Raw genomic sequence first — 61,942 nt, forward strand, 5'->3', positions numbered from 1 at the left:
CGTGCCCGTTATATCTGTTGCAGTGGCTCGTGGAACGATATATCCGACCCCTCACTGTCACGACATCTTGGAGACCCTCCTTTCGCTTCCTCGGTTTTCCTTCCCGCGCTGCGCACGGTTGTCCTTATCATGAGAGAGGAAGAAAGTGAGAGAGAGAGATGGAAAGCTAGAGAGATGTTCCTCTCGCTTTCGCGTCTCGTCTTGTCGCGATGCCGCGACGCTCTTATTCTCTCCTCGGCTTCTCGTTGCGCAACGCTGCTCGCCAGCCGCACACATTCATCCCTTTTCCAGTCACATCCCTTTTTTACTCTCTTTTCCTTCGGTCAATTTTGCGTGTCAGAAAGTCCTTTGTTGGGGAGAGGGAAGGGAAGGGAAGGGAAGGGAAGGAGAGGCGAAGAAGGGGCACGTACCCAAGCGGTCGAACAATGTCACATAACTCCCGACAATTCTGCGCTCGTTTGAATCATTTATGAAGATGGTCATTGTATCGCGATAAACTTTTGTGACGTGATCGCCGGGGCTAATATACTACACCTTCTTGTAGAAAAGTTCCTTGTTTGTCTTCTCTCCGGTTGTCATTGCCAACGGGATTGTGATATCGGTCTGATATAGGTATAGTAAAAAATTTTGTAAACTTGTATATATATATATATCTCTCTCATCGAGTTTTATCTTTGTTTTTGACATTTAAGAAATCGCGGACACAGACTTGAGCGCTTGGAGAGGATATTAATATATAAGATATATTTTGCTATTACCGTGTGACACGAATTAAAAATTTGTAGAATAAATTATGTGAAATATCTTGAACTTAGCGAATTATCCTTTCACTTATCAGCTTTTCGATTAATCTGTGAAATTGATTTTTCTTCAGTCACAAAATCTTGATTATACCTAGATGAAATTAACCCTTAAATGCGCAATTTTTCATAGCATTTTGAGTATTCTTTAAATAACGACTCTCTGGGCCTTCTCATCCAAAAGAAAAAGAAGGGCCGGAAGGGTCAGAGAAGGCCCTTCACATATGTGCAAAGACTGCAAAGCTGATGCGCGTTTTTAGTTCGAACTTCATAAGGCAGAGTACATGGAACATCGAAAAGTCGCTTTGCATATATGCAAAGCTGTGTACTTAAAAGTTAAGCCGCTTCTGTTCTGAGTTACTCAGTGAGGTGCTTATAATTATTCTGAAATTTATATAGAAAAAAATTGTGTCATACAGAAGCGTTACCATTCATATAATCGTGGATACTTATACGCTTGTTAGTCCGCGTCATAACATAAAATAGGACGCAAATTAGTGTAATTTGGAAATAAAGTTCCATCTACAGATTAGATTTATTGTTAATGTTGCCACTGTTGTTGGTCATTAGAATGTACATGAAATGTAGGTTCCAAATCAAAGCGCCGCGTATAGTTCATAATTTATTTAATATTATATGTGTAACATCACGATAAAGCGTTGATAATAAACAATTATTAATAATATATTATAATATATTTTTACCGAGTCTAGTTTCATAGTATACTATTTGTTTCCATTGCACGTCGTATTACAATTGCAAAAATAAATTTGACTTTCAAAGAAATATTTAAGTTTACACCAATTTAAATATTATTCAATAGATTTATTTAAAGTGTTTTTGAGTGAAAATATACTTTTCTTATAAGTTCATATAATGCTAACAAAATGAATTAAAGACATCTATAAAAGATGCGAGAAACGTTATCAACGTTAATGTAATACGCGCGAAAGATATTTTTAATCATGACGTGCAAAACATGGAAAATGCAATTTTGTCCGAAAAGTACATTCCAACTGATTAGTTTTGGCGCAGACGGTTAAATGTTCCCGAATCAATATTTAACGGCTATAGTCTGCTCTGCTTTTAACTTGGTTGCTAATACGACGGTATTAGTTCCAGCAGCGACGCTAGACGCCGAAGTAACTAATAGCGTCGCATTAGAGCTATTATACTCATCCGTTCTTTACTCTTATGAAACGGCTGCATTTTAACATACTTTAATTCTAACCAGCATCTCAAAACAAACGTATAGTAGTTATAACATTATTTCGCAATAGCAAACTTTAATTTTTAATACTCGACTTTAGTTTATCTAAATTTCTCATCGTTACACACAGAAAAGTACGTACTACCTACAAGTAAATATTACTTGTTCTAATAAGTCTTTGATAAGTATATATATACGCAAATCTACCATAAAGTCATCACAAGCATCACATTAACTTAAAATATGTTCTGGATCTTAGCAAGTCTAGTAGGTATTTTAAACAAGAATATTTAATTAATACTGTTTACTTACTATATAGAGTCTACAGAAGAGAGAAGCATATACTTAAGTATATAATATTCTTGAAAGAAGGATAAATTCTTCTTTTGAACAAAAAATGATGAGTTTTAGGTTAAGATTTGCCAAGTATATATCTTAAAACTATTATTAAGAAAATATTCTTTGTTAAAGAAAACTATTATTTAAAACAAGTAAAATAAAATAAGTAGATAATTGCTTTTTTTGGCTGTATAGAATGATATTTTTCTGCGTGTACATAAAACCTCACTAATATTATAAAAATTAAATTTGCATATAAATGTATAAATAATTATTCGTACGCACCTTTTGCATAAAATTTGAAGAAAAGTCTTGCATAATCTCTCATGACTTAACGTAATATTTTTTCCTCGGAACGTAACCGATCATTCCCCGCGGAACCAATTTTTCGACGACTGTAGACCTAACGAATCCGAAAATCAAACTAATCGCCACAGCCCTCAAGCTCAGTAAATTGGCTGCCTAGCCTCCTCGGGCTATTAGGCTGTCGAGAATGAGTGCGCGTATAGAACACCGGTTAGTAGCGGCACAAGTGTAGCGATAATGTAAACATGATTTGTAACACAAAAGCTACACGGGTAGGTACGCGCCTGCCACATGTTCTGGAGAACGCACGTACGCGAGTGTTCGTGTCAACGTGCGCTCGTTCAATACGCGAACGAGCCTATATAGTCCTTCATCCTTACAGCCGATGTATATACAAGCAAACAAGCCTTAGGTCTCTCGACCAATGTTTGCCCGCCATGCCAATTAATCAGCAGATACCGTAAACTCATTTCCCTCGCGGCTTTTTCTTAGTCACGGACTTATCGTCACTGTGTCAAACAGATTATTCTTTTCAAGTAATTCACGAAGCATTCTTTAAAAATGATAATGAATTTTATATTAATTTAAATCTTACATTTATTCTTTGTCATTGTTTTCCCGTGCAAACAAAAGAACGAAAGCTTTCGGATATTTCGCTTTAGCAGAATAGAACCTATTATTTAAATTTTAAAATATACCGATATTTTTTTTCCATAAAATTAAAAAGAAGTGATAAGAGATTAGAAAGAGGCGGTTTGCTAAATTTTTACTAATTTTATTTTCGTTTTACCGATTGCATTTTCTTTTTCGTTTAAAACGATGTCTAAAAAATTAACATATTTCTAGTTAAATAAAAGATCGTTGTTCACAGAAAAAAAAAAACAGTTTATTGTAATCAAGTTAACAGAAAAAGTATCCAATAAAACGTCATGCATTTGTTGGTATACTCGCTAATAATTTAATTTCTATTTAACGCCGCATTTAACCCTTGAAGGCTACATCTCAAATCTCAATCACTTGAAACTCTTAAAAAATTGATGTTTTTGGACAATTCAATAATTATTGGCAATTTTTTTAATTTTATTATATTCTTCAGTCTTTTTTATCCTTATTTCATACATAATTCTTTAAGATTTGATTGATTAGACCCAGCTTTATACGCGAACAAAGGTCCATATGCGAGGACCTCGCAGGAGGGCGAGGTCCATATATGGACCGTGCAGCCTTTAAGGGTTAACCTGAAGGGTTACCTGTAACATTCGCGTTTTATGAATGTTCTTAATCCAATATAAAAATCATGTTTTTACACTTATCGTGTGCACTTAATTATTTTTCGTATATTTTACTCTTACAAATTTGCGTGCGCGTACCTACAGATATTATTGAAGCAAGTAAACCTCAATAGCTCGCGGCTAGTAAATATATCGTTCCGTCTTGTTCCTGACCGTTGTCTCTTGTAAAATTCACTTGCAATCGGTCACGGCGTTGTATAATGATTTACCTGCGAAATAGATAATTATGCAGTGTAGTTTAACACACGTACCTACCGCAACAACGCAACTTTGCAAATAATCACAGCTATGTTTTGCAGCTCGCTACATACGAGAACCTGGATGCTGTGCATACTATTCGTATTTCAAATATTACCGTTAATTGTCAGATTACAAATTAATTATTACAATCGTTTTTACTTTTTATTATTTACCTAGTAATTATTTTTGCGCTTTATCGTGCAAGGAAATTGTTATAAAATAAAATAAATTTCTCAACGGAGTAAACCGACGCATTTTTCTCCAATAATATTTAAACGAACTAATAAATTTGAAAAATAAAATTGCCGTTGATACGTAAGTTACAATTTTAAATTTTACTTTTTAAATTATGTCACACATGCTATTGAAATTCATTCGTGATGTAATGTCTAAAATATTTGTCTGTATTTACAGTTTTATATACTTTTTCTCTCTATTTTTCATATACGAATTTATAAAACACGACGCATTGAAATTCTAACGAAGACTGTCGTCCGTAGTGGACATTCACTTGACGCTTGGAAATTAATTGCATCATCCGTAATGGATGCATGGAATCGCATTATTTAGATATGACGGAACTGTGTCAGTTGTGTTGATGATGTTACCTGCACAATTAATTATCGAAAAGCGTTTCCGTTTAAGACATTTCGCACTTCACAGATGTCTTACATCGATACCGCGATCCATGCGATAATGCGCACTACAATTGACAATGTGAACGAAAAATTCGAGACACGTTATTAACCCAATTAAAATACAAGTGCATAACGAATTATAGGTGATATTTATCAGAAGTTTTCTGATGACTATCAGGAAATGCCATTTTTGCCGCGCCGGTATATATCATGCTGTTCGCGTTTCGCGTGAAATACGAGCTGCGAGGTACGATATTCTTTGATTTGGATAAATAATCTTTTTAACGATGGGTACACACACACGTGCCTGCCATATAAATTTATAATTCCACGCAACACTGTGGTGTATCACGCAATGTGCCAGTGTCTAGATTCGGTTCAATAAAAACGTTGCATGCGATACTTATTTTCCGCGGACATAGCTATCCATCCGTTTGTACATCCCGGACATTTCACGAAGCTGAACAAGCTTTTTACTATCGAACGATAACGAATCACAAGGCACATAATTAATGTTATAAAAGCAAATTTAGAAACACTTGAAAATTTTTGTAAATTTGATAATGTATGTACGATAGAAGATTTCTCTCTCTCTCTCTCTCTCTCTCTTTCTCGCGATATGAACGACAGACTTAATGTACTGTCATAAATAACAGTCATATATTCAACAAATGCACACTTTTACATGTAATAAATATCTGTTTTTCATAAAATTAGTTCCAATGAATATGTCTTCGATAAGTTTAACATATTTTACATATACTTGAACACAAAACTAAAATCCCGCGAGTGTACTACGAATTGGTAAAAATGAATACATTTCCGATGTACTGTAAAATTTGTAAGAAACTTTTAAATATTATTTAAGCCGAAGAGGAAATCAAAAACATTATCGGTAAGAAGCTATTATATTGCATTGAAGTATTAGCACCGATATTCATTACAATATATTAAGATTAATCCTTTTGCGTTACGACGAATATTCAACCACGAGACTCATTAAATAGTCACTATTTTCCAACAGGAGATGTATAATGAATTATATATGGGTTAAAATATCCATTCCAAAATATCGGTTGAGCACTTTTACAGTTACAACTGTAATATATCGCGATAACAAAACATAATAAAGAAATAGAGATGTTATACGATCAAATTGTAATACCGTTTTAGTAAAGAAATCGTTTTACGATTTATATTTCAGTCCGTTGAATATTATCGCGCAGCATAGCCGTATGCACGTGAACACGTGTGTTATCTATCGTGGTTGCTCGCGCGAGCGCCATGTTATATGAACGTGTCGCGTCGCCGGCGGCGCGCGGTATGCGGCCGACCTGTGCGTGACGCGTGACTTTGACCTCGGCGCGCCTGCGACACATCTTAACGGAAACTTTCTATCACTACTTGAGTCAAAATATTACGATTGTGTGGATCCTTTCGCACCGTTGATCTCTAGTTCGCGGCGAGAGAAAGGAAGTATAATAGATCTCCAACGAAATTATACGTACCTATAGTAATTATTAATAACCGTATTTTAAAAGCAAACTGGGTTTAAATGTATTACGTAAAAGTTGTAAAGTATTAAACTAAAATATTGAACTGACGATACCTGACAGTTCTTTCCACAAATGTTAATTAATAATAGATGTTAATATATTAATTACATAGTATATTAATAGTTCTTATATATATTTCATCGAATTAAATGCGACGATAGATTTTCTATGCGAAATAAAAATAAATTATACTCACGGTATTAGGTACACATGCACGTAGCAGGTTGATTATAATCAATTAAATTAAACTTAAATAGCAATATGTAAATATTTTTAATAATAAATAAATAAATTTTTTTGTAATAAAATATATAACAAAATTGTATTTAGAAATAATATTTTTTGTTAAAAATTATCAAAGATATTTTGTGCACAATTAGTGTTAAATTAAAGTAAGAAATAGTTATATTATAAAATTGCAACTTGTGAAATTTGATTTGCGGATGCAGCACCGGCGTATCCGGTTTGGGACAAATAGGGTCCGTGCAAAAGTAGACATTTTTACTTGAAACACTTTACATTTATTTATTGTGCTGTTTAGTATAACTTAAAATCTAATCCGGTGACATTATATTTTTGTTGCAGATTCGGAAAGAATATGGCCGATCCTGAGTGGCGATATCGGTGAGTAAAATTTAGGGTTTGGTGAGAGGGTTTTTTTTCCGCCGAAATGTCGAATCTAAAATCAGTGCGACTCATTCTGCTTGTAGATTTGTGTAGAATTTTACATGCGATTTTTTGCATAAGAAATGTCGAGAGAGAAAAGAGTATAAGTCATACTTAATTTAGTTTATTTTACTTTGAAATGCAACAATTATCAAAATAACATGCTTAAAATAGAAACACTTTATTAGAATACTCTTTTGCATTCGATTTATAGCAAATTATATTGCAATTGAACAGGAACTTTACAGGAATAGAGCAATTGATGTATATTTACATATATATTTTAATATTGAATAAAGTATAATAATATATTATATACAATTATATATTTTGGTTTTTGCGTCCAGAAATATTGTAAAGAGTAAGTAAGCATAAGTAAGACAAATTGAAAATTTTATATCTTACCAATGTATAATAGTAGAAAATTAATTTTCTATTTTATTATTTATTTAAATATAATTTATTATTGTTGACTTGTACTACTTATCCGCTCTCGATAGTTCGACATGTACTTTAATGTTGGAGTCACTTTCGCTTCGTAATCACGAAGCAATTATACGAATTAGAAATAGAGATTATTATTTTACGCGTTTAGACTTCGCGGTTTTTGATCTTTTATTTATTTCACTTACTTTGAGTGTTTGGCACTTTATATAATAATATTCGTGTCGCGCACATAAGCAAGATTAGAATGTTTATAGAATTAGATTCGCAGAAATTTCGCAAAAATAAATATTATTCTGGATGCGTGATAGATTTTGCGATTTAGTTTCTTCTTCAGCTTTTCCTAAATTGCGTTTACGAACGCGTGTGCCATTACAATTTTTTTTTAAATAGCGAATAACAATTTCGTAAAATTAAGTTTGTAAAAAGTACCGTTTATAGATACCGTTATAATTGTTAGATTTCAATTTTCTATATATCATATATTTGGATATTGCGAATTCCGTCAAATGATATTCGCAAAAAAATTGCGAAACAGAGCTTTGCAGGAGCTTTGTTGTGAAGCAAAGCGATCTTCGCAGAAATACTGCGAGAGTAGTTCTCGCAGAGCTATTGAGAACCGAGATAATCTTCGTAAAAATAGACATATTGCGCGGTATAATAAATATAAATTAAATTTATATTATAAATTTATATTATAAAAAATTTGCAGGTTTCGTTTTGCCGTATAAATATGATTTAAAGTTAATTTATAAATATTCTACGATAAATTATAATTTAAAATAAATTCATAAACTCTATATTTCTCTTTATAAATAATTCTTAAATAAATTTGCAAGTTAAATCGTGATTTTTCCATCGCGTGTGTATGAAGTGAAGTGATACAAAGAGAAGTGCAATAAACATGTAGAACTCTTTAACCAAATTCGCAAATGTCGTTTCACAATAAATATTTATTAATTATTAAATTTATGAATTATTAAATTACTTAATTTGACATTAAAATAACAATTCCGCGAATTTCGCGAGTGTATTATATGAAACGAAATGAAGTGCAACCGACGTGGGACAACGCCAGGGAGATTCTTGGATCACTTCCGAATGCTGATGCGGATGTAAGTGCAGTGGAAGATACATCGATGGACATCGAGGGACATCGCGCAATTATGAGTGTTTAATTTCAATTTTTTCAATTAATCTGTTTTTCCTAGCTATACTCTTTCTCCACATTGATTTATATTTTATCTATTATTTTTTCATTATTTCTTGCAATCAGAAATGATTAAGAATTTGACATTAATTGCTTAGATTTGAATTAAAATTACTTTCTTTGCGCACATCATTCTTTTTCTCATAATAATTAAAATAAAAACATCTATAAAATTTATGTATAAAGTATAAATTTTATATATGTATGCATAAAATTGTACAAATATCAAGATTTTATTTTATATAATAATATCTGTGCATACTAATTTATATATAATAAAATACGTGGAGCACAGTGCAGCTAAAAAGAACAGATTATATTGCATGCATAGTGGTTGCAATATTCGTAACAGTCGCACTGATTTTCAACAGTAAAAACAAATTATACATTGCTAAATTGACAATTTTATACATCACGCGTCGCGAATCTTTATTTATTATTATAACTTAATTTTCCGTATTTGCATACGCAATTGCGATGCAAGTATGCAAAATTAATATTTTTATATCTCTTGATTTAGTATTCTTTATATCATTATGTTTCATAAATTGTTTTATGTATGTATAATATTAAAAATTTTTATGTATATATATATAATTGTAATCCTTTGATATCTTTGCTAAATCTTTATCTTTTTAGATAGATAAAAAAAAACCAAAATTCCAAAAACTTATTTCATTTTGAGAGAGATCCCTTCTATAGATACATATACTTACATTAGGGCATGGTTAGAAAATATATCTTAATATAATTACGTTTTCAAGTTTCATGACATTATTTATAAATTTATCACTCACTTTGATCATGACTCGTAATACATGAAAGCTTGACACGAATGTGGTTATAACTTATAACACATCTCACTTGCAATAAGAATTTTTTATTTTTATCGCACTTGAGTTTATTTTACTTCTAGTTTTCATTTCGTGAGAGCAAAAATCTACTTTATGTTTGCTGTGTAAAGTTTTGACGCCCGTAATCCTTTTTCCTCTTTTGCACGCGTTTTGTTTCTTGTAATAGGGCATTGTAGAACAACTATAATGCACATATAGTTTTACTACGCGATAAATCATTAGGGCAGTAAGGATTACAAATTCGAGAAAGACGATTTTTAATTATTTTAATTTTTTTATTCGAAGGCGCAATGTCTGTAAAAGGAAAAATATTTTAATCAAAATTTTAATAATTTTAAATTTAAAAATTTTAATCGTTAATAATTATACCTATTAAAAAATGAAGATTTGCATAAGAAAAATAAGTCTATCTTCCACATAAATTTCGGAAAATTTTGTCTCATTTATGATTTAATTTTAAATTAATATTATTTAATATTATAGATATTAAAAAGTTACAGAAAATACAGCTCAGAGTTTTGTCAAATGATAGTAGAATTTATCTAAATTTCCATCGATCGTCATTTGCTTAGGCTTAAAGTGTGACAGTTTTATGATGCTCAGCGTTGGATAGTAATTGACAGTTTTATACATAAAATATAAAGGTATCATGCAGATTCTCCTTTTTAGACTTTTTGTTTAGACTTAGACACTTGGAAAGTGGAAAGTGAAAGGTATACAATAAAATTATCAATAACATCAAGGTTTACTTTATTATACTATGTACTATAATATTTATAATTGAGTAGGTACTTGGAACAAAGTTGGACACAAAGTATGATAAATGAATTATGGCACATGATATGTACAGTATGGAGGAATCTTTCTCTTTCCCCTTAGCGTACATTGCGCGCAATTTGGTACGTTTAAGAAGCATAACATATGCTTACGAATTAATACAAATCTGTGGAAAAATGTTGCTATATGTTTATGACATGTAGAACGTGTTTCTTGTTTCATCTTGGTAATATTATAATGCTGGGCGAAATAATGCGGGTGTTATTGGTTAAAACGAATTATTGATACGCGCTTTAAAATGAAAAGCTTCCGTTGTTTGAAACATAATATGAAACGTAACGAGGGTGTGTACTTACGTGATTTATGCTACATTTTAGAAGCGAATACAATTTAACTAATAAACTAATAACTACGTAATTTACAAATAGATTTACAATTCGTACAATTTGTCGATTATGTACAGAGCCTCGAAGGTGCCTACGAATATAAGAAGAGCTAGCATAAGCGTCAAGCAAATAAGAAGAATGTAACATCAAACAGCTTGCTCTATGGGATAATATGATTCATTTATACATAAAACGTAGCCTCGAAACATTGTTCCAAGTTGCACGCAACATATTTACATAGAAATTTCTACAATGTCAGACAATTAAAGTATCTAGTATCTTTTATGATATGTCTTTATTATATTATTATATCGGTTCGCGATAGTTACAGTCTTACTCATAAATAGCGTTTCACTTTTACACTAATCGCGCATTTAATTACAATTTATAGAGATTAATAAGAATTTAATTCGCTGTGAAATTATGATTATGATTTGTCGATTGTTATTACACACATATAGATTCATATTCTGACACATCTGGAATTATTATGGGACACGTTGAATGTGTTGTACGTAGACATAGTGTAAACATAAATATGTAGTGTTATTTCTATTATACAAACGACGATTCGCGATCGTTTCAGATTTTTACCAGTCTGTAAATGCATAGATAAGCGTTGGTGGACGCTCGATAAAGAGTGTAGAACGAAGATAGATGTAGAACGAAAGCGATTCTCCTTATAATGGAAGATAGATATGCTCTACTTCTTTCTTACATTATCGTATCGATGCTATTTAAAATAGTTTTTAAAGAGAGAGTTGCGTTTGTTCTATGTTATAAATATTTACGCGTAAAGTATCTTAACAAACCGAATAACGAGGAATCGACGCGATGTCGTCCGACAAAACGGCATGGTGTAGCTAATTTTTTAAGTTATCGGAGCGTTAGATTGCATTGGATATCAACTTTGACAATTCCGAATCAAATGATGAGTAAAATTTGCTAACGACATCGCGTTTCTCTCTATGTAGAATTTAGCTACCTAAGCTGGCCACGTGAACACCTATGAGTAAGACTTTTAAATTTAACAATTCATTTTGGCTTTTTTCCCCCATCCCCCCTTCAATTTATATGTATAAACATTTAATCTATATTTACTGATAATAATTATTTATATTAATTATTTAATTTTCATATTTCTTTATACAAATATGCTTCCGTCATAACGTTTTGACGTTAATACTTTTCGGTTGAAATCGTGCCGCGCGAGTATCTGGGGCGATGGTTGATGATCCGCGCAATCGCCATAAAAATGAATAAATTATAAACACGCGTACATAAGAGTCTTTACTGTTTACGCGTATATACCATGCGACGGTACAACGCGATCATTTTTTCGCCATAGATCGTCTGATTAGATAATTCGTGTTACGGGTAATTTGTAAGAATAAATCGGAAACATTTTGTGGGTTGCAGTGATTGATGTTGTGTCAATTTTGTTCTGACCTATTTTCGTGAATATCCGTTTACTTGACGTACGTAAAATATTGGGTATTTTATCTTTCGTGTCGGACTGCAGGAATCTCTTAGAACGCCATAGCTTTGACTTTTACATTCGCGCTCGATTTATGTAAATTATTTTGTAAATCCATCGATCACAATGCTTTCGGAAATTAAATTTGTGGTAAAAGAAGTAAGAACCGTATATCTCTCTATGAGACAGAAATATAAATTTCTCAATGACGCATCACAATCGATTAGCTGCAGTGAGTTGCAGTAGGGAGCGCTTAATAGCTGTTTTCTAAATAATATTATAGCCAGATGTATTTTATACCTTTACGTGCAACATTTTCTACCATTCGAGATCGTATATGTTTGAAAAGATTAAAGACGAGTAATGTTTCTTTTTTAAACAATTAGCGCCCTTCAAAAGACCGGTACATTAAAGAATTCATTAAGAATATCTAATTATATATTCTTCTTACGAAATCTGCACACGTTAACACAAATCCGAAATAATAATCTTCCCGTTAAAAGATCCTTCAAACTACGATTTGATATAGAAATATATTACGGAGACGCGCAAATCTGCGCAAGTCGATATTGCGACGTAGTTTCCTGACATCGCGTGTGCCTAATTATATCATTTGGCAAGACTCTTAAGTTCAGCTTTATGACGATAACAATTGATAAAACACATTATGATATGACTCGTTACCCTGTATTAAATATGTATATTTGCGCTATACTTGCGCCCGAGGAGATTTTCTATTCCGTTTTACAGTCTTACTCATAAATAGCCTATTTTGTTAAAACTGAGATATCTTACGCAATAGAAAATCATAATCATTCAACATCATTCAGGATGTTTCGTACATTTTTGTTTATCAAGTATCTCGTAATGTCGTATCTTTTAATTAAAAATAGTAAATATTAATTAACATAAACATTGTTCATCGAGATTCCTTTTCATTGAGAGAGAGTAAACGTTTGCTTTTAGAACATTCTCTATTAAACGATAATTACTTATTAGAAACCTGTGCATTGACGAGTTAATGCTCACGTTGCATATGATGACGCACGGATAGAGGCATACTTTTTTATTATTGCAATGTACCAGAGTCATTATCACTTTTTTTTTATATATATATATAGAATGTCTTGAAACCACAGTTTGTTCCTTTAACTGCTATATATTTTATTTTTTAGCTAATTCGAAAAAAACATTTCTCAAATCTTAAAATAAAATTCTACTTTGAATTAAGAAAAGTAATAAAATTCAGTTTGCGAAACATTATTTCAGTTGCTGGTTTGAAAACTATCGGTTTCTCGATATTCTCGATAAGAAAAAATTGGTTTGAAAGTAACCAAAGAATCATTGGTTATATAAAAAAATATTCGATGGTTCTGGAGCATTTCGCGTATAACGTAGCAGTTCATAATTTTCTAAATTTTTCACATCATACAACGATGTCCATTTAAATGATCGAAACTTATCATGACGTATTGTATAAGTGCAACAAATTATAACTCACAACCCGTTAAATATTTTTAGTCATGTAATAAATATGGAAAAAAATATTTATATATATTTTATAGATATAACGATATGGTATGATTAAGTTAAAAAAGAGTAATTAATGACGCTGAGAGTTTGGCAATATACAGGAAGTATATGGAATTAATATCAGGACGTTTCCATATTTATATATCGCAATAATAATAGAATAATTAATTTTACTTAGAATTTATTTATTTCCTGTTTTCGTTTTTACATGTCTTACTTCCATTTTCTCATAAAACAATGACCTTGATGAACGATGATCTTTTTTGATAAAAAATGTCGAAACTTTTTTTACATAGACCGTATTTTTAGAGTAAAAAGTTTTAATGTGTTAATGTCTTCGGAAAATAAAAGATTTTACATACTCTTACACAAATTTGATAACAATTTGACACAAATGTAATAAATGTCGGATGTTTCGTGAAAACTTAACGTGTGTAATAATGCGTGTTAGTATAAAATATAATTCTACATACTTCCTGGCGTCTCTCTTATTTGATGTACGTTCGGTCCAAGTGCGTGAAACATATTCTTAATCTAATTCATAGGGTTACGCGAATCATATTTACATAATTTTATTAGTTACGTAACAACAACATTATCAAGAACGTTATTTATAATCGTTGGCTATATTCACGATAGCTTTCGTACAATCGAAAATAAAGGGAAACATAATAAAGAACAGGGGAGATATACAAAGGAACAAGGTTACGAGACAATAAAAGAGATGGCATGTCTTTTATCGAAATATCTATATATACCTAATATTTTAACTCATCAGAGTTTGAGTTTGAGCTAAAGGGGTGCGGTGATTAAAAAACACATACTTAACACAATTGTATCGCTGATGAATTGATACGTTACGCAATTGAATAGTTATGTGTAGGGAAATAATTCTTCTTTTTTTTCTACGAAAAAAACGGTCGCGATGCAGGGCGGTTCTGAGATTTTCAATGACCGTGGATAAACTCGTTGATATTGCTACGCTGGAGTAGCGCCATACACAAGAAAGAAAACAATAAATAATAAACGTTTCACTAGACTTCTATATTGCACTAGAACTTCTCTCCCACTACCTAGTAAAATGGCAAATAGGCTATTACTCTCCTATAAAATACTTATCCTCTTATGTATATGTACAATTTAAAAATTGCTACCGTTTTTTTCACTTTCAACTATTACTAGTATTTTCGTTTGCCTGGATGTATCTTCATCCTCTTTACACAAGATTTCTTCTAATGTTGGATACACATGACTATGCGTTTGGCAAATTTTTCCACAATTTTTATACCATATATTTCATTTTATACCATATATTTGTTTGATACAAATACAAATTTTTGAGACTTAAAGATAAAGAAAGTAGCAGATGGATTGTTTTAACAAAGTAAAATTTATCTGAAAGTAATTGATAATTAAGAAGTTGTTGAAAAATATAATTTATCTTTATTATCCAGTGTAAAATAACTTTATAATTAGGCCTCCATATCGTTGGTACTATTTGTTAAGAAATATAAAATAGTTGAAACAGATCTAAAAAAGCTAGAAAAAAATCTAATTTTATTGAACAAATCGTACTGTATACGATTTGCTGGAACACATATTTTATTAAATGATTACGCATCATATATTTTCTTAGAATAAAAATATTGATAAGTGAAGCTTTAAACTAATTAATATTTTACAGAATTCAATGATAATACATTTCAACTTGAAATGAACCCAAATTGAAACCGAACGAGGAGCCGAAATTTCGGATACCATCTCATGTCACTTGTGCTTAATTCTCTTCTACCTGCCAAAGTAGAGGGCGAATTTCTACAAGCAACTTTTCGGTTGGTAAACCCTCCTCAACCTGCCATTTGTAGAAAATGGATTTCCAATGTTAGCCTAAATCGAGCAAATTTTTTTCATTTTGATCACAGAGTTTGTGACTTTGAATTACCTTTTAAGTATTTTTCTATTTATAAATAACAAAAAAAAAAAACCAGATTTTATGTAATTCTAATATTATATTTAAAAGCGTCGGTCCCCGAGATTGTCCTGTATTTATTTATTAAAGTTAATATATCTCATTTTTTTCAATAAATATACATCATAAAGTTTTTTAAGATTTAAAATAAAAAATATACATATTAAATTTGCGCGCGAGATATAAAAACTTTTTTGACCTATATAGGCAAAACTAATGTTCACGAATATGTTGAAATGCGTTTTTAGTTACGTGCAAAGTGAATCATTAACGCGTATATCCAACTTTAGAAAATGTAGTGCAGAAAATTTTAACAATCGCGACTTGCAGCACGACCGTTCCGACTATATCAGAAACAGACCGTGCTTTCTCGTTCGAGAGTCGCTATTGCGTCTTATCTTCCGCGAAGAGGATGTCGATCTCATACTCGAGAACTTCGTTGTCGTTACAGAACAGCGCGATACCGACGGATTCTTTATGTCGGCGAACAGAAAGAGATAGACACGTAGATAGTTAGATATCCATCGATTTCGGATTATCCGTGCATCCGATATTAATCGTACTTTCTTGGGGAAATAAAACCGGAAAAAACTAAACCCTCATCCCGACGCACGCATGTCGCGTGAGCAAACATGCTTTTCCACGGCGCACGCGTGTTGATCTGCACAAAAGTGGAGACCGCAACGTAAGCGCCGGTCGCATCCTTGATATCGTATCAATAAGGAGATTATTATTAATCGTCGAGTCTGAAAGCAGAATATGCACCGAGACTTAAAACAACCCCCTCGTTGTGTCGTTCGCCCTGTTTCTTTTAATTTTTTGTTCTGCCTTCCTTCTTTTTTTTCTCCTTTTTACGAAAATAGTCGGCGCATGACGCATGGCGGATGCGCGGACGATCATAAAAAATACGAACAAAGTATAATTAATTCGTTTACTACGTACTACAGTATTGCTTTAATATGATATGGTACAGTCTTTTCACTGATTGTCCAATATCACTACGTAAAACATTTTTCTTAGCTCTGTTAGTTTGTTCCTCTCTCTCTCTCTCTCTCTCTCTCTCTCTCATTCTATCTTTCTCTTTTTCTTTCTCTCATTATTTCTTTCTCTCTCTTTCATTTGCCCCTTCCTCTTTCTTTCTCTAAACTTTACCCCTGATTCTTTCTTACATACGCAACACACATTCATTCGTTCATTCGCGCACTATCGTTCTCTTCACTGTTTACACTGCACTGAGCGTCTTCATTAGGATTAATATCACTTTTTCTTCGGCGCGACGTATCCGCGCGTCGTCTTTATAACAAATACGTACTTTATATTTTTATGTTTCGAGTTGTACTTTTCAAGACGCGTTGGTAATCCTTGCTCTTTGCCGTTCACTTGTCACGACAAGCTCGTCCGTGATAAACGAACGACGAAAAGTCTCTCTCTCTCTCTCTCTTTCTCTCTCTCTCTCTTTCTCGCTTTTTCAACCTCGTCGGAATTATCTCCCGATCGTGCCTTCAATGATTATTGCTCAATAAATTATTGCAATGGCGACCTAGTGATTTATGATTGTTTCCGATGTGTTATTTCGCGATATAAATGTTATCGATTTGTGACTAAGTAAAATACAATATTATAAGCTCAGAGCTGGAAATTTGTTAAGATCGCAATTGCGATTGATATGACGATCCATTCACATCGAGATTCACATCAATAGACACCATGACGATTTTATTTGGACACTTTAAAATTTCACTCTTATATATCTAATTAAATATTATTATTTTGTACTAGAGACAGTAAGACAGCCAATTTTTACTTTCAACTTTCCCATTCGTTAATTTTTTTATAATGAGAGAAACCAAGAAGATTACATATAAAATTTTTTCTTTAATATTTATTTAGTTCTTTTGCGTACTGCTTTGAACCAATTAATTATTTTATGACATTAAAGCGTAGTAACATACGCTTTAAAAACCGTTTATCTTATTTTGTATTATTAATATTAATACAGTTATACACTTACAAAAAATTATGCGATATTGTAAACAAAAGGCGAATCTTGGTAGAAATTAAACTTTTATTTTCTAGCAAAGAATTATAAAATGCTATTTCTATTGTAAATTTATTTCACATGCATGGATTATAGGATTTCGCATATTTATTTGTGAAATGTGAGAAATGATCGTGAAATCGGCGTCGAACAGCGATTTCAACCGCGGATGCCATACGACGAGGGATCGAAGGGCAAATGGCATCGTAAACTGTTTTATCGCTATCGTTGGTAGCTATCGTGTGTTTGATCTCGTGGTTTTGCGGATTGCAAGTTCGAAGACTCTTCAGACGATCTGGAGAAATACTAGCTGTAGTATTATAATAACACAGATATTCGAGTTGAATTAAATCTTGGTTCAATTGTTTTCATAAAATCGTAATACAAATCCACTTTTTGAAATAAGGAGGTGTGTCGTAATGTGCGTTTGAATTTACTTGATTACTATCTCAACATTAGAGTGTAGAGAAGATATATGTTTTTGACGTTTCTCGATTAAGGAAAAGTCAGCTAGAAGTTTCCCAATTAATAGTTAATCTTATAAAAACGGTTCATTTTACATTAGAAATCGTCTTGCAACAACTTCCATTCCGCGTGAAGAAAAACGATAATATCGATGTGATATGGATCGGACCGATTTCGATATGGATTTATATTTACTGCCATCATACCGCGATGATATCCATCGTGAAACATTCGTAAATTCCGTCACCAGCGTTTCATTGCATTGGCTGTATAACGTCACGAGAGGTAATCGTGTTCAGCTGAAGAGGAGAGAGAATCGCGAACCGAAACGGGTCAAGAATAGCTCCCTGCAACCGGTGATTCCAGAATATGCGTTTCAAGCATATTACACACGCGCAGTGATAACAAGCGACTCGTCTTCAGCCTGTGACAGCCTCGTGTACCGATATACGTTCTGCCTGTAGTATCGAGCCATTCGTTTTAGCGGCCGCGAATGACTGTCGCGGATAGATATCCCGGTGACGTTAAGTCCGACGACAATGACTCGGACAATCATCCTCACCGCGGATGTCCATCGGCGCAGTCGGGGGAAGCCCACTTTCAGAGTTTTGGGCAACTTCACGGCCAACCCTGAAACTCAGTTAGAGGTTCGGGTTTCGGCTCGAGACTGGGCAGCTGGTACGGTCAGTTCTGCTGTCACAAGCCACCCTCGGGTCAATGTTGAGCCGCGAACTTCATGCGCTTCTGCTTCTGCCGCTGGTTGCAAAACCAGACTCGCACGACGTTTTTCTTTAGGTCGAGCTTCTCCGCGATCGCCGCGATCTTCTCACCGGACGGCCGCGGCTGGACCGCGAAATACGCCTCTAACGAGCGTTTCTCTGGCGCGGCGATGCTCGTACGTTTCCGCTTCTTCTCGCCGGCCGGCAATACCGAGGGCGCGTCCGGGTCCCGTCGCTTGTTCTTCGCCTGGGCCTCCGCTTCCTCCAGCCACGCCTGGAGGATCGGCTTCAGGGCGATCATGTTGTTGTGCGAGAGCGTGAGCGATTCGAAGCGACAGATCGTCGACTGCGATAGAGCGCCGACACCTGGTAGTTTGAGATTGGCGAGCGCTTTGCCAACATCGGCCTGCGTGACGCCGAGCTTGATGCGCCGTTGCTTGAATCGCTCGGCGAAGGCCTCCAACTCGCGCGGATCGGTATCGGCGTCGGGATGCAGGCCCGCCGCGGCTGCGGCCGCGGCTGCTGCAGCCATCGCCGGATGATGGTGCGCCGGATGCGGCACGCTGCCGCCACCGCTGCCTAGGTTACTGTGATGATGGTGATGACTCATCATACCGTTCATGCCGCCGTACACGGAGGGACCGTGGATGCCCGCGTGATGCCCCGGTCCGCTACCCGTGCTGTCGGACATTGGCGTCAGTGTCGTCATCGAGTTTGCTGGATCCAGCATGTCGAGGCTTTCCATTCCTGGATGGCTCATCTGGAACACGCGAATTAAACATCTTCAATACGAGCACGCGTTATCGTTTCCTTCGAAGGAGATTTTTTAATGTTTATTATACTGTCGCGAAACATTTTTGGAACGATATGTTGAAAGTTTCAGTAGACAACTAGTTGAATACACTGATGCCGATATCCTTTGATGGAACAATACAAACATTAGTGTTTCGTCATGATAATCACCTGAATCTTAATTAGCTAATAACTATGCAAGAGTAGCCCTTACCAGTAAAATTTAGCATTTAGTACTCTTTCTTTTACTCTGTCTCTCTTTTAGAACCGAATCAGTCTTTATTTTTCAAATACTTACCCTCGTAACATAGAGCGAGATTTTGTAATGTACTTAAACGCTTCAAGACTTCTCTTTTCTCTCTTATTAATGTTTTTCTTGTGTTATTTTTTAACATGTGATATTATTAATATGATGATTAACAATATATCGATCAATAAAAGGAAATCTACAATTGACTTAAAAGATAATTGTTCGTAAATCTGTTAAACATTAATAATATTTATCTAAATTATAAATACTGGAACAAAGATATTCTTGACTATCCATTATCATAAGGTTTTTATTATCGACTGCACTATTTAATTATTAAAATGTGATATTAACAATTAAATATTAGTATCTATAGTAAAAAGGTATCTTGCAGCTAAAAAATTTGAAAAATTCGGTTCATATATGTACTGTTCAAGGAAATACGCAAGGTAAAGTGAAACGTGTAAATACGAAGGTAGACGCTGAAAGGCCGGATGCGTATCGTATCGCCGAGTTTGCGGAAATGCATTTTGATGAAGCACCATCATGGTGTGGGAGAGGCATGAATGAAGGGGATAAAAAGCAAAGTTAGGTCGAGTGCGGAAAGTGTGGAGAGAGTAGGAAATATGTACAAGCTAACACGTATAATTATGCAGCACGTGCCGCGGCCGTCGTCACGAATGCAGAACGCACCTCCAGCATAACTCTTTAGAAATTATTTATGAACTTCTTTCATATTTTTCTTCGCTTAGATTGCTGTTACATATAGGTGGCATGCTGTTAACTCGTTTTCTTAAAGCCAATATCGGATGTTACATCTGTCTGAAACGAAACGGAAAATGAATTGTCACGTGCCAAATGCGATAAATCGCGAATTAAGGACGATTAGATGAGAAAGCTATTTTTCGAAATAATGCTTTATTTGTTCGGGGAAAAAAGTACGAAGAAGGTATCTTCTATATTTCATCTGTCGTTTCTTATTCCCTTTAAATTTCGTTAACGTTTTTTCTGGGAATGTCCCAATATGCGCCTATTATGATTCTCGTCAAAGTCGCGTTGCGATTAATTTATCCAATTACCTTATCTTAATTGTTAATCTTCTTTAATGCATAATTTATTTATTCCGTCCTCTACATACTTAAGTATGTAAAGTATCACGCACACGCGTATGATCTTGTTTGCACACATGAAATCGTCTGGTCTCACGAGAGTATACTGAATTAACTAGACGCCACGCTTTTGACCGTGGGGACAGGACATGTAATTAGAATTAGTTCACGCGTATATTTCAGATAAAATTGTTCTTCATACACGTACGATAAAGTCATTAAATGATAATTTATATCGCAAATGACAGTGACTATCGATATAGCATGCGATCTCTTATGGATTTTAGTTTAAAATGGCTTTATTCTTTTAAAAGGATAGACATAAATGATAAATATCAAAATCTATTCATATAAAATATTTAATTCATATAAAATATTTAAACACATGATGAGATGCGTACGAATTATCTGTTGAATCCACTCTTAATTAATAAGTACATTTATATTTAAATCCCAATCTCTGGTGTTTGCTTATATTCTGCATAAATTATTCTTAGCTTTGAACGCGGAACTGCGTTGTATCGCGTTCGGGTAGTACGTAACGCGGAGTATATAACGCCGAAATCACTATAAAAATCGCTACTAAAAATATCCACGTCGTTCTCAATCCGGCCATTACCTCACGTACATACGTAAGCGCTTACACGACCTCGCCGAGGTTCGTACACGTACACGTACACGCGTAGGCAACACGCGCATCATCTATTCTCATGAGAACGGCAGTATAGTGAGCTAACTGGATGGCACGGTTTCGGTCGGCGATGGTGCCCTGGGATAGCGCAGTTACATCAGAAATGCAGGGGGGTTGCGCTGCACGGACACTGGCGCGGGCAGCGTGGAAAAGGCAGAAGGTGGAAGCTTCGGGAGCACCGGCAGCAAATATACAAGCGTACGGGGGGAGGGGGAGGGATGAGAGGGGGGTTTTGTCGGGGGTTGTCGGGGGTGGACTTGCCCAGGGGCGTACGAGGTAGGGCCCGAGAGACCTGCGCAATATTTCATCATTACGCTGACACGATGGTAGGGTTAGCCGGCTCCTATGTTTTGCTCTTTCTCCTTGCTCTATTGCCCACCTCACCCCTAATTTTTCTTTCTTCCCTCCTTGTCCGTGCCGCGTTGTATCCGTTCCGCGTTCCCGATCCGCGCGCACACGCTCACGCGTGCCCGCATAGCTGTTTTTACATCAGCTCGACGCCTGTTTTTGCCTTTCTATTTTTGTCCTTCTTGCCTACTATATATACGCGCACTTAAAACCGAATTATTTCTCGCTTTCTTGTTATTACTTGTCACTCCCCCCTATATATCTATCCTCACGTACGCATGTTTTCTTCAAAACGGTGCCAAAATACCGCGCGTGCTTATTAAAACTCAATAATGCTCTTGATCGAGCGTAGTTTGAAAGTGTTTTTATTGTACGAAGCTGCATATCCAATTGAATAGCTATGGGATTTGATTTTCTTGGTCGCTGCTCGGTCATTGAAATTTAGATTATTTGCACGTAACTCTATTACAGAATTTCCGAAATTAGATTACACGTAAAATCATATATCTCACAACGAGACAAATTAATAACTGTAATTTGTTAAAGCTGAGTATCGATTTCGATTTTCTTTATAATACATATTTGTAAAGATAATTATATACGTTTATGGAAAATGTACATAATTTTCAAAACATTCGAAAATACAAGATTATTGAGGTAGTTTTAGTTCAATTTGTTAGAATTACGTTAGAATTCGAGGAATAGCAAAATGAAAAATGAAGTCAGAGAATTGGATTTATTGTCTGAAACGTATGACTTAAACAATGTCGCACAAATGGCGCGATAGATGATCAAATTAAAATACAATGTTCTAAATAATGTGTATCTAAGTGGAGTCGAGGAAAATCAGAGGAGGTGATTTATGACGATAAAATCATGTACGCAAATCCCGCAGAAAGCCGGCACGCGAGAAGTTGAACAAAACCCATATTGAACCCTCGCCGCAGATCCCGTGGACCCTTAGAATTCATTGCGTTCTATTAAGGAGGGAAGGGGACATTACAAGCAGTCACGACACGGAGATAATATACAAGCAACACGCCCCTACATTTGAGAAGATCATTCCGGATCGATGCGCATTGGTTACTCGGTGGCACCCGTCGTTCTCTCCCGTCGCGTCGTGCTCTTCTCATCAGCATCAGATTGCTCAGATTAGCATAAGGCACACGAGGCAACAAATTGAAACGCAATTCGCACACGAAATCATACCTGTATATATCGTATCCATCTCTAAACGACATAATCACGCCGCGACTGCTGTTATCGCACGATTATAAACGACGGTTGTAAATATAATGCGGCTTATTAACCATTAAAACGCAGGAAATTAAAATCGTTGTCTGCATTGTTCGCGATATTAACAAATAAACTGCGTAAATTGAATTTTTCAATCTGCCGATTAAATATGAATTCAAAATTAATTGCTGCGCGTAATTAATTATTGGCAACGATTTTAACTGACCGTTGGATTCGTTGCATTTTATGGATGTACATACCGTTCCCGGTTTGTGTATGGGGGAGTTACGAAACGGCAGCAGCGGCCTTTTCAGCTTTTATCACGATAATTATTCCGCGCGAACAATATTATACTATTCTTTTTTTATTATCAACGATATCGTTGAATCTCTCAATGTAGTTACGATATCTAATACCAGATATAAGAAAATAGAAATACAAAATGCGTAAATTACTCGACCTGATATGCAGTTAAATATAGTCGCGACATTCGCGTATTTTGCATAATATTTAAACGGCTTTAGATCGCGCGATTAATATTTTCGTTTTTCTATTTTTTTTTTGCAAAAGAAAGAGAGATTTTTCTCTTTCAATGAGAGTTATTGATTCGTAAAGTGTGCATCTTTGTAGTTTATTGACATACCGTTGCATAAGATAACGTTCACTTTGCAGCATTATAGTGTCATTGTATTGTAGGATGCAATATGTACGATAGAGAGAGAATAATATATCAAAAATGCAGACTCACAAGGAGGTGTGATTGTACCTGATGATGTGGCCGGTTATTCGGGTGGGGGGTAGGCATGTGTGCTCCGTGATGATACACAGATACGGGATCGTGCTTTAGCGGCATCGGCGTCCCGGCGTTGTGCTTCCCCAAATCTGCTGCCAAAGCTTCCGCTCTTGAAAGTAAGCCATCTTGCAGACCGCTATTCAAGCCACTGAATAAATCACCCTGAAACACAAAGTGCATAATATATCATCGATTAAAGCATTAAATAACGTTTTGTTAAACAACTCGAACTCAAATAACTCGAATAGTATATCTATTATAACATACATTACGATCTAATTGCAACATGCATTTACCTAATTTTTGCCATTCATATGTTTGCCACAGTTACTTTTAATTTACAACATTTAAAACAAAATTTGCTGTAATTAATATTGCATTAATTTTTGAACAATTTTAATTATTGAATATTAATGCGATTTTTGTAGTAATTAAAAACCATTATCCAATATTACCAGCGATACTTTTGACTTGTAAATTATAACTGCGCGCAAAGAAAGACAGATTAAACATTGTAATTGGCAAATGTAAACTAATTCACTTTATACGATTATAGTGCAGATGATTAGTTATTATTAGGACAGCCTATTATTTATTATATAAATTCTTATTGAATTTAATCCGTTTTTGACGTTGTCTGGGCAACAGTGAGTTTGTATACTGGACGGCAACATGGCTGTGCGATCGATATCCCAAAAATAGTTTTGTTATCCGAGATGTTCGCGTTTTGCGAGTTTTTTAAGTTCAGGCAAACAAATTCTCTATTATTTAGCTTGAATTTTAAAGTTTTCTCAGGACTTTCTATTATTTTATTATGCAAATTTAATTATCATTTTTAATTAAGCAAATAAATAAAATTCTTTTTGTTATTGCGCATTAATACTTATTAATTTGATTCAAACAAACATATGATATATTGTAAATGTATGCTGCAAAGAGATATTTATTATTTAAAAATAATAGCTTATCTGGAATAATAGCTCAACATGTATTTAAGTGCATGTATTCAAAATTTTGAAAAATTATTTGAAATGATAAAAGACTACAGAAATTACTATAGAATGCACATGATATTGCGTTATATATAAACTTTACATTGGAATATTAAATTACTTTTCCTCGAGAAGACGAGTTTATCCGAACGGCAACTTGCGAATGCGCAGCCTCGTAAAAGGTTACAAGTTTCGTCAAAACATCTACTCGTCGTGTGAACTACGAACATGTTGCCGCAAAGAAAAAGTATCTTTAACTCGGTAAGGAAACGTTTCGGATTCCACGTTTATATAACCCTTCTAAGTCTTAAGATGAATAGAATAAGAATTCTAAAGTTTGGCCATCTTTTACGGAATTATTCCGTGTATGACAGAAAAATAATAACAAGAAATAATTTTTTATGCGGATCAATCTACATTTGAAAACTGAAAACAATTCCCATAATTAACGCGGGATGTTCGATACTAAAGATTGTAGATTATGTTTACATATATAGTATTTTTTAGTTATACATCAAAACGACAGATATGTATATAATTGGAAAAACGGGGATATTTGCACGGATTAATGGCATTAGATTACGATCCCCCCCGAGCCCGGTAACGTCATTGTATTAGCGCGTGTACACATGCCCTATGATGTTCGGTAATCAAATTCATCCGTTACACTGGAATCGATCCGAAGGATGGATACTTGACCGAGTCCCCCTCGGGACGGTGGACAGAATATATCCGTCAGTATCGCGCAGCGGTGGCGAAACTGGACGAGCCGGGGGGAGGATCATCTCGATTCCCTTTCGCGTGTTTGGAGATCCGGTCCCCCTCGGCGAAGTCAACATTTAATGGTAACGAAAATAGCTTAAACTACGCTACGGCGAAATTTATGAGCAGCGCAAAACGGAGTAACAAGGGGGGTGTGATTTCATTTCATGGCGCGTTATGTGTGAAGGGGGTTGAATTCAAAATTCCCTTTTTACAACCTGCTAAAGGAAGAATTTCGTGAATGCATAATCTCATGCGTATTCTGTATTAATTTCTCAGACATTAATGTTTCTCGATCGATATACATTATATGTAATTTTTTAATTTTTAATTAAATTATTTAATTTTCTTTCTTCTATCGTTTTTTTTTCGAGAAAGAAAAATCATAAAAGTTTTATTTACTTGTAACAATATTATTCTAAACTCGATAGGGCATCACGATGGATTCTGCTGACGTAAATTTGTATTGATGCAAAAGTAATTTAAATTTATGTAACTTAATATCGATTACTGTATACACATCGACTTTGTGACTGCAGCTAATTTGTTTCCACCTATACACTTTGTTATTGATTAAAGCAACTCTTTTAGGAGGATATCTTAATGAAAGCTATACATTGCATTCATAGCCTTATATCACTTAGACTTGCCTGTACACCGTGGTGAGATCGATATTATATGGGACATTCCGCATCAACTACATCTGTCACTTGCGACATGTTACTATGTTCGATCTACGTTCAAAGAATTCACAGTAAGTCGTATGTAACTTGTAACATGCCTTTGAAGCCATTTCAACAAAGATATTTTTTATAAACCTACGTTTGAACAAGATTTGCATCTTTTTACGTTAATATGAAGTTAAGCCGATTTTCAATCGCAAAATTATACAATTATGGTACCACATAATAACATTTTATGATATAACAAGTTATTAAACATAATATATAATGACACAATTCTTAGCGTAAAGATGATTTTTTATAATAGTAAAAGGTGCAATTAATGATGTTAATATTTAAACAATATCAATATATATTACTAAATATTATCTATCTCATCATTGTCTCAATGATTTTACGTGTATAACGAATTACAATGCATAATTTAAACTATTTCTGTTGTTTAGTGGGTTTTTCTTCTATTAAGTAATAATATTAAGTATAATTATTGGTTTTCTATTCGTATGAAGATGCGCTATACCTGTTATTTGATATTATTGTTGTGTGAATCGTTAATCGGCTAAACTAATTCCCAAATATGAACAAATGAGTTTGCTGGATTCTCTATTTAATATGTTGAATAATTTATTATTATGAACGTACGTAAAAATTGTTACTTAATACGTAGAAACTTAAAATCTGTTATCGACCCTTTCTACGTATTAAGTAACAATTTTTAAAGATTCTTTTTGATGATAAAAGTATTTTGAATATTAAAAAATATTTATGTACGAAATCCACGATATCCACGCTTTCTGGTTAAAATCCGTTACGATAAAATAACGAATTGCAGTGTCGCGCAATATGTTTATCTAACAATGACTGATTAGCAGTGACTTAATGCGAATGCGTATTAGCCATCTGTACAATCACAATTGATAAATTGCGGCATGTCAAGAATAATTTCAAATAACCAGGTTCGAATGTTCATACATACAATCTAAAATTATGATTATACATATACATATAAAATGTACATTGTTTCTTCTGCTATTTAACGTTATATTTTATGCGGTTGCTATATGAAGTAGTGGTGTCTTTAAAAGTTTTATTATTCTCTTCAACAACCCTTTATTTTCCGTAACCCCCCAAGCCTGCCCCTGTCCAGATTAATCCGAAAGAGTTATCAAAATATCGTTAGCTTGGTTGAGGCAGGTAAAGCTAAAAGTGATTCACTGCCCACTTATTTCATTACGACCTGTAATGTCCGCATTGCCCGATCAATGTTTCATGCGGAAACCACTGGCGTGTTCCAGCGCTTCGATTATTTATGAACTCCTCGTGTCTTCGTCGAGTACGGCGTACCTACAGGCTGTCTCTAGGTTGCTGAACTGCCGTCACTCTTTTTAATTCCGAAATTTCCCTCTCGCCGTCTTGTCATTCGTTGTATTTTCCGTAACGAAATGCGGAGCAGCATTCCGCCAGAGTTGACAATCAACATGTTAGTGAGAGGAGAGATACGAAATGAAAAATGTACGATATGTCCTGTTTGTTACACAGATATACCTATATAAATTATTCGAACTTTGTACACAAAACAAAATGAAAAGAAAAATTTTTAATAGAAAGCAGATGTTAATTAAGTTTTGTCTGTACCACGCGATGATAAAAAGCTCTAAAGATTACTGAAATTTGTTTTGAACTTGATTTGTAAAAAAATGAAGAAAAATACCAATTTTACAAAATAAATTTGATAAAGCACTTCGCTATATTTAAGTGTGCAAAAGTACGGTTGAAACAATTTTGCGTGGAGATATTAATGTGTGAGACATAATAACTTCCTGTAGGAAGTTGTGTGTTCACAATGACGACGTTTTTCATACGGACATGCTGCTTAATCGAAACATTAGCAGGGCAATGAATCACGGTTCACGGCTAAGGGGCAGGACGCGATGGACCCTCTTTTAACGTAACACTTGAACAGTGGTCACTCGATCTTCATGCGTGCGCACATATACGTGTATATACAAGAGTGCAACGGTCGAAATTGCCAGAGTTGGGGAAGAAGATTCTAAAGTATCTTCCACATTATTATTCTTTTTTTATTTGTATTATCAACGAATCAAGTCTTTTTTGCGTTCACATTTCGTCACCTGAATTAATCGAAATTAATTAAAGTGCCGAGCCTTTATCTAGGATCATTAATTAGAGAGCTAAATATTATCATAGCACACATGCTATTAGTGTTGATTGTCGTGATGATAAAAAGAAACAAATGTCCCTCCTCGCCGTCGTTCTTTTTTATATATGTATACAATGCTTTACGCTTAAAAAGGATTATGAAATTATGCGCGCACGTTGTTAAGTTACCATAATAATTATAACATAAAACATTTGTATATTGTGAATGAAGCTTAATGGTGCCACCGAGGATACAGATTGCTCTTATTAGCCACATAGTTAACACTTCCTGCTGTTGTTTAGCAAAGTTTCTTCCCCTTTACGCGATTCTCTACGTCGTCGCGGTTAATAGAGTCATTTTTCGATGCGGCCGACCCCACGCGGTCGAGATACGTCTTCTGGAAGTAAGGTATTATGAGGATTAGGCAATTACAATTGAATTATCAGACCCTTCAGGTTCTCTCCACGTAATTTATCCGAAAAGCGACGGTAGGTCTGATTAAGTGGCTAACATATAACTGATAACAAGACCGTGTATCACGTAGGATTGTATCAGTAGCTTTTGGGATTAGGATTTAGGAAAAGCGATCCGAAAGAAGAAGCGCAGGACAAATAGTATTAATTTCTCACCTCGGTTTCACGTTTTCCCGAGAATTATAATGTTTGTATTATAATTTTTCTTGATGACTGATATTATTTTTAAGAAATATTTATTATATAATTAATGATGTTTTGATTGTATGTACAGCAAGTTACCGATATCAAATACGTATTACTAGATATTTTGTTTTATTAATCTTCATATTATGTTAACTACTACAAAGAGGGTTTAAGATTGTCGCGTTAAATTTCAGGATATAATCCGAGCGTGTTCTTTTTCCGAGCAATCCTCGATGTAAAAGCGTTAGCAAAATAAGCCGATTATATCGCGGCGTAGTCTCTACATAATTGATTCGTATCAGATGCGCATAATCGTTTGTCTATCAAGGCTCACTGTTCCTTGGAAAATCGTATTCCCAGAAAACCAATTCCCTTAATCCACTTCGTTCGGGAAGCAGACGAATGCAAAATTAGATGTGCCCCGGACACATCAATATGGTACATAAACCTCCGAACGTGTGCACAAAATCAATTAGCAATTAAAGCTCAGTCGTGTCTGAGCCAAGCGGTTAGTCAGAGAGCCGTCCGCGAGAGAGATTCGATCGATAAATGCCGCCAAGTAGCGCATCCGTCGCGTCAATAAGATACGAATAGCACGGCATCAATACTAAAAGGGGCGCATCAGCGGCGAATGAAAAAATAAAATAAAATCTCGTCACGCGGCGTGCGGTTCAATTACGTATCGTCCGTATATACGAAATTGATTAGCGATCAGCTCGCGGTTACTATACGGATCCGAATGCGGAGTGCGGAGAGAGAGAGAGCGCGCGCCACGGACCCCGTCGGCTATCGGATATCGCAAATTGGGACAATTACGTTATTTCCGTCCGATAACCTACATCACGGAGTAGTCTGATGCATGAATAAGTAAATTCTTCCAGAAAATCTGACGTCTGACACGAAAACGGGGAGACTGTTCAAATTATCACTTGCATGGCGGAGTACCTACTGTCTAGAGTAAAGAACATTATTCGTGGGCTTCTCGCGCTGTGGGTCCATCAAATTCAGTTTCATTCGTAGCGCAGACGCGACTCGACCCCGCGGCCGCCGCCGCCGCCGCCGCCTCCGCCACCGCCACCGCCGCCACCACCATCGCCGCCACCGTCACCGTCACCGTCACCGCCGTTGCGCCGCCGCCGCCGGAGCGGGTATCATCGATTTATAATAGCGCTGTTACGCTCCGCTCCCTTAACGACATTAATATTAAGCGTTGCTATTGTCGCTAATACTATCATATTAACGTCTTTTTATGTCCGTGGCGCCGAAGCGCGCCGACGACGCTGCGACTTGCGTCTGCATCTCGTCCCTGGTATTATTTGTTGTTAAATCTGCATTATCGATTTCCATTTCCGTTGCGTTCGGTCATTCTGTTGCGGTTCCATCGTATTATCGTCGCGTATTGTTTTGGTATCATCCAATATTGTTACATATGTATCTAACGCGCCATCTCCCTGCGTGTCATCTTTATCGATAAAATGTTTTCCACAAATTTACGTGATCGCATGTCTTCCGTAAATCGCTTATCCATTATCATGCAAATGTACGAAAAACACAATACACTGATAGTACGAATACGTGCGGCCATCGAGAGAAGAATGAACGAAGAGCAACGAAAAGCGGCGGGATCGCGTTGACTCTTGTCGTAGCGCCGTCGCCGCGGGTATCTGTTGCATCCGTGCGGCGAGCATAAGTGACACATAGCTCTTTTTACGGCACTCGACTATCCTGCATCGCCTCATCGTATATCTAAATAATCAATTTACTACTGGCCATAATCGTAACCACGAGTTAGCGAGTTTATGCGAGCCCGGCCACCGTAACTACGTGGCTCCGTAAAACATAAATATTATGGGGCATTTCGTATACAGCAACAGTCTCATAATCTCTTTCTCTTCTCCTCTTTCTCTCTGCTTCTCTCACTCCGTTTTTCCTCCTTCTTGCACCGTGTATTGCCTCTTCTTTCCCCTTTTTCTGCCACATCTCTTTCTTTTTCTCCATTTATAATTCTGAGAGAGTGAAATCTATAATTGAATTTTCACTAACGAAAAGTTATCAAATTCTGTAGTAAGAATCTCCCCCTTATGTGACAACAAGTTTTTTCATATAGTTTATATATAGGTATCTCGTTTACACGAACTTTTACGTTTACGGTAATTGCGCTTTCTTTATTAACTTTATTGGATTCATTTAATTATGATGAAGGATCTAAATAAGTATAGTATAATTTGAAGCAGAATATATATTTGGAAGTATTCAATATCATAAAAACATTGATTTAATTTTTAACATTATTTCTGGAAATATACAGATTATAAAACAGAAAATAATAAATATAATAATAAATTAATCTAAATATTATATATACATATATGTATATCTGATAAATCTCATAAGTTTTTCATTTATCAAATTTATAATGTTACAATATTACAAGTACAACGTAACAAAATTGTCGTACATGTTATACGAATCTAATTATTAAAAAGACGACACGTGATGTATAACTACATTGTCTCGTCTGAAGACGATTTCAAATAATCGGGTTGTTCTATTAAAATTATGTCACAGCGACGTCCGTCGTTCCGTAAAGATGTAATTAATCCGTCTAGGCGCTTTATTAACTACCTTCTAAATAAGTCTATGATTAATGAAATAGCTGATTTTTCTCATAAATTACATCGCTAATAATAACATCTGTCTCAATAACGCGAAAAGTCAAATCATTCGAATTAATTCCTAATGACGTGCACAGAGAAAAAAAATAGAAAAAAAAAAAAAAAAAAACGTAATTTGGTACTCACATTATGCCTCGGTGACCAAGAATTGCACACAATGGATGCGTCTTCGAATATACGACTCTGCAAAACGAAAAAAATGCCATTTCTCATCGGAGTCAAGATTTTCTTATAATACAACACAAACCAATTTCATTTAGATAAATGTTAAATATACTTTTTCTTTCACGCAGAAATGGCGGCACACGAGATGAGAATCTAAACTAAACTGAAAAACAGAAAGACAAGGTTTAAGCGCCAGTTTGTAAATATATTTAAATGTGGATAAACAATTATTTAATATGTTTCATTGTATAGGAAAGACTGGAGTTTTACGCTAATTTGATTGACGAATACTTTGATTACAGTGAATTTAACATTAACATGATGTTCTTTTTCCCAAAATTAATCATCAGTTATTTTTTTTATTTTTGACAATACGTGACATGAATGTTACAAATGTGTTTTGTTAGACTTGGTCTCGTTCCGTTCTAAAACTCTAGTGCTCCCTTTCCTATTATAACAAAAAAATCCGATGTAATATATCATTAACTGTCTGTAATAACAATTCCATATTGAAACAACGTGCGCGACAGGACGGTGGAAGTAAAATCAACATCGGATTGTCGGACGTATCACGGAAATGTACATTTTGTTAGCGCAGATCTATGTTCGACAAGGGATGTCACGCGGCGGTTCTAGAGTCCCCACGTAGACCACGTAATAAATTTCAATGCGCGGCTAATGACCGTAGCCGAGAAGTATTTTCATCCGAGTGGAAATCGAACGTGTTACGCGATTTACCTGTCAACGGCACTTAATATTTATCTCGTCTGCATATTTTATTTTTGCCGATCGCCGCAGCACACGCACGCGTGCGCGCGACACACGGGGTCGCGGGCAATTGTCCGCATATACGTCTACACATATACGTACGTGTCTACATACGTCTGCGATATACATACGTATATACATTTATATTATATTTAAAGCGAAGCCGAAAGATTGACAGAATCGGGGCATACCGGCGTCGCGACGCCGTCGCAAATTAAATGAGTCATTTTAGGATTCGCGCAGAACTAGGTAATTCAATATCGTCCTTATTAAAGCGTCGGCCAATTCTGCACTCGCGCGTTTTCTTGATGACAAAATGATTATGTCATTACGGGCACCGAGACTAATATGAATACATCACTCTTCCGAAGCGACGTACTTTATTAACGTGTCACACGTTCCAACGCGTCCGTGCGACGATACTTCGAATCGACGTGTACGCACAATATATCATCGAGCTTCGATTGCAGATATACGTGCCACTCAGCGCGCACATTCGACATGATTTTTCAGTCATTTGTTATCTTCCGCCAAGGTGGTGTGATATCGACGCCGCTCCGCTTTTATACGTCCGACTGTCAAATATTCATCGAGATAACCGTAAAAAGATTTAATAGATAGAACCTTATTTTCCCCCGTTGATTTTAGATGGAATTTAATGATACCTCGAGACTTGGTTACCGAGATATTTTTAGTTGAAACTTGAAGAATTATGAAAAATGTGGCGTCTTTTGTTTCGGCGAATATCAATGTCGTATTTTTGCGCGATTGTCAAACGCTTATTGACGATATTATCTCGCCGTGTCATCCATTTGCCGCCTTGGACAAGATATATCGTATAATTCGATGTTGTTCGTTTTCGATATTTTCAATAATACATCTCAACGATCTGAAAAGATATGATTGACATTTTGTATATGATTATTGTTTCATCAACAGGATATAGTTTAGCTTTAATATTTCTCAGTAGCACACACATACACATACAGATAACCAAATAACACGAACAGAAACACCATGGTTTTTCGAGTTCCTCCGAGTTTTCTTTTTATCTAAGGATAAAAATCAATGTGGGTAAAATTTTCTTTTTTTAAATGTTGTAAATATTTCTCTTTTACGATAAAATACATCTCAGGAAATATTTGAAACACGTCGTTAAAAAATGTTACCAAAATATTTGGTCGAATAAATTAATATCGTTTAAAACATTCAATTGAAATATTTGATAAATTAATATCGTTTGAAACATTCGTCACGGTACAGAATTATATAGTATCAGCAATTTAAATATATGGATACTCGTATAAATAATGTTACTCATTATGAGGAACTATATAATAAGTAAAAAAATAAAATAAAAGAGTAATGTCTTGTGACATTGAATAAAAGACAAAAAGATATATTTGAACACCAGAGCAGATTTAAAGAATTTAAATGTGCAGCACAAAAAAACATTTTTAAGATTTTATATATGTTCATAACAAAATTTTCACTCTCTTAGAAAACATAAAAAAGATTGAAAATTATTTATTGTTCTGAATATCTCTAAAACGTTTAAGAAAAATCTGTGTCTTAATGTTTGAAAATGTACACTTTCTTCTTCTTTCAATTTCATCGATAAGAGAATTATTCTAAAATTAAAATCATTGGTCGATTGATATCGGTCGTGGGCGGAATGCTATACTTACTATTAGTCAAATTCTTTGAACAAGGATAATACGCTTACGCAACAATACGCTGTGGCGCATTAAGCATCGCGCGCTATAACGCACGTCATCTCTTAAATTCTATGTACGATTGTATGTACGCGGGTGAATATGTTACGTACGCGTGTGCGCATTTGTACAGAGCGCGATGGTAGGAACGTACATCGTGTATATATCGAGATACGTGTGTGTATTGCAGCGCGTAGTACGAGAGCTACGCAGTGCACATCAGCCACACAAAAGCTTCGTTGCATCGGCACGTTGTGTGCGTAGCGGCTCTGTGTCTGTACACGCGTGTGTGCGAGTGCGTGTATATATATATGCGCGGAAGCGCCTGTGCCATGACGCGAAACACATTGCGGACTCGCACGAGTAAACAGACGCAGTCGAATCAGTTTGCCCGGCTAATTGATTTTCCTTCACATGGCCGATGCCGCGCTCGCGCGCTTCGTGCGCGCGTAACGGCGCGGCGCGGCGCGGCGCGGCCCGACTCGAATATAGAGAGACAGTGCAACGCGCCGTACAAATCCAATCCGAAACTCTCGTTTGATTATCAAGCGAATTCCCACGGCCGATTGTAAATCAACTGCTGTACCGTGCCGGAGGATCATACTGATGCTTTAGATTGGACGGTATGGCGTGGTGCACGAATATCGAAAATTTGACCTTTTTCGCGGCGAGATGTGCACGGTGAAAAATTTGATTGAACATTGTCGCGGGGCGCGGCGGTGTGAAGCGCAAAATGCCGAACGGGCGTTCCTGACAGAGAAAAATTTGCTTTAAATTTGATGTGTTGTGATATACTCATAAAATAAGAAAAATCCTTCAGTTATTGATGTTGTCTATTAGTATCAACAGTTATAAAGAATAACAATTTTTGTAAACGACAAACAATGATTTCTGCCCTAGTAAAAGAATGCTTGTATAAATTATTTATAAATTTTGTTTGATCGCAAAGCAGACAAGCGTGATGTTATAAAAATATTAGACAAATTAATATTGTCTAAATTGTGATTAAAGATAAGTGAGCAGTGTTATCGACTGTAGAAGATATAAAAAATGTTAGACTAAAACAGATTTTTTTAACATCTTTCCCGAAATAGAGCAAGTTTTCAGCTATTCTAAAAACTTATCGTAAAATGTATCGAAGCAAAGCACAGCACAGGGTCGAATCATATTTATAAGAACTTAAGGTCTTATTGATAAGGAAATTTAAAAAATACAAAGTTTTCATATAGTATAATAATTTTAGCATCCTCCTCTCCGTAGAGAGTTGTTAAATGCGAGCAACAAAAGCGTTAAAGAAGCGAAAGATATAAGTTGGCTGTTTAGAATGCTACAAATGAATTCACTGAATAATGCAGAATGGTAGACGGTAACTGTACGAGGGCAAGTGTCTCCGATTATAACAAAAGTGAGGGGCTCGCAGCTCGGCTCATTTGTTATTAACCGGCGCGAAGGAGCGTTGAAGTGCAGAAAGACTTCGAACACGACTTCACACTTTGACTCTCGTGGCCCTTGGTAACTTTAGATAATTACCGGTGAAACTTCCGCGAAGAATCTTACGTACTTTCTCGCAATATTCCCGGAGTACGTTCTCTCGCGATTTATCGTCAATATCGATAACATTGTGTTGCGCGAATTGAGGCAAAGTGAATTCTTTTTTAGCGGAATATAAAAACAGAAGCATTTGTTTTTGTCAGTAAAACCATTGTAACGAAGGGATATCTTGTATAAATAATCTCTCGAGGTGTATTTATTTGATATTCTAAAATATTTATCTGTGATAAACGACATCGGAAAAGATATCAATCATCTTTATTTGACACGCGGATTGCTACTTTTCTGCCATTTCTTAATTTTCCTTACTTTCTAAATGCAGATTCATTCAATAATGATAATAATTCATCCACGTTATTTTTTGTCTATTCTCCGCAAATAATAGTTAATTGATACATTGTTTCTTCTCAGCTTGTCCAATTATTCGCAATCATTTTTCCGAGATTAATCGTACGAACAACATGAAGATAGAAAATACGATCGGGTAGGAGAAAAGAGAAACTGATCGTCGGTGCCGTCGTCGCGCAAAATATGGAACGGATAGCTAGCTATGTAGATTTAGCCTGACACGGCTCATTACGATTTCAGGCGAAAAACACGGGTCTTGAAGCGCGAATCGTCTAAGAGATCGCTAAAGGGAATTTATGAAATTTTCTAATTTAATATTCTGTCTCTCTCCCTCCTTCTCTCTTTCTCTTTCTCTCTCTCTCTGTCTCTCATTCACTGCCGCCCCACCGTAGTTCCTCCGTTAACTCTTTTCGTGGCGATTTTTTACTCTCAATGCGAAACCCAATTAAGACTTCAGAAACGACATTTCGCTACAGTCGCGCTAACGAAAGGCAGAATAAATTAATGCGATTCTGACAAAATTCGGACAGGGCTCTTGTGCGATCAGACGTCGTGCTTTTCCGTCGTTTCTAATATTATTCCGCTCGGTTTTGCGTCTCGACGTTTAATAAAAATGTAATGCTTCGAAATCGTCTCTTTGAAATTCACATGCGATTTTAAGTGCCAATAAGATAACGCTTGCTTTATGCACATAATATTGCATTCTTTAAGCTGCTCTTTAATGCAAAACGTCTCCAATTTCGTTCCGATTTTAACGGATGTTGAACCATTTAAGACCCACTGCTACAGAGACAAAGATACTTGTCTTATCTTCAAATTTTAAGACATTAACAGATATTATTAGTAGCTTATCTAGCATATCTCAAATTTTTATTATCTCTCAACATGGGAAGAATATTTAATATACAAAATTCATTCTAAACTTCTAATATTAAAATTATTATATTATATGAAATCTTTTCATTCTTTAAATAACTTCCTTGGGGATACACGATGTAAGGACTTTAAATTCTTACATCTAATTGTATTCTTTAATATCGTTGTGCGTATACACATTTGTCAGCACGTTTTATAATTTCTTTGAAAATAATAATTGCACGACTTTTTTCGTAATCTAGAATAATGGCTTTATGAAATGTTTCAACTGATTACTGTTTGTACAAACCTTTTATATCTCATATTTAATACAACATAATACATATTTGATTAGAATTGGAATTCACATCGGTATATAACGACTATTAATAGATGCAGAGGATATGTGTTAGTCAGATTGATTTGATAAATGCATTTCGATAGAACCGGGAGCTCTTATCGCGACACGTATCTCAAACAGCGTTGAAAAGCGTAAAAAGGAATAATGTGATGTTGAAATTTGGGTCGGCGCATTGACAACTCTTGCTTTCGTGAGATCAATGGCCGAACCGGAGTTGCTGAGGTCAGACAGAGTTCAACATGCCTGTCAAGGAGACTGTTAAATCAGTGAATAATAATCAATTATTGCGCACCTATGACACCGAAGATAGCTTCACACGACGGCGAGACTTCGCACGCTTATCGAGCTCTTTTTGTCTAGACTGTGTCTATAAACAAATGCGACGCTTTCTATCCGAGATCGCATGAAAATTTCACTCTAGCGTTCCTACATAAGCAATGAAACGCTATAAATCACGACAGTACTATTTATTATCCACATAGAATATATGGCCAAAAATATTTAGAGTTTACGGCACCAGCACACCCGCATGCATGCAGCCAGGAGAAGATATTAAATAATAAATTAAATGCAGACAATAATCTCGCTGGAGAGATTTTTTTTCCGAGTAGCGTGTAAAATTGTGCTATTGTTCGTATCCAATAAGATAAAAACTATATCAAATAAATGACTAATTAACTGAAGACTCCTTGATATCTAAATTAACGAGCAACAGGAAAATTGGGTTTTGAGAGTTTTCTAACACGATTAGTTGTGCGTGAGTTAACGTTATGTAATATTTATTTAATAATTTAATACAAATTAGAAATCACAAAAACTATATCTTCTAAAAACGTCATTCATTGTTACAAATTGTTACATGATTGTATATAAAGATTTTTCTTGAAATTTTTTTTCTATTCTTTTCATTAATAATAAAATTTTGTTAAGCACAAAATAAATTCTACCGTTGTGTTCGTGGGAAATGTTATCGTTTGCGTATGCAAGATTATGAAAGTAACAACATATTGATGTTAAATTAATGATATAATATCGTAATACATTTTATTTCTCTTTTTTTCGCGATTTAATGACACTATGCTAATTTGGCAGTCGATAATGCAAGGTACATCAGAATTATCGTCCGAATCAATACATGCTGGATACGTTTCGTTTGCTATCTCATAATCGGTATCGGTTCTCTCATCACGTGACGCACGAGAGAAGAGTAGTAGAATAATTCAGTAATATGCCTATATGGTTTCCGTATACCAGTCCGCGCGCGTGTCGTTTAAATTGAATGGGCCGATGCACTTGCCAAAAAGGCGAGGGAAGAAGCGACAGTTTAGCGCGGCCGATACGTTTCTTTGCTGCTCGTGTGAAATAATAACTGAAAGAATTATCGAAACATTTCTTCCTTACATCCCTAATTCTTCGACAATTCACGTTGCTGTGCGTGTAAGTACGTGGGAGTCGACCGTGTAAATATCGGCGCCGACTTATCTTGACGCTGTGTGCGGCGGTACGATATCTAAATTGCGACTATTCGATTTACGGTATTTACAGTAGAGTCGAAATTGACGGGCGCCGAGCGTAAAAATCAGTGATTTCGTAACCGCTATATGTCGGGGATAGCCACGTTCATTGGCTACGTCCTGTTCCGCCCCCGCGGCCCCGCCAATCAGACCGGCGGCTTTCTCTCATCGATCCAAACCATCCACACTATACTCAGCCGCCATGCTCAGTTCTCTTGCTCGTTCTCCTATCCCTCTCCGGCCGTGCAGCGATCTGGTATAAGACACAGCGATGTAAAGCCACACGAGGCGAAGGAACGTTTAGCGTTACCAATCGTCGGCGTTCTCCCTATGCGTTCCACGATAAGACAACCGGGCAAAACCCGGTAGGTGACAATTAAACAAAAACAAAAAAAAGACAACTAGATAGATTAAGGCTTATTGTTTAGAAAAAAGTCGTAAAAGTGTTATTATATCGTTCTTGTTACATTACATAATTAATTCGTTTGCTCGAAGTTACTTTGGAATTATAATTATACCTAGAAAATTTTCGCATTTCAAAACGTAATAATTGAAATAAAAAATAATTCAAAATGGAAATAATTTTATGAATTTTCTAACTTTGAAGTTGGTCTACCGGAATAAAAATAATATATAGTCTTGAATAAAAGTAAAAAAATCCCGACGATTTATGCAATCATTTAGCTTATAGCGATGATTTGTATTAAGCGAGTAGCAAAACGTAGATTCGAGTCAATGACTTTCGCGTGTGTGTGCAACCGTAAAGACGAAAGAAATAGGTCATGAGAGAAAATAAGAGATATAGCAGGTGAAAAGTAACGATTACGTATGAATTATAAAAGAGATCACATATGCGTATATGTGCGTGCGTGCATACGCGCATTTGTGTAACCGTATATCTCCGTGTGCGTGAATAATCATCAATTTAGCAATTCATTAGACGCCTTAAACATCAAAGTCAATTAGTTAGAAATGATAATGGACTTGGAATTCCGTGCAGAAATAAACTCATCAGTTTCTCATCAACTAATTACGACCGGCCGTTGAAAATCGACAGTAATTTTGTCAACAATTTTACATGTTTACACTACTTTCGAGCGCGCGTAATGACAAGCCGGATGGAAATATTAAAAAAAGAAGAAGCGCAAGCGGGGTACTTCAAGTACAGCCGATTCGTCAAAATTATGTACAGGTCCTATAACTCAAATTGTTAATGTCGATAGTGACTAAAGTATACTTCGAACTCTTTTGCAAAATTTATTCCACGATCGTTGTTTATTATTTGTTACACGCCAATCAAACGCACGAATGCAAACTAACTATTGGTTCATCTTCTCCGTCGAAGAGCTTTAATTTTTGTTAAATGCCAACTCCGGTTTTATTGTGTCTCGAGATAAAAGCATTACGTCGTTCTTGCACATACGTATCTACTTGCCACGTGCAAGCACAGGTGTGGACGTAGTCGTTAATTTTTTTTCTCCCGTTCGTATCGTCGCGAGTCGACGATTACACAACTATAAATCATACGTTTGTTTTGCCTTCATTTTCGTACACATGTTGTACTGCTATGACATTTTATTGATACGATCAACACGGAAAATTACGCATATTCATCTTTTGTATTATTTTTCAATGGCTTTCAATGCTGATTATATTACGATAATTAGAGTATTCCCTCAAGGTAAGGTAATGTTGCGCATTAAATTTTTTTAAAATATAATAGAATATAATCATTTTTCTATGTATTGGGGGAATGCATGTATGTATTGCCAATGTAGGTTCCATTTTTATTTGCAACACAAAGGGATAATTATTACTCGAGTAACAAGGGCAATCAAAAGTCATCTCTATCGATAACGTAATAATGATCGGACATTTTCGCGAAAACGATATTATTGCATGCTACTGTTAAATGCCGCGTGTGATCAAAAATTGATACGCCGTTGCATATTGTCGCGAAATTCGCTAATTTCCAGCATTATATTCTCGCTTCAACGAACGTGAGAATTTTCGCCATTATAGAGATTGTATATATTACTTTTTGCTTTCACGATTTTAGTAATTTTAAAAGTTGAAATATATTAGTACAGAGTGAATTATATTTACATTTGGTGTTTTATCTTTAGATATTTTAAAATTATAATAAGCTAAACTAAAGAAATAGAATTTCTGTGGAGACCGAAATATTTGACTTTTGAAAATTTAATATTATGCTTAGAGTAGATTGAAATTTAACATTGTTATTTTTTTATGAAAATAAATCTCGCTAATGAAAAGAATTATTTTAAATAAGATTACTGGATCTCTATTTATTTGTCACAGAAAAGTCGCGCACGGCGCGACATCTCGCACGACAGTGCTGGGGTCTCACGCACGATTGTTGCTAAATATGATAAAGTGATATTCTTGCGTAATCATTCCTCATCCATCACCATGCGCCACTCGTCAAGCGCGGGTGTTGCTTTCCCAGACGAAAGGATAATACTTTTGGCAACGTAGAAATTATGAACGAATCGCTGAACAGGGATGAAAATTAAGGGGAAGCAAACGCGTAAACAGGAAATCGACACGATTTACGATTGCAATTGTAGTCTTCGTTCAAGTCCATTAGGTCTACGCATTCATTTTTGTCTAACGATAAGTTTATGATCTCTATAAATATTCTATGAGATAAAACATAAGTCTTATATGCATTTTTTTAAAGCAGTCTTGCTTATGCATTACTTTCCTAGCTGCTCAAATAGATGAATTAATCAAGATCTACATACTCCTTTTATTATTATATGAAACAATTACCAGAAAGAGAGAAATGATTATAATCCTTAATATGTCTAGAGATATCGAGATTTTTGCGACCCATTTAGTTTATTGGCTCGACTTCATTGACTAATCTCAACTTCGTGACTTTTGATTATATACGAGAAGTTAGTTCGGTTCTCGGAATTTTTTTATTATTTTTCAAATTAATACCATTTGAAATATTAAATTTAGGATGATAAGAGTTACAGCAATTCAGCGTGAATTAACTTAGGGGCGAAGGTATGCGCAGCGATCGTCGGAACGTAATTGCGTACGGACGTTCCGCCTAGTTAACACGCGGCCGCAATAATGCGCCGCATATATGGCGACGGTAGACATCATCTAATGGAGGCTTCTCCCAGATCGACTCCCGCGCACCCATTCACGCTCCCCTCAAACGAGCTGCGCCACTCCCGGACGAAATTCGACCGTTCATCTCTCTCTCTTCTCTCTCCTCTCTTCTCTCTTCTCTCTTCCCTCTTCCCTCTTCTCTCTTTTTCTCTTGTCTCCCCTGTTCACCAGTCCGTCGGTTCTCCCTCTTTACGATCATGTCTGTCTCCGTCGCTCTTCTGTCTAGAGCACCGTTCGCCGGGACCGCCTTCTTCTACCTCTGGATCTGCCTGTCGGTTCATGCTTTCACTGATTTGCACTTAGGAAATACCGTCCGCTCGTTTCACGCCTCTCTTCCTCTTCTTTACTGTACTTTACTATATTTCAATTCTCGTTGTTCCTTCATTTTCATTCGCGTGAAGCTCTCACTCTTTTGTATCTTTCTTTGCAGTACAGTATCCTAGATCTGTATTCATCCGTCAAATTTTTCCTAAATTCTCTAAAGTTCTTCTCTTGCTGTTATTCACTGTTTGTGTATGCGCGTCTTGTATTTTTACTCAGTTATTTTCTTTATTTCCGTGAAGCTTCCTTCATCTTTTCCCTTCTGTCTGTTTATCTCAAGTAACAATCTTTTTTCGTTAAACCTTTTGATGTGCACGGATCGCTGCTTGCTTTCTTGATGCTGCTTCTTCTTTTTATTTTGCTTACGAGAGATGTCATGTGTTCTATCCGCTATTCGCTTTCATATTTTTTATTAGATTCACATAACCGTCGTAATCGACACAATCGAGAGTGCATTTTTAAATTAATGCTTTTATACATTGTAATCTCACAAGCAAATGTAACTGCTTATAACGTAATGTATGCCATTGCAACGAGAAACATGACATTTAGCATAAAAGTTATTTTTTTAATTTATTAAAATATGAAATGTTAAAAGTGCACTCTGATCGAAAATACATTACCTTTTACTGCATCATCACGTATGTTAATACAACTGGATATTTGATAAAATCATTACGAATAAAAAATGTAAATGATAAGTAATTGATTTACATATTTAATGTTAGGTGACGCACGAATAATCGGAAAATATGGATAAAATTTTATATTTACGCATAATAGAGTTCTGCGGCGGTACGATTGCGATTTAAAATATGCAATTAGTGTTTTACGGGAAAACACTGTGGGGGTAGAAGGGATACGGTACCGATCTCATTTTACCGGCGTTAATCATTACATACGTATAAAATAAAATACATGGTCATTAAATAAAGGATATATAAAATTCATCTCTGATTGCCGTTTCATACTTAAAACTGCCGCAGTATCTCTATAGCAGTTACATTAAATAAAGTTATAAGCTGGAATGGTATATATGTTGTTACGAGTATAAAACACTAATCAATTCGTCATAAGCAATTTTCGAATATATTACTAATTAGCGCTTTTTTAATTCAATTTAATTTACGTTGTGTTTATATTACAAACATAACGTACAACGCGGAGAAAGAAACATATTTATTACATTAATTTAATGTATGTAATTTTTAATATTTCTGTCATTCAAGCGAGGTACCTGCCGAAAATTAAGTAGCATAAAAAACGGATTTGCATGAAACATTCGCGCCGTTAATATAATTACCGCTGCTCTGGTAATTATTGCTGTTAATAAAACTTTACTATTGAAATTTATTATCGCGAGTTGAAACTGGCGTGCTTTAGATTGGTATATGGTTTAAATTCTTCGTCGAGCACGAAGCTCGCGGGTGGGTAATCTGTTATGACAAATCAAATCCGCAACTATGTTACGCGTTCGAAACATCAGGGAACGGACAGCGAAAGGGTCCGAGGCGGAATACTGTGACACGTTAATTTACCACCCCTATAATTGGAATAGTAGTAATGCACTTAAGGAAGGATGAGAGCAAATAGCGCGTAGCAGGTCGGTCACGTGGCAGCACGTGGCGACACGTGTCGCCGACACTCGAGCACGGCCATCTCTCTGTTAAATTTCACGATACCGGTTGCAGTACAGCGATTCGAGGGGCATGGAATATATTTCCTTATCAGTGCTGGCCTCAAGATAATATAGGCCCTAAACTTGACGATTTACGTCAATATATCGTACATTGAAGAATCTTGTCAGAACAAGATTTTGTTTTCGATAATTTTGTAGGATAATTTTTATGTATAAGAACATTTATTTATTACATACAATTAGGGTTTGAAAAATTTTAAACACTGATTCTTTAAATGTCTGATAGTTCGACAAATGGCTAAATAAAAAATTATCAAGTTTAAATCAACTACTTTTCATCCTGATTTCCAAACATTCGGGGCTTTTGAAGCGTAAAGATAATGTGTTTCGAGATCCGGGGGTTTTAAGGCTCGGACTTTACGCCCTCGTAGTACCTAGTCGGTAATCCAGCCCTGATCCTTACGACCTACCGTCAGGACCATATCCTTCCTGCCCATGCCGGGCTCGTGGGCATATCCCCATTGGGGAGATGAGCGCATTAAGAAAATTGAAACGTCGATTTGTCCTCGAAACTCGGCCTGACGATAATTTTATTAAGACCGTCGTTTCTCCAAGGGAGAAGGAACCGCGCCGCGCCGCACGAGGCCCACAGCGTTGTAGGATATTTCGCGGTCGATTTCAGTTATCCGCCAATGATGCTAATTTAAACCGACGCGGTATATCCGGCCGTCTAACCCGAACGCCTAACTCCGAACCTTTTTTTTTTACGATATCATCGAGAAGTGAGGGAACATAAGTATATTAGATTCCTAAACGATTCTATTTGATACGATCTCCACGATCCCGTCTCTGTCGACTTAACTTGACGGATTTTACTTGAGACGTTTTGATGTAATAAAGAACCAAGATTTTTATTATATCAGTTTTCGAATTTAAATTACTAAGACTTCTTGTGTTTTTTTTTTCATTTAGCACTATCGATCACTTTCTTTAGTTGTTTGCCAGAATTGTTGAGCGAATAAAGAAAGCTTAGAGTCCAACGATTGGAGGCTGTAATTAAAAACAGGAATGAAGATAGGAAAATTATTTAATACAGTAATTACAAACATTTTTAAATTTCGACACTTGAGGGTTATTTTATTACTTAAAGAATATGATAACGCGTGAATCTGCGAACGCATGGTTTTCCATAGTAAGGGGAATATACAGAAAATCTAAAAATATCATAATTTACCGAACAGTAGTCGCAGTAAGATTTACGCGAATAAAGATAATCGAATTGTTGCGTGCGTATGATCCTTTGGTGAACACAAGAAGGATATTCCAAGTACAAAATAATCGGCAATAAACCAGCATAATGTGCCATCCTGTTTATAGAATGACACATATTCGTCGTGGGTGTTTGTTCTACCCACGCACCACGCGCTCTTATCCACATGCTGTTGTGTTCGAGCAGGTGCACGACCGTGCCCCTTCACCCCAACACGTTCGTCCCTCTCTGTCAAGATACAATCGTGGCGTAAACATATGGTCATAATAATAGACTCTTGATTTTGACGAGGGGTGCTCCCTATGAGTGTCCCGTGATTGTTTCTCTAGCGTAAACGTAAAACGTATAACTGCTCCATAGACGTTCTACTTAACAAGTGAAAAAATCTTTGGCACGCGACATTACGTTGCCAATTTTAAACAAATTTTATTGGTTACGGTCACGATTTGCTAGAAATCTTTATTTTTGGCATTTGTAATAATTTTTAGCAACGATACCGTGCAAAGCTAAACAAAAGCGCGTTTGCATTACAGGGATTAGATTGTTATAAATATAAAAAAATTGTATTTACCAATTAATCTTTTTTGGAGTTTATAGAGGGAGAGTTATAGCATAGCATTAAATTTGTGTGTATGTGTGTATGTAATACGGTAAATGATAGATAATATAATGCTATACGTGACAAAAGCACAGATTTTATTATGTGTGATAAAAGGATGAAATAATAAAAATATACCAAATTGGCAGTACGCGATTTCATTGTATTATTAAAACGAGATACCTTTCACAATACGCAATTGCGTAAAATAGTTATCAAACTTTCTCATGTATGGCTTCGCTAACGATTCGTTTCATTTTAATGAGCCAATAATTGTTTTTCACAATGGTATTGCGTTTTCGGTTATTCAATAGCTAGCAATCATTACCTTCAACAAAAAACAAATTATACGGAATAACACGTCGTAGAATGTAGAAAATTACTTGTCGTTAATTTATTATTTATCATGTACATCGATTAATTAGATAATGACAATTACGAATGATAGTAAAGCAATGTCCGTCAAACATTTTGCGACCATGGAAAAGTATAAAAAATATATTGACGCTATTAAATTTTCAATAATTTTACAAAAATTTCAGTTAGTGAATTTTTGTATATAATAATAGAATAAGTAAATTTTATTCTTGTAAGAGAGCATTTGTTATTTCCTTTAATTCACATTCTTTTAGTAATAAAGTTTTACAAACTATATCGTTTGCATTTAATATTTAGAGTCAGATAACTGCGATCGTTGATTAAGCAGACAACGTGTATGCAATGATTTCGCAATATGATAAAACTGATAATTACTATGCAGTCATTAAGGCTATCGAGTTTACAACTATTTGGCAATCTTTAGCGTCTGCCAATGAGAAATTATTTAATTTATCGGGCGACACAGTTGCATTAAAGTATCTTGCTATAGGAAAGAAAAATCAGACCAACGTACATATATAGTTTCCATACACGTGAAAGTTCATTTTGTTTGTGCAAACGCGAGTGGATCAAGAAATAGTGATCCGGCAAATAATACTGCATGAGCCAACATGTGCACGAATCGGCTGCCAAAGCCGCTTCGGTTAGTTTGTTATTCAGGGAACGTCTTCGATTGCATGCTGCAAGACAGATCGATTGAATGTCCTCTTCAAAAATTGATTGTACGTTTTATACGATGTGCCGGCAATAGAGGTAACCTCGCATAAGGCATAAACTATACTTTGATGACGGTATATCAGGTCCGGCAAAGTGATAACACTGTCATTATCCAGCGAAGTTCTTGATACGAGGGAGAGAAATGGGGGATGCCCTAAAAACGTGATATACTTTCAATTTGTCAGTCAGAAACGGAAGTTAAGAGGATAATCGATATTTTTACAAATTTGTCAATTATTATCCAAATGCGACGCGGCAATAGCTCTATATTGTGGTTCTTGCGCAGGCATAAGATATTTTCAGATAAAAAGGATTTAAACGATGTAAGACAAATAGTAAATTACTTAGATAGCTATGGGTTTAAAGTAACTCAGTTAAAAAATATGATTCTTTCCTATTTATATTATATAACGATTTAAATTTTATCTCAATAAGAAAATTTATAGGTTGAATTGATGACGTTATCTAATTTTATACGAATATATTTAAAAGCATATTTAAGGATTTAAGGATTTTGAAAATTATAGTACTTTTTTTCAATATACATTATATATACCGAAAAAAGTTTATAGCACATTACTCGTTTGATACTCGATTTTGTTTCTATTACATAATGCAAAAACAAAATCGGATTTATTAATAGGCATTATTTATTCTCAGACACATGCCTGAGATGGCAACATTTTAGAAATGATAAAAATAGTTTTCAAGAAACTGTTTTTAACGAAATTATATAAATAAATCTGTTTATTTATTATATTTATTTCAAGAAGTAAATATATAAAATTGAAGAAATAATTGTATCACGTTCTAATGCACGCACTTATATAATATTACTAGATGATTATGTTATTCTAATCTATTTTAATATCAAGATATAATAGACATTTATACACTCCACATAAAATACACGTATATCAGGAACACGTGCAAACGCGGCTATAAAAGATAAGCAATTCTGCGGTGTGTGCGTTCGAACACGGCGGCGCGGCACTATACGTGACTGAATTCCTAAATTGGAGAATTACGAAGTTCGGATAGAGTTCAGATGGGGAATGGTCCGTGTTTGTACCGCGCCGTTACGATCATCTCGCCCACGAATCGAACGGCATCCGGTACATGTACGTGTCCCATCCTTTAACCCATGTACGACACGACACACGCGGGTCACACGTGTGGTGCTTCTTGGATAAGGACTCTCGATATACCTTATAGCGTGTTAAGCACAATCGAATGTGCGTATGATGCACATGTGTATAACGTATATACAATTGACCTCAATAAATTCAGTAAAAAGTTTTAATCTAAATTGTAGATATTCGAACAGTAGTAATGTTCAAGTGAGAGTCGAATAAATTATATTATTCCATCGTTGGGTTTTATCGTCTCAAATATATTCGAGTATCAAGGATTTAAAATATTTGCTAGTTCAACGCAAGAATTTTTGCAGAAAATCAAGCTCGTTTTTAGAGTCATTAGGTTGAAGCAATAACTTTCTTTTCTATAACTCTCGATTTTTAAATCTCTCCGGAAGGACTTAGCCACTCATCGCATTGCACGACCATCTTTACAGATCTAATCGAGTCGAGGGGATCAAGACTAGTCCGCGGTAAATTTAGTACTCGTTAAGTTTCGTCCCTTCGGTATATTGCGTTCGAGGGTACACGCGCGCATACACAAGGCTACGTTTAATCAGGAAGGAAAGAGAGAGAAAGAGAAAGAAAGGAGGGGAAGACGGAGAGGGAACGAGAACTCAGGAAGGAAGGAAGGAAGGAAGGAAGGGTACGTGTGGAAGGGAAGAGAACCCACGGAGGGTGCCCCGATAAGTATTATTGTAATTATACACTTAGGTTTATTTCCTGCGAACGCGCACTCATGGGGGTTGATGGCATTATATACCACGGCACCCTAATAAAAATAATAATAAGAGCGTTAAACCGCGGAAAGAATGGTATGGGAATAATGTTCACCTTTCCGTGCGGCCACCCATCGTCGTCGTGGTGCGTGTACAGGTTGTTGCGGTATAATATGCGCGTGTTGTAGAGTCCCCGTTTATAGGGAGGCACAACGAATAGCTTTGTACGCGTACACGCATCATTTGCCGCTGCTCTTACACCGACAATAGATTCTATTTGATTCCTCGAAAAGAGTAATGGCAATCAGTTAAATTTTCTCTAAAAAAAGATCGATTCTAAATTGCTCAAAAAACAGAAAATATAGTTTACCCGGTACATTTTTTACCCGGTATAGAGTGAAACGCGAGTGCATTCTATCTCTAAATATTATAATACTTTGTAATAATAAAGATATCCTTTTATAATATAAAAATTGGACTGCGGTCTTAATTATTTCAGTGCGATTTAAAGAACCTTCCTTAACTACTTTTAAAATTTCCAAGCAAGATAAAAACTGAGTTTTTTTTTCAAGTCGTAATGTGCGATCGAGTTAGTATTCTATCGTGTTTGAACCGCGGCATAATCTTCATAAAGTAGGGAACGATAAAATCGATGCAACGGGGAACTTCGAGAGACAAGGCGGAAGTGTCGTTCGTCTATCTAACCACCCACGTTTCACTGTTACACAGCAAGAAGACCCTCGTGGTGTCCAGAACGGTAGTTTACGTGCACCTGTATACGCGCGTGTGTAGGTTTATTTATAGGTGGGAAGGCAAGGTCTACATAGATTTACCTGTGTAAAAGCCGCATGGTGTAAGACACATCGCTAGTCCTATATATCGAGCTGTATTACGCGGTTTTGCGTAGCATTTGTGTGGGGGTACCACAGAGAGTTCGAAAATGGAACTACGTTCGGTTCAAATGCGCATATTGTTTGTTTGAAAGCGAGTCGCGAATCTATTTGAAAGCGTATTATCGCGGTCGGCCATTTCGACCATATTCATATATTAAAATCAAAGATAATAATTGGAATTCAGAGATCTGTATGATTTGAGAACAATTTGGAATTTAAATTAAAAATATGTAGAAATGTCTCATATTTAAACATTCGTACTGTTTGGACCTTATCCGCTGATCATTTTTTACAGCGAATGATGTATGAATGTTGTAATAAATAGATCTTAATTGTTTGCAATTTTTTCTTCCTTCTGTTAGATTGATGCAAAAGATTTGTCTCTTTCACACACGCGCACACTTGCCAAGTGAAATTGAAAATGAATTATAATATAAAATTAAAACACTAAATTGTCGCCACGAGATTTAAAAGAACTTCAGTTTTCTAGCTGTGCTGGGATATAAAGCTTAATGAAAAAATAACAAACCTATATATTACCTATATATTCAATCCAATGAAATAAAAAAACTATTTAGTATTGTTATTTTGTAACTAATCAAAGTTTCCAATAACTTTTTCTTAAATTTTTACTGATGACAAGAGTAAGAATAAGAAGCCGAAAAATTGACTCAATATGGTAGTATCAAATGTAGCACTATGTTGAAACGTAGAATCTTGGATCTTCCCCTCAAGAGATGTTCGTGAAACTAGGTTTCTTTTATCTTCCTTTAGCTTTTTTTTGCTAAGAATTACATTTCCGAAGAGTGCCTCACCCATAGAGTTCCGCCATAATTTTCAATTGCGCAAATTAACATTTTCGTTCTACGCGTCTCCGTGAAACGTAATAAATAAGGGGGCCAAGTGAGTAGTAAATATAAATCAGGAGTGATTGGATGTAACCGGGGGTGTTATGTGTCCCCAGTGTCCCGTGTGCGGGATCGTCCGCGGGTCTTCTACGACTAAGAGAGAGAGAAAGAGAGAAGGAGAGAGTGAAATACACATCCCGCAAACGTAGGTGAAACGATCGTGAAACGATGAACCATCTTCGTATAGCGATGGGGCCAAGCTGTCCAATTTCTTCTTTCACAATTTTTAAACAATTTTAATATATCGAGATTATTTACTTTAAAAGAACATCTGTGAAATGTTTCGGCAATGAAAAAAATCTGTTGATTCGCCGAACTTTGAATAATTATTCTAATCTGAACTGAATATCAATTTATATTAGATAAAATAATTTGATTAATCAACTATTAATCAATTATATTATTAGAGATCATTAGTGATTTAAAAAAATTGTGACAAGCTTTTCCGTAGCAAGGTACATATATATCGAAATAGGATTTCGCCAATTGTTTCGATTTAATTGATTTCGCCATTCATCGATACCAAAGAAATGTATTTTACATTTAAAAATATATTTTTGTCATAATTACTTTAACCGTTTTAAGTAAAACGTATTTCATTGTTTATATACATATATATATAATTTTGATTACAATAAGTTGGCTTATATGTGATAGGTGATATTTCGCGTTATCTTAATTTTAAAGAGGCCAAGTATATATCTGTCCGTATATCTGCACAGCAATTGATCTGGTGCGAATGCATCGATTCCATCGCTACTCTTATCCACCTACTTTACCCTCACTATCGCAGACGACCGTGATCGACGTACTCGACCGGCGTCGACGTGTCTCGATACTTCGGGGTATTCCGCAGACGTAGACGAGCAATGCACCGTCGGCAGAGCCACGTTTCTCACGCCGCGCCGCCGCTTTCTTTTAATTTCCTCCCTAACATTCATATCCACCACTAGAAAATTAACCCTTTATAATTTAAAGTGAATCGAATAGTGAATCGTATGTAACTGCTACCGTGCATATGATAGAGTATCCAAATTGATAACAAGGCTGAGACGTCTCGAATTTATTATAGCGAAGGGATTAGATTATTCAAGGGTATAAAATATAACTGGATGAGGTTCTACTCTTGATTCAATTTCTCTCTCTCTCTCTCTCTTTCTCTCTCTCTCTCTCTCTCTCTCTCTCTTTGCAGAAATTTTTCAAATGAAAATAAATTTCTCTTTTTTGAAAATGTAATCAAATTTAATTGTTATAAGTTTTTGCAACTTTTTAACATGAAACATTTAAATAACTGTGCCTTAAATTAAATTTCCATTTAAATAAAGTTTGTTTTATAAGTTAAACAAAAAACATAGTTCTGCACTCTGCAATTTGTAAAAGCCTTTTATTTTCAAACAAACAAGTCAGAAACTATCAACGTTTACTTTCCTTACTTTCGTCAAAGAAAAATCCAAATCGAAGTTCGGCAATCTATTTTAAAATCACCCTGCATATTAACGATTCGCACGACAATATCTGATGCTATATCAAGTGAGTCAGTTCGGTTTTCGGCAGGCCGCATGACACGAATATTCCAGCGGCGAATATCCACGAATAATCTTTTTCGAGCACCGCACACGTATACTGCACACACGCTCACACGCACACACCACTTCACTTTTTTCCTCGCTCGTACACAGGTGCGTACTCGTGGAGAGGCACAGGTGTAGGCCGGATATCGATTATGCAATCTTGTGGCCAAGCGGGGAGCCGTGGCACGTATACGCCGTAATGCACAGGCTGCGAGCGTCCCTTCACCCTTCCGGCGAGCCATCCCCGCGCGCATAAAATAGTTCAAACCCGCCTCGTGAAGCACTTCTGACGTTAATTGTCGCCTTACTACCGCCGCGTCGCGCACGTACAATCGCTTGTCACGACGCTACACATATGTCGCGTTTCAGATTTTGATGAGAGACGCGCGGTGGTCTCGTCACCATCTATCAAGATTTCTTCAGAAAATTAGCCTAATTGAGCGAGAATCTTTTCTATTCGATTTATTTAAAAAGAAATAATAATAAGCGGCAATAATAATATTTAGTATTTCTCATCTGTGTTATCATCAGAAAATGAATTTCATGTTAAAATCCATTTTAGTAAAATATAAAACGTGTCCTAAAATTTGTACCTTCAATGACTTTGATTTGACACTTTTCTAGATAGAATAAAAAATGTCTATATGTCTATTTAAAAAGGAACTTATAAACAATTAACATATGATTATTTATTATAAATTTCATGGTATAATGGTTCTGAAGATGTTAAATAAAATCATGCATTTATTATTAAGACAGTATAAATTTAATGGTAATTGTGGAACAAAAATATAAATCAACCTGCACGTTAAATTCTGTCGAAAGATTAATATTTTTCGTATAAATAAAAATACACAATTAAAGATTGCAAATGTAACTAAAGTTTGGTGATTTTGCGACGTGCAACATACTACTCCGATAGCAAAAGAGCTCTTACTTTCAATGGTTAATTGATAATGACATGCCGAATATAGAGGACCAATCGATAATCGCTACTAGCTGCGGCTCTTCGCGCGATGTTTATCGCCTGTCGTTGCCTTTTCCGTGCAATTTCCAAGAGAAATTGGTAGCGTGCAATTACCCATTCAGTCGTGCAAATCCAATGTTTCTTTAAACATGTACTTGAAATAAAATGTTATTTGAAAAGTTTAATCTCTTATTCTTTCAAATAAATCGTTATAAAACATATTTTTGTTTTAGAATATGAAGAACTAAAGTTTCCAAGTCTAATAACTTTAATTGTTTTTCGTATTTGCTATTAGTGTTATTAGCAGAGACTAAATATCTCAATTATTTTGGTATTGATATACAGTAACCTATATTGTTGTGATACCGGTACATCCATTGATTCAATAGTAATTTTCTATAGATAATAATGCTGGTATCAAAATAATGATATTAATAATGATATTAATATTACCGTTATTAATTTTCATCTCAATTTTCTACATATTTTTATTTTCATAATATAAAGGGAGAAAGGGGGAAGGGACTGAGAAAAGTTTAGTATAAAAATTAGAAGAAAAATATTATATTATGTGATGTTACATATTGTTACCATATATTAGTCAAATTAAATTTTAGTTTCCTCTTTTTTTCATTGATAATAATGCTTTTATGTTATTTTAAACTGCAGATTAATCACTTGAAACGTAGTTTCAACGTAGGTTGCCTTAGATAAATCGAATTTTATTAGTAACTCACGTTCTCTCACTAGTAATTGAATTGCTAACCTGGTGAATAAAGTTAGTACGAGTCTCATATATGTTGGATTTGGTCAGCGTGAAATTGTATTGATAAAGTTCAACTCAAGAGAACTAAACTAAGAAACTTAATATAAGTCAAAATGGATATTAAAGGAATAACCTAATTTTGTTTACGAAAAAGTACACATTGGAATAGAACTTAAAAATCATTTTCAACGTATTGGATAATGTATATAACTGTATAGACAGTAATAACGCTTGGCTCTATAATTTGGGTCTATACTGTTAAACTGTTTTGCACATACAATTTGTTTTCTAAAATCAATTTTTTTCATTAGATTTTAATTTTATTATGCTCATGAGACTTTTTCTTATTAAAAGATCAGTAAGATAAAATATCAATATACGAACAGAAATAAGTGAATATATGAATAAATAGGAAAACTGAAAACTAAATTAAAGAATTTTTTCTAATAAATTACATAAATTATGTGATAGCCTATATAATTTATTAAAAAATTTTGTACATAATTTAATAAATTACATATAAAAATACATTTACATTTTTTTCTATCTTCCGATAGAATAGAATTGTATAATGAAACTTTCTCGAACGTATTATCATCTCTTTGTACAATGTTAAAAAAAATTAGGTCGTTATAAAGCGGGCATCGCTCACCTGCCACCGCGACATGGTCGCGCAATGAATAATACATATATGCAGCATCCAAATGTTTGATATCAAAGTTCGACTGCATTGCGGCGAGAGGCGAAAATTAAAAGATTAATGACGTGTAAAAAGAGTAGCTGCGTTTATTAAGCCGGATCGTTAATATGCCACCCGGATGAAAGGTTCGTCAACCAGAAAACATGCAAAGTAACGTCCAACGAAGCGTGAATAATTACCATCAAGCCGATGAATACGTAATGGGTCCCTGTATTAATTATCATAGATAATTAACACCGTAGGTGAAAACCACGCCTGATGCTCATAGACAATTAATAGCGATAGACAATTAACGATCGACCTTCATCGATACCTTCTTTTAACCGCGAACATCCGCGCTCATATGCGCTTGCGCGGCATCAAAATAAATGTACACTCGAATGACCAGTAATCACCGATCGATCGTTACCGTTTCGTCAGCAAATCGTTTATAAAAATGTTTGTGATATTTGAAAATAATCTCATTCCAAATTTCTTCCTTTTAATTACTATAAAGATAATATTAGCTGCTTTAACATTCGTATAAATTTTGAAGATTATAACGTATTTATATTTATCATTAATCATTTTAAGCTGATCTTAAGGTATACGATAGCTATGAAAAATAATGCATCTGATCGTTGTTATTTATATAAAAATGAAAAATTTGCCGATAAAGTCTAACGTCTTTTCTTATTGTTAGACAAATAAATTAAATCGCCGATTTAAGGCGATCCTTTTACAATGTGTTATTATTATTTTAAAAAATGCAGATTTTTAATAGTATCGATATTCCCTATTCTATCCCACTCGACTAAATATAGAATGTGAAGGAATGTACCAAAAGTGTTTTGTGTGTGGGTGTTTCCGATTCGCGGAATCACAACTTTCGGTCACAGTATTAGTCATGTCCGATCCGTACTTAGAAAATCGTATCCAGAAGAAAAAGGCGATAAAGCATTAGTATGCGAGTGAAATGGGAAAGGTAGGAGGGGAGGTGATGAAGGGGTGATGGTATAAGTACGCTGGGATGCGTTCCGTGCGGAGCCACCTCTCGCGCGTTATCGGGAGAACTGAACAGAAAAATCAAAGGAAGGGGCGATTACATCGGATTCGCGTTACCGGGCGTAACAGTACGGCTGTAATCTCATCTAGGCACTCAGCTCGTAGCGACGGTTTTTATCCTATTACGTCACATGAATAAACTAAAGACTGCGGAGCCCGCGATGTAGCCCAGGGAACGCATCGCGCCGACGGGGGAGGAAACTCGACGCTTCGGTCGTTCGATATGGTTTTGGTTTCGACCTCGGTAGTCGGAGAAGTCTGCCGAGGGATCGGAAAAGTGAAGGACAAGATGGACAAGGGAGATGAGAGCGTGGCTGAAGAAATGGGTAGAGAAGAGAACGTGGCTCAACTGTGATTGTTTCCGCTTAGATATCTGCTAGTTTCACAGGCTTTATGAGTATTGCCGTAAAATAGGATGAGTTGAATCGATGAGGTGGATAGAATCAAAACTTCTTTTTCTTTTCTTTCTCGTTTCAATTGCAATAGCAAAAACGGCATGATAAAATCGCTCTAATGTAAATATAAATGTAAAATTTGTTATATTTATTTCCTTTTTTTATGTAAATTACATAATTTGCAATGTCAAGTTGTAAAGAAATTGTTATACATTTTTGCATAACTTGTGAAATAGTGATATCTCGAATTCAAATGCCAAGATTGATTCACTTTGCAATGCTAAACATTTGAAAAACATGCAATTTCAATAAACTTTCTGCTGCCCACAGAAGAAGTTAAATACTAGAGTTTTAATACCGAAAGTTAGAGAATTGTTATTACAACAAGTAAGACCATTGTTCCAACAATTTGCAATTGAAAGAAAAGTAAAAGACAATAGAAAGATTTTGATTTTGAAATAACGATCGCGCGTAAAGCGTGTATTAATTGTCAAAGACCGAGATCTCATTTTACATAAGCTTTTATTTCTCTCTAGGATTGTGCCAATTTTCAACATTAAAAATAGTGACGAATAGCTTTCATGTCTCTATCTTATTAAATTTATGAAGACTAACAGCGTAAGGTAAAGTTAGCGGCATATTCACAACTAAGTAAACTCGCCGTGGGGGTCGTAAGACATTAAAATAATCGATATCCGCTCAGATCCTAGACTTTACTCGAGCGGTTTAATCCTCGTCCTTATAATATCAAAAATTTCTCCTTTCATTTATTTTAAATATTCTTACGTAGAGGGACTTTATCGACACGTTTAGATTCCTCTCTCGCTGATGGCTCGATATCTTTGGACAACGCAACTTCTGTACGATTCGTTTAATGATATTTCGTTCGACCTTGATAGAAAAACATATCGCTCGATACCTACGTGCATACTCTAAATGCAGCGCTTCGGCAAACCGTGGAATATGATTTAAATGAAACCTTGAGACGTTTAATTTTAACTGCATTGCGAATCGAAAGTTATTTTTATTGAGCGCTTCTCGCCGGACACGAATTCTATCGCTACGGATATTTCCCCGACCAATTTCACTTTTGCATCGACCGAAGCTGCATTTCTACGACAGCTCGGTAATGCAATTTAGCGCGATCAGATCGTTGCTCGAGTGATTGTTATATTCACAATGGTGATTCGGCGCAAATAATAGTTTAAATTCAATTATGATAGTCAGTTGTTAGATTGGCCTAATTGGAGACAAGCTTATCAGAACAGGATTGACATAATTCTTTGAATTTGTCGATATATGAGATAAAGAAGAAATTATACAAGCGGAAATTAAGCTTGTTTCAAGTTTGTAAATTGAAAAATGATTTACATATTATGTGTTGCTTTTTTCCATACAATCAGGTTTCTCTTCACTACTTGTTTGACATAAGTGATGCCAATGTAAGTCAATTACTGAGTCAGTTAGTTTTCTTTGATAAAATTATCAATATAGCCACATTAGAGTTTTTTTCAAAATTCTTCTTAAAACGAAATCTAATAGTATTAATATTGATGAACGAAATACTTATTTATGATTTCTTAATTAAGTTCGACTCAACGTTTTTTTAAAATTCTATTTAAAATGGTTTTATATGTAGAGAACAAACAAAATGTGTTAGACTACTATTATCTCCGTACAGACAATTACGTATCAGTATTTTCTGATAAATATTGAAGTATTTTCGATAAAAATATTCTATTTTTTTAAAACTAGTTTAGCATGCTATGAAGGAAATATCTTTCATGATTATTTGATTATTCTGGACATTTATAAATCGCCCACAATCCTTTATCCGTCAAATTGTTTTAATTATTATAAAAAAACCTTCAAAAAAGCCAATCGAATATATTTTAGATCTAACAGTAGAGTCACTTGCCTCTAATAAAGATAATTTTTTTTTAAATAAATATTGGAGAATTTTTGAAATCTTATCTATAGTATAGATTTGTTTTTCAAAATCCATTCATATAATTCTTAATAAAGATACGCTATAATCGCGATGAAAATTTCTTAAAATATTACTTAAATTAGATGCTATTATGTTAAATTATTTTAACTATTATCAAAATATGAATTTTTAATAAATGATTGACTTTTAATAGTTTTGTATTATTTTGAGTTATATGTGATAACAGTGTTTATTATACGGTAAAATAAAATTACTATTGTTAGCATAAACTATTCAATAAATAATATCTTTAAAGTGCCATTGTCACTTTTCTTCGTACCTACTACTCAAATATATTTTTTAATATAAATTCTCTGAATATTGTACATTTACAATGTCACTAGTAGTAACAAGATATAACTTATCCATTCTCGCGAAGAATTTCACTGAATATCTGTTTCATTAGCTAAATGCAATTCTGAAGAAATGGATCCAAACTTTTCCAGAAAGGCGATGATTTATAAATATAGATGCAACTTGGGAGAAATATTGATCTTTCCATGAATCTAATAAAAAGAAACATGAGTTTATACGTATTCTTGATATTTCCCGCAGTTATATTTATAGATATATTCGCACTAAAATTGAGTGTGTCTACATGTCAGCAATAAGTATGAGAAATATGAGTATACAGCATAACAACATGCCGACGCGGTCAAGTGTCGGGCAATGAAAACGAATGAAGAGAAATTTCAACGACATGTCTCGCCACCCTCTTTAAATGCTCCGTAGTGTCGTATTCTTACGTTTATCCAGTTTACCGTTTCAAACGCATTTTAAATAACCGAAAACAAATTGCATATTAGCCGTACAATAACACGTGTAATATATTGCATGCGCGGTAAATAATACAATGTAATTGAATGTAATCACGAATACGTTCAAATATTTCAAATGTGTTAAGCAAGTTTTAAATCTAAAATGTATGTTACACATTGTACGCGGTGTAGTAATCTTTTGTTAGATTAATAAACAAATTATCTATTCAATTTTATTATGAAAGAGAATTGACTCCTTTTAGATTATCTTTCTGATTCTTTGACTATATTAACGAATTTGTGATATTTTCAACTTTTAAAGAATGAGACAAATTATATTTTTAATTCGTCTAAATATATTATAACTTGATATCATTATAAGTTAATTCGTGGAATAATTTAATTCCGTTAACTTTTGTGGTCGGTATTATTTAAATATCTATTTTCATCGGATAATTGAATATGTATCGGTAAGAGTAAGAAAAAGCAGTTTCAGCTTTCTTTATACAAATCTTGTTGCGGCGTTGTTCAAAATTTTTGAGACATCTAATCGACAATACGTACTCTCTTAAAATAAAATCTTGATTTGATTTACTGATCTGCTCATCGAAGCAAGAGACACAATCGATGAACGAAGCTAAATCTCATCCATTACTAAACACATTAGAATATTCATGGAACGTTTTATGTAATGCGATTACTAAGAAACTTAAGATTGATTCAAGAAATATCCGATAAGTATCCTATTATTTTGTTCCTATTATTTTTTGATTTGTATCCTATTATTTTATTCACTATTTGTATCATTCAGGATGCTCTGATATGACAATCGCGATAAATTAATCCGCTGACTTGTAATTTTTAATATGTTATTTTTACTTAATATTTGTTGTGCTACATAAATACAAACAGATTTTTCTATTAGAACTGCCTCTACTCACAATCAGTTACATACATTTCGGTCTCTTCTAGTACAATACGTATAAATATGTACAAAAGAATAGGAAATATATAACTCGTTTAAAAGAAGAAACGACCCATCAGTATTGTGAATACTAATTCGTTTATCGTTGCATCGCGTTTACGTCGCAGATAACGTCGCGACCCGAGATAAATTGTGAAGATTCTCGCGAAGAATTTCACAATAATCCTCGAAACAGTCGAAACTATCGGGCGGGATATGTGTATAAGGTTCGACGAAAATCACAAGTAGGGAACAAGTAGTTTCACTCACCGTAGAGTTCGGCATACATCGTCTCGGCGGCGGCGGCATCGGATCCGGCGCGGCGCGATAAGGCGGCGGCGAGTATCTCCCCGAGGGGAAGCACCCCGGGGCGGTGATCGGTGCCCCGTGGAGTCCCTTGCTCCCCATCATCTTGTCCGGCGAGTACATCATTTTGCGTGCCGCTAAGCCTATCCCGGCTTAAGGGTCCGCGGCTGGTTTCCGAATCGGCACCCTCAGACGGAACGACAAGCGTGACACCAGCAGCGACGGCTGCGCTTCTTGGTTCCAAGACGCATTCGCATCTGTGTGACCAAAGTGTCTGGATATCGAAACGATTTCAAAAAGAGTTGTTTGCACCGTTCACGTTTTCACCGTGCGATATGTGCCGAGCGAAGTCGAGCCACGTCCAGTGAAGAGAACGCACCGATATGATAATCCGTTAAGAGATCTCGGCACCTGTACGATGCACCCACTTATCGTTGGTCTCGGCCGAGAGAGATCAGTCTATCTGTACAGCGACGGAGAACGTTGGAGACCGGCGGTTCCGCATCTCGATCGTCAGTTTAGATTGGACACCGATGGAACAACGTTCGCATAACTGCACAGTCAACGAAGAAGCACCCGTGTGTGTCACCGATGACAAGCAACGATCACCAACGATCGCGTATTCGCGAGCACCTTTCTTTCCGCGAACTAAGATCGATTGCACCGCTACCAGACACTTCACTCGACGTTCACCAGGGTCCACCCTACGACTTAACGTTCCCGCCAAAGGAGGGCCGGAGAAACCGATCGAGATCCACGATCCGAGCGATAAAGTCACCAGATTCTTCGTGTCCCATGAGATTCCCGGGGTGACACCGGCGGAGGGAAAGGGACGAAGCACCGGCTCGTCACTGCCATATACAAGGGTTAAAGGTTACGCGCAGGGCAAGACGCGGACTCTTGTCCCGAAGCTCTGCACTTTTTGGCGCTGACTGGCCAGCGAGGAGCGCTCCGCGGATGAACTCTTCCAGGGGGATGGCAGGAGCGCTGTCCGTGTACGTGGGGTTGCTGGTGGGGTTGCAGCGGGGGTTGGTGGTCCTGGACGATGCGGCAGCGTGGCGCTTGCCCACGACGAGAGGGTTCGCGCTCGTGTACGGGAGGGAGAGCAAAGGGGGTGAGCTCGGCATCAGCCAGCAGAACGGAGAGCTTCGCCGAACGGGGGCGGAGCCTCGCGCGGTTACGCTTGCGCCCCTAATCTCATGCACGTCGGCCATCTTTGCCCTTGCTTTCAGGCCTCGCATGGGTGTCGCTAACCGCGACCACCCGTTTGTCCATCCTTCCCCGTGTGTGTTCGTCTCTGCGCGAGTGTGTGTGCGTCTCGCATCCCTTCACCCTTCCACGTCTACGCTTTGCCCACCACCGCCGCCGCCACCGCCGTCGCCACCACCGCCGCCGCCGCCGCCGC

At 35.6% G+C, this 61,942-nt stretch overlaps 1 protein-coding gene across 3 annotated transcripts; it reads right to left on the bottom strand.

Annotated features, from left to right (window-relative positions):
• Positions 1-16,765: 16,765 nt before the first annotated feature.
• Positions 16,766-60,680, bottom strand: LOC112455294 (inhibitory POU protein). Of its 3 annotated transcripts, none has more exons than XM_025017107.1 (4): positions 60,502-60,680; positions 32,197-32,253; positions 24,112-24,300; positions 16,766-19,679 (listed from the first exon to the last, which is right to left on the bottom strand). In XM_025017107.1, exons 1-4 carry the CDS (start codon positions 60,661-60,663, stop codon positions 18,915-18,917), a joined length of 1,173 nt encoding a protein of 390 aa, XP_024872875.1. In that variant the 5' UTR covers positions 60,664-60,680; the 3' UTR covers positions 16,766-18,914. The 3 variants fall into 3 exon arrangements, with proteins under 3 accessions (XP_024872875.1, XP_024872874.1, XP_024872876.1); XM_025017106.1 differs by having other exon boundaries at positions 24,094-24,300; XM_025017108.1 differs by lacking the exon at positions 32,197-32,253 and having other exon boundaries at positions 24,094-24,300.
• Between the last annotated feature and the right edge of the window lie 1,262 nt (positions 60,681-61,942).

Source organism: Temnothorax curvispinosus, unplaced genomic scaffold, assembly GCF_003070985.1.
Source record: "Temnothorax curvispinosus isolate PA1 unplaced genomic scaffold, ASM307098v1 QBEX01005987.1, whole genome shotgun sequence".
NCBI classification, from domain to species: domain Eukaryota; kingdom Metazoa; phylum Arthropoda; class Insecta; order Hymenoptera; family Formicidae; genus Temnothorax; species Temnothorax curvispinosus.

Coding starts and splice junctions, on each gene's coding strand:
- LOC112455294 (XM_025017106.1), bottom strand. CDS start 60,663: ATGATGTACTCGCCGGACAAGATGATGGGGAGCAAGGGACTCCACGGG. Junction 32,254..60,501: donor GATGTATGCCGAACTCTACG/GTGAGTGAAACT, acceptor TTCGTTTTGCAG/AGTCGTATATTCGAAGACGC. Junction 24,301..32,196: donor CTTGGTCACCGAGGCATAAT/GTGAGTACCAAA, acceptor TTTGTGTTTCAG/GGTGATTTATTCAGTGGCTT.